General features: G+C 33.3%; 3 protein-coding genes, 1 long non-coding RNA gene and 1 other non-coding gene across 5 annotated transcripts; all 5 read right to left on the bottom strand.

The window, feature by feature from the left end:
- Positions 1-15,535: 15,535 nt before the first annotated feature.
- On the bottom strand, positions 15,536-15,642 carry LOC114394341. The gene has a single exon (XR_003662741.1). It is a non-coding gene; the product is annotated as a small nucleolar RNA R71 (small nucleolar RNA).
- Positions 15,643-24,952: 9,310 nt separating this feature from the next.
- LOC114392014 lies at positions 24,953-26,603 on the bottom strand. The gene is made up of 2 exons (XR_003662224.1): positions 26,507-26,603; positions 24,953-25,058 (listed from the first exon to the last, which is right to left on the bottom strand). It is a non-coding gene; the product is annotated as an uncharacterized LOC114392014 (long non-coding RNA).
- Positions 26,604-48,687: 22,084 nt separating this feature from the next.
- On the bottom strand, positions 48,688-56,676 carry LOC114391619. Its single transcript, XM_028352603.1, has 7 exons — positions 56,596-56,676; positions 56,080-56,385; positions 55,620-55,833; positions 55,227-55,535; positions 49,793-50,235; positions 49,341-49,545; positions 48,688-49,256 (listed from the first exon to the last, which is right to left on the bottom strand). The coding sequence occupies exons 1-7, from the start codon at positions 56,674-56,676 to the stop codon at positions 48,928-48,930; spliced, it is 1,887 nt and encodes a 628-aa protein (XP_028208404.1). The 3' UTR covers positions 48,688-48,927.
- On the bottom strand, positions 49,746-50,473 carry LOC114392050. Its single transcript, XM_028353087.1, has 2 exons — positions 50,347-50,473; positions 49,746-50,235 (listed from the first exon to the last, which is right to left on the bottom strand). The coding sequence occupies exons 1-2, from the start codon at positions 50,444-50,446 to the stop codon at positions 49,781-49,783; spliced, it is 555 nt and encodes a 184-aa protein (XP_028208888.1). The 5' UTR covers positions 50,447-50,473; the 3' UTR covers positions 49,746-49,780.
- Positions 56,677-66,110: 9,434 nt separating the features above from the next.
- LOC114391618 (protein NETWORKED 1D-like) lies at positions 66,111-68,900 on the bottom strand. The gene is made up of 4 exons (XM_028352602.1): positions 68,604-68,900; positions 67,655-68,476; positions 67,355-67,588; positions 66,111-66,116 (listed from the first exon to the last, which is right to left on the bottom strand). The coding sequence occupies exons 1-4, from the start codon at positions 68,898-68,900 to the stop codon at positions 66,111-66,113; spliced, it is 1,359 nt and encodes a 452-aa protein (XP_028208403.1).
- Positions 68,901-72,089: the final 3,189 nt, after the last annotated feature.

Raw genomic sequence — 72,089 nt, 5'->3', positions numbered from 1 at the left:
TTCTGCACCCTTGTATCATCCAGAGGCGGCGGGCCCGATGATACGCGGAGATACCTTACGGTTATTCGCACCCTTTTGTCATCCAGAGGCGGCGGGCCCGATGACAAGCAGAGACCAAGTTTGGTCATTCTGCACCCTTGTATCATCCAGAGGCGGCGGGCCCGATGATACGCGGAGATACCTTACGGTTATTCGCACCCTTTTGTCATCCAGAGGCGGCGGGCCCGATGACAAGCAGAGACCAAGTTTGGTCATTCTGCACCCTTGTATCATCCAGAGGCGGCGGGCCCGATGATACGCGGAGATACCTTACGGTTATTCGCACCCTTTTGTCATCCAGAGGCGGCGGGCCCGATGACAAGCAGAGACCAAGTTTGGTCATTCTGCACCCTTGTATCATCCAGAGGCGGCGGGCCCGATGGTGCGCGGAAATACCCGAGTGGTTATCCGTATAAACATTCTTTTGCTATCTGTAAGACAGAACGCTTGATAGCATGCAGAGGCTGACATAGTCTTCTGCACCTTTTGTTCCTCCGGGAACAACAAGTCATTTACATGCGGAAATTTCATGGTCACCCGCGACTCTCGTCAGCCGAGAGGAGCGGAATTAGTGTCATACACTGATTTGCGGGGACCTTTGCTTGAGAACATGTGACCATTCTTTGGTCCTTGTGAGATGCTTGGCATCCATCATTAGGCAATTTGTGAAATTCTAGGAACGACAAGTCATGGTCACCCGCGACTTTCGCCAACCGAGAAGAGCGAAATTAGTGTCATACACTGATTTTCGGGGACCTTTGCTTGATGACATGCGACCATTCTTTGGTCCTTGTGAGGTGCTTGGCACCCATCATTAGGCAATTTGTGAAATTTTGGGAACAACCAGTCATTTGCATGTGGAGATTTTATGGTCCCCCGCGACTCTCGCCAAATCGAGAGGAACGAAATTAGTGTCTTATCTTTACTTTCCTTTTATCTCCAATAAAAGACAAGTAAAGAGGGGCAACTGTCATACCCTAATTTCGTCCGGGGACCTTTGCTCGATGACGTGCGACCATTCTTTGGTCCTCGTGAGGTGCTTGGCACCCATCATTAGGCGATTTGTGAAATTCCAGGACATGCCGAAAAACCAAAAAAAAGTATTGATGCACAATCCGTAAGTTTCCGTGACACACCGGAAATCAAATGGAAGCATCGTTGCATAAATAAGTGAGGTTCCGTGACATTCCGTAAGTCAAAAAGGGGATGATTATGTAATCCGCAAGGTTCCGTAACATTACGGAAAGAAAACAAGTATCGTTACGAAATTCGTAAGTTTCCGTAACTTTACGAAAAAAAGAATCACCAAAAAACAGCAGAGGGGGGTGTACTTAGTAAAAATGGGGGTGCAAATAGCACCCAGGCCCACTTGGGCCCTCTGGAATATTCCTCCAGAAGGCGGTTGCTTCTGGAGGAAGCAACCCTGCTCGCCTGGGCGAGCTGAGCTCGCCTGGGCGAGCTGGGCGGCAACCACCTCCCCTATTTTGCTATAAATAGGAGAGGAGTGCAAGAAGGAAGGGGTTCAGCCCCTGAGGCACTTTTCTCTCTTTCGAATTTGCTTGGAAAATTGTTTTCGTGAAGAAAATCTAAGCCGAGGCGCTTCCGAAATGTTTCCGTAACGTTTTCCGTGAGGAATTTCGCAAAGATTTCAACCGTTCTTCGACGTTCTTCATTCGTTCTTCATCGTTCTTCGATCTTCAACGGGTAAGTATCTCGAACCAAGCTTTTCGATTCATTCTATGCACCCATGGTGGTCCACATTGTGTTTCGTGCATTTTTACTCTCGTTTTGTTTACTTTTTATACCCCCTCTTGACGTGCTTAAGCCATTTTACTTAAGTCATTTCTCGCTTAACCTAAAAATAAAATAAATTTCCACCGAACGTTTGAATTATATTATCCGTTAACTTCGGTTAAAATCAATTCCGACCGTTCGGTCGTGCCGTAACCACGTTGGAAATCAAAAAGAGGTAAAAAAATAATATAATAATCAAAAAGACATCTTTTAGTAAAATAAAGCGGAAAATCAATCGGACGTTTTCTCTTTGGGATTTCTCATTCTTAATCGAATTGATTAATAACTAAAGTGAAACTAAGGCTAAAATCAACTCGCCTAGTCAAGCTCGTCCACAAAAATAGGCTTTTGAAGTTTGTCATTTCAATTTCTCACTAAGTAAAATGGATCATTTTTAAGGTCCAACGCCTTAAAATGATCACCACTTAAGTAAAAAAGGCATCACTTGATAAAAAAGAACTACGTAGGTCTGATTTTCTCATCCCAAATTGAGGAATACGTAGGAGCAAAGGGAAACACCCTTGTCGACTACTAAAAGAGAAAAAAATATAAAAAGGGTATAAAGGATATAAGGACATAAAAGGGAACGTAAAAATCAAAGTCATGTTTGCACATTCGATTAAAGGTTGTCGTCCCTTGTGACGGACGTGTGGGGTGCTAATACCTTCCCCGCGCGTAAATACAACTCCCGAACCTTTCACTTAAAAGTTCGTAGATCACGTCTTTTCCGGTTTTTCCGACGTTTTCCTCAAATAAACGTTGGTGGCGACTCCGCGCGTATTCCTTTCGTGGAACACACATCCCGCGAGTCTCGCGTCGCCCTCCCGCCGAAGGGTAGGTTGCGACACCAGGTACACCTCTCATTGCGATTCCTTAAGCCATGCTTGTAAGTAATGCTCACATTCAGCACGTCAATCCTTTGCATTGTGTATCGATTGTGGCTCAAGGAATCCATACACGGAAGCATGACCCAAAGTTGAGCCCCACTCATCCAAAAACCTGCTTTGATAAAATATACATAAAAATTGATACTGATGCATAGCATACAAAATACTACTTATCAATGAATCATATTAAATTTACTTACAGCATCCATAACTGTAGTATAGATATGTTCAAACATTTGTATCCAGCTACTATTTCATTTACATCAGAGAATGTCAAGAAGAATGAAGCAACAACATTTGAAAGCCCAAATTTGCTGCCATCCCACTTAAACTCAACAGGTGTGTCGTACATGAAATATAGGCTCTTAATCAGTTGACGCAACAGATCATGGTCAAAATCATTCGTCCCCCTTTCATTTGTTTCAGGAAGTTTCTTTGGACTAGTATCGGACTCCTAAATGTGTAATGAAAACAACAATTTACATAATGTCACAAACTAACATATATTCATGTAAACATGTGATGCAGCAAATATAATAACACCAAATTTACCTCATGTGACACTTTTTTCACAAGATTTGTTGGCCATGCAATGAATGTTTGAAGAGCCTGCCTGACATATTGAATCTCTAATGTCAGGAAGGGCACTTCGGCGTCACCTTCTATAACTTTGTCAACACTCACCCTTACAACATCATCAGCATAAGTGACATTGTGAATGGCAAATCCCCCCTCACATATTTTCCCCAAGGCCACCAACATTGTAGTATGTTGTCGTTGCACGTATAATCCCATAGTGGGTTTTAAGCTCACATTTTTGTCGCCTGATGGGTCAACATCAGCAGTTTCTACATTACTTCCTTTAGTGCTAAGACGTGCAGCCAATGCCTGTAAATCCACCTCAATAAGGGGAGAGTATTGTGATCCCATCTGACTCAACTGAATGAAGATCTGACTGGACAACTCCTTCTTAAATTCCTCCAGACTCCTCTTATGTTGTTCTTCATATTCATTCCTTACTTGTTCCTTTATGTTTCCAATAATGCCAACCCACTGTTGCTGCATTAGTGTTGTTGAGGAACTACTCGACGTACGTGTTTCCCTACCATAAAATTGAGTAAGGGTCATACCAGATCCCGCTGCACGAACTCGACCTGGATGTTTCGATTTGCCAATGGTCGTATTCAAGATGTCATCCCGACCATGGGGAACAAAACTACCCTGTGTCGTCTGCTCTTCTAACGAGTCCTAAAACAAGCACAACATATTGAAAGAGTTAATGAGGTAGTAATTATAAAGCAAACAAAAATTAGTTCCAAATTGATTATAATCATGCTACAACTCACAATTCTATCCGAAATTTCTTTTGCTGCCTTTGATGTCATCTGGCCATATCGTTTTGTTCTAGCCATTTTCCACTTCACTTGCCTTTTAAAGGGAGATGGCGGCTCCTCCAGATCAAACAATGGATTCTCAGTCAAAAGTGCCTGCTGTTGTCTTTGCTTTGTTTTCTCATCTAACAATTTTTTCTCAAGCAAGTCATAACCCCCACGAGACAGTACGTGGGGGCAGTCATTGTATTTTTTACTCTCCTTTGCCTTTTTCCGAATTTCCTGTCATTGACAATATATTATTTGCATTTATTTAATTGTTAAAAATGTACATTTCTAAAGAAATTTAAACTAAATTGAACAAACATGTTACCTGCCAATCCGGGGTCTTGCGACTTGCAACAAATTCGTCCCAAGTTTGTTTAACCATACCATATTTTACTGAAGGATTTTCTTCCTGTCCGGCTTGTGTATCAGCATAGACAAATTTAGTGGTTAGCGAAGACTTAAATTGCCTCCATCTAGTGCCCACCGTGGACATTACTTTTTTCTTGGCCTTTTCAGCTTCTGGGATATCAAATTTAGCCTGCATTACATATTCATCATGTCAATTTTAGTGCATGTAAACATTTTTTTGAAAATAAACTCAATGTTTCAATACATAAAGTTGTTAACGTGACTTACCAAAATGTCCCCCCATACCATGTCCTTAAGAGTTTCTGGCACATTTTTCCAATTGCTGTGGATAATGGGGATCTTTTCTCCAGCTACAACCCCTAAAAAACTGTGGAACTTTTGCTTCTCTAGGCTTGATGCTCTTCCAGTTGTAGGATCCACATTAACTATTGGTCTAGGCTGATCTAAACTTCTTAAAGTCAGCCTTCTAAGACGTGTGCTTTGTCGTGTCTTCTTAGGTTGTGGCTCTGAATTACCATCTAACTGCGAAGGGGACCTTGGCGGTGTCACCATGACGCTGTCCAAATGAACCTTCAGCATGATCATGACGAATCGCATGTACGTCATCCACCTCTGCTTGTTCACATATTGAAGGCATTTTTGTACAAAAACGAGGAGTCTCACAAATGTCAAGGGATGCATCATGAATTTGTTCCCTAAGACCAATTGGCATTCCTTGTAGAACCACTGATAATCTATGATTATTTGGATCTTGGATGTAAAACACTTGTCTAGCTTGTTCTGCCATAATGAATGGTTCCTCCTTGTAACCTACCTTGTTAAGGTCTACTAAACTGAATCCCATTTCATCTCTATGAACACCGGTATTTCCATTAACCCATTTACATTTAAATACTGAAACTCTAAATTGATTATAATCAAGCTCCCAGATTTCTTCAATAACTCCTAAATAAGGCATTGAGGCTTCAATTGGGTTGTTATCAGATGCTCTAGAAAAGTGCTCAGAATGAGCCTCCACAATCACCCCACTATTCTGCACACTACTTTTATCATCTTGTGATTTGTATAGAACGAATAATTGTTTATGTCATACCCCTGCCAAGTAGGGACATTTAGATTCGGACCAATAGCCAACAATCTTAATGTTTTGGAAGCATTGTCATCACTCATAATTGTTTCTTTAAACCAGTTCATGAAAGTTCTATTATGCTCTTGCAACAATTTCATCATATTCAATTTTGGGATAATAGATGTCAGATATTGTTTGTGAGTTTGTATGTATGGAACGACCTCCTGTGTGTTATTCAAGATATACAAATGCGCTTGTGACACATCTTGTCGACTCATGGTAACAACATTGAAGCCTCGTGTCCCTTGACCTCCTCGTGTCCGGTTATGACGAATTTTCGGTACCCCCACAGCTTCAACTGTTTCCATGTACTGTGAACAAAATTCAATAGCTTCTTCAGCAACATACCTTTCTACAATGGAAGATTCTGGTCGGTATTGATTTTTGGTATATCCCTTCAACACTTTCATGTAGCGTTCAATTGGATACATCCACCGCAAAAAAACCGGACCACACAACCAAATTTCCCTCACAAGATGAACAATTAGGTGAACCATGATGTCAAAAAATGATGGTGGGAAATACATCTCTAACTGACAAATGACAATGGCAGCCTCATTCTCCAAGTCATCCAATTGATGAGGATTAATGACTTTACTACATATGGCATTAAAAAGAAAGCACAAACGGGTTATGGCAACTCTAACTTTGTCAGGCCAGATGTCGCGAATCGCAACAGGCAATAATTGTTGCATTAAGACACGACAATCATGAGACTTCAAGCCAACCAACTTAAGATCATTGAGGGCGACAAGGCTCTTGATATTTGAAGAGTATCCTTGTGGAACTTTGACATTCCGCAGACATTGACAAAAACTTTTCTTCTCTGTTGTTGACAGTGTGTGGCATGCTGGGGGTAAATATGTTCGCCGACCTTGTGATATGGGATGCAACTGCTCTCGTATTCCCATGTCAACCAAGTCTTGACGAAATTTCAAACCATCCTTTGTCTTCCCTTTAATGTTAAGAAGAGTACCAATTAAACTATCACACACATTTTTCTCCACATGCATAACATCTAGACAGTGCACATATAGATCAGACCAGTATGGAAGATAAAAAATATTGAGCGTTTCTTCCACATGTTGTTGGGAGATGATGTCTTCTTCTGGGACTTGCCAAACACGGTTACAATTTCCTTTACGCGATCATGAACTTGGTTTCCAGTTAATGCTTCTGAGGGGCCTTCATTTTCATGACTTCCATTAAAAGCTTTTTACAATCGTCGATAAGGGTGAAAAGTTTTTAGAAATCTTTTGTGTCTGGTATATAATGCCTTCTTTCCATGCTTGAGTTGGATGAAGCATGTATTTTTCTCACAGATAGGACATGCATGATGCCCTTTCACACTGTATCCACTTAAATTTCCATATGCTGGAAAATCATTAATAGTACAAAACACCATTGTGCATAACCTGAACGTCTGCTGCATATTTGCATCCCACACATCTACCCCTTCTTCCCACAATTGTTTCAAGTCTTCGATTAATGGCGTAAGATACACATCAATATCATTCCCTGGCTTCCTTGGACCCGCGATCATCATACACAGGATAATGTATTTACGCAAAATGCACAACCATGGGGGAAGGTTGTAAATCATCAGTAAAATAGGCCACGAACTGTGGTTGCTGCTTAAGCTACCATAAGGATTCATTCCATCAGAAGCAAGAGCAAGCCTTAGGTTCCTTGGCTCATACCCAAACTCTGGATACAAATGATCAATTGTCTTCCACTGCGGCGAATCGGCAGGATGCCGTAGTAATCCATCATATTTTCGGTCATCCGAATGCCATGAAAGGTTTTTTGCATCATGTGCATTAGCAAACAATCGCTTAAACCTTGGTATTATTGGAAGATACCAGCACACCTTGGCAGGACGACAATTTTTGGTTCCTGCATCATCAGTTAATTCATCTTGTTGCACTTTGTATCGTGATACCCCACACGTGGGGCATTGTCGTAGTTCTGCATACTCATTTCTATACAATATGCAATCATTAGGGCATGCATGGATCTTCTTGTACTCCATTCCCATTGGACACAAAATCTTTTTGGCCTCGTATTGATTTTTCGGCAAAGTATTTTGTTCAGGAGGCATGTTCTTCAATAAGACCAGCAATTCAGTGAAGCTTTTATCACTCCACCCAAATCTTACCTTCAAGTTTACCAAAGCTAACACTGCTGACAACCGCATGAAAGACGTGCACCCCTGATACAATGGCGTGTTGAAATCACGTTCTATTGTATCATACGGAGGTGCATGCGCTTGCTCAAAAGTCTCTTGTCCAAGATCACGGATCATTTCCTCTACACGCTCTCTGCTGTCTTCGTGAACCGCCTGAGACTGAGAAACAGTTGGAATGTCGGCCAATTCCCCATGCCATATCCATTTTGTGTAATTCGGAATGATGCCGTAACATATCAGATGTGATCGGATTTCATCAACTGACTGTCGTCTACCATTAAGACATTTAACACATGGGCAAAAATAATTGCCCCTCAAACTTTCAGCATTAAGTTGCGTAAACTGTAGAAATTGTTCCACCCTGTTCTCATACTCATCACTGATGCATTTTGCTTTCATCCAACTTCGATCCATGTTTCGTCTTTGCTATTCATGACAATGAATAAGTTATCTGTGATGCATGCTAAACTCACTTTTTTGCATTGAAGGTGTGGCCCTACCCTATTCAGGAAGACATTTTTTATAGTTGAATCAAACGTACAAGTAAAATCTCTTTCAAGTGATTTGATGAAATTTCGGCAGCATTTCGCATTGGTCTTCAAGTACACAAGATGAAAGCGGTGAATGTGTGAACAATCACCGCGATCAAATATGCACCCGAACAACAATGTCAAATGCAGTATACCGAAATTTCTTCAAATCATTCAAAAGATAATTTACCTCTACGTATGATTCAACTATAAAAATATGTCATCCCAAACTGTCCAAACGGACAATTCAAGAATCAATACATCGATTAATTCAAACTATTCGTATTAATTGATGTATCGAATCTCGAACGGGGAACTAAGGTTCACTCATAATGCAACTAACTAGTAACATGAAACAATACCGATATTTGAACAACGACATGTTACAATCATACCACTTTTTAAAAATAGAGACATACCTCGAAAGATGCTCAGTGTCAACGACAACGAGTGCGGGGATGCAGTTACAGGGAAAACATTAACACAAATGTTGTAATGACGACATATAATATGTACCATCAATGGGGGAAACTATCAGCTGGATCAATCATACTCAAATAACAATGCATCATGTTTGAGGTTTATAAAATAGTACAACCAGTAAAGAGGTTTATTTTAAGTGAAATAAGGATAATTTAAATATTTGGTCAAATGGAAACAAATTAAGTTTTGGCTAACATCTTAACTTGACCAGAACAGGGAAAAGCATACTCATGTATTCTTTAACATGTTGAGGGCAACAAGCATCTTTCACATGATAATAATACCATTCCAGAGTTGCTATGTGCCCACTAATTTAATTACATTGAATTAGAGGTAGAATTACACAGTAATATTACTTCAATCAGTACAACATCCATTAACCAAGGCCCGATTTTGTAGGTGTATAACAATGCCAATTATGTACAGAAGTCAAGTAATTAAATTCCCTGTACGTAAGGGCATTCATGAGTGACATGAGGCTCGTTTTTGTTGTTATTGTCTTTGAAAATTATTATATCTTTTGTTCATTTGTTTTCCATTATTTATGATTGCTCCATTTTTGGCTGCCTAGCTGGCTAGCTTTTAGATCAAGGGAAACAGTGGGTTGATTCTAAAGGGTAGAGGCCTAGTTGACTAAAGACAAGAGAAATTAGAAAATAGCATTTTTTTTTTGGGGGCTGAAAATAGAGGCTTGAGGAGTTGATGTTTTGCCCTATAAAGTAGGTCAATATCAAGAATCTTCCCTAGCAACGTTAAATTGGTGTTTGCATCACAAAATTGTATTCAGAAATGATATTTCCATCGTTAGGATTTAATAGAAAGACTTTTAGCAATTCCGGGAAAGAACACAAGAAGACTTATCATAAATCTGTATTGTTTCAAATATTGTGGAGTAGTAGAATGGGATGGAATGGCCTTCAAAAAGATGAATAACCTCAAAAGACTTATCATAGAAAGTGGTAGCTTTACCACAGGTCCCAAACATCTTCCAAATAGTTTAAGAGTATTAGAATGGTGGGACTATCCTTCACCATCTTTACCAATTGATTTTCATCCAAAGAAACTTGTCAAACTAGAGTTACTCGGTAGTTGCTTAATGTCTCTTGATTTGTTCATGTCAAAGAAGGTATGCATACAAGTTCTCTTCACTACTTCTATATCAATAAGTTCTTTTGAATATTAATCCTTTGATTCCTATTTCTTTCTCTTTTTTGTACCTTTTTGGCAGATGTTCATGAATATGAGAGTTTTTGAATTTTTCTGATTCTCAAAATATAACAGAGATACCTGACCTATGTGGTGTCCCAAATTTACAAGAATTATCATTTTGCAATTGTGAGAATTTAATTAAAATTCATGAATCGGTTGGATTTCTGGATAAACTTAAAATCTTGTATGCTGGTGGCTACAGCAAGCTTATGAGTTTTCCGCCAATCAAATTGACCTCTCTTGAAGAACTTAAACTTTCATATTGTGGTAGTCTTGAGTGTTTTCCAGAAATATTAGGGAAGATGGAAAATGTAACTTCCCTTGATATTAAAAACACTCCCATCAAAGAATTTCCATCTTCAATTCAAAATCTCACTCAACTTCAAAGGATTAAACTGAAGAATGGTGGAATTATTCAGTTACCAAGTAGCATTTTTGGGATGAAAGAACTTCGTTATTTTATTGTTAAAAAATGTGAGGGGTTGCTACTATCCAAAGAGAATGAAGGGGAAGCACAAATGACCTCAATGGTCTTTAGAAATCCCATTGATTTTCTTGATCTTTCACATTCCAATATATCAGACGAATTCCTTCTAAGAGGTCTCCCTTTGTTTGCCAATGTGAAAGAATTACACCTAAGAGGGGATGATTTCACAATTCTTCCAGCATGCATTAAAGAACTTCATTTTTTGAAAGAAATTTATTTCAAAGTTTGTGAGAATCTTAAAAAAATTAGAGGGATTCCACCTAATTTAGACATACTCTGTGTAACATATTGCACATCCTAGAGAGGTTTGGACCTCACACTTCTTCCTTCATGCACCAAAGAATGTCGCTTTTTAAGGAAGCTTTTTTTATCTGGATGCGATAATCTTAAAAAAATTAAAGGGATTCCACTGAGCATAGAAGAATTGGATGTAGAATGCTGCATATCCTTGAAAGTTATAGATTTTACTCCTCCTCCTGCATGCACCCGAGAATGTCTTATTTTGAGTACACTTAATTTTGATTATTGTTCGGATCTTGAACAAATAAAAGGGATTCCCTCCAACGTTGGAAAATTTTCTGCGATAAACTGCGAATACTTGACTTCTGAGTATAGAAGCATGTTACTGAATAAGGTTGGTATATATATATATATATTTGACTTGATAATTTATATATTTCACGTTGACTTATACTATAAATATATATGTTGCTAAATGTATGAATGAATTATGACCTATAGGAATTGCATGAGGCCGATGGATACAAATTGTTTCGTTTGCCAGGACCAAGCATTCCAGAGTGGTTTGAGCATTGTATCAATGGATCATCAATTTCTTTCTAGTTTCGTAACAAGTTCCCTGTGATATCTCTATCTTGTGTTTTTGCTGGACTGGAGTTATATGCAGGAGTATGGTTCACACTTATCATCAATGGTAACAAATATTTATCCCCTCATATTTTCTTGGCGGATCTATCCAGTGATCTTCTGTGTATATGTGATCACATTGAGGAACTATTCTACGACCTTGTTCTTTTGGAAAATGAATGGAATCATGTGGTGTGTACTACATCATGGGTACCCCAACCAATCAAACAAATTGGGATCCATGTACTAAAACAAGGAAGCAACATGGAGGACATCCAATTTACGAATCCGCTATTGTTGAAAGAAAAGCGAGATTTTCACAATTTACCAACATGGGGGAAAAAGAAGAGACTGGTGTTTGTCTCTTCCCAAAATGACTTTTAGCTGGTTCATGTAATCCTGATACAATTTTGTGTTCACGGAATTGTTGAAAGAAAAGCGAGATTTTCACAATTTTTGGAGTAGATTTAATAGAAAGACTTTTAGCTGACGATGGCATGATCCAGAGGAGTTTTAAAATTGCAATATCAATGAGACAATGACTTCCACATTCTGTATTATATTTTTTTAATCTTTTGTTTCTAGAAAGGTGTCTTTGAAATTCTATTAAAAGTGATGGATCAATTCTTTGATAGAAATTAATCATTGGTAAAATTAGGAGATACTTTATATTCATAACACCGGTTAAAATAAAAGTTGTCCTTGAACCTAAGAAGAATCTGAAATGGGGATCTGAGAAACCACATAAATACAATCCTATAATTAAGGTAGAGGAAAAATTCTGGCCAAGCTATGCTTCCCCCTTTAACAGCTTCAAAATTCTATAAGCAGCACACTACTGTAATTTCAGTTCACTCATGTTAGGTGACATCCCTAAATTGGGAATCTATAGCCTGGCCATGCTTAAATGCTTATAATTTTCTAGATGTTCCAGCTTAAATGTTTTGACTGTTCTCAGCATGAGAATTTACTTCTCACGGTGCTCAAACAAGTGTGCTGGGTACAGCTATAAAGATCTGAGTCAATGAGGTTGTTAGGCAAGCTTGTCTCTGGGCCCTCTCTTTAAATTCCTTGTTTCGTCCATTTGGGCTCCCTTCTACTTTATTTGTTAATGATTAATGGTGATGGGTATTTATATATCCATTTGGAAAATGACTAATAGAGTCTTTGGAATAGAGTTCAACTGAACATAACCTACTTTTTAAAAAAATAAAATCTACCAGTGTTATTACTTCTCTATTTTGTGCATTGAGGTGTGCAAACAGACATTTTGTGCTTGTGAGTGTGCATGTTCTTATGTAGAGGTTATTTATATGCAAACAACTTTACTGTCTGCAGAAAGGTAAACGAAGTTATTGTAAGATAGACAAAACATTGAACCTTTTAACCACTCCACTTTTTAAAGTTCTCAGTTGAGTAGGAAAGAAGTCAGAGATACAACTATTGACAATTCTGAGAAATGAAGAAATAGCACAGATGAGAAACTCAATAAGAGAGAAAAAGATGGTGGTGAGAGAACTGGAACGTAAAATTGTTCAACTTGAACAACATAATAAGGAATTGGGAGATTTACTTAAAGAACTCAGGGAAGCTCAGATCAATAATGGTGAAGCAAATTCGGTGACATCAAAGCTCCGCAACAAGCTTAGACGGTTGGAAGAGGTGCATAAACATTGCGCCTCAATTGTCAAGTCTAAAGAATCTCAATGGGGTGATCAAGTGGCAAAGATGGAAGCAGATATTGTTACTTATAAGTCTACACTGACCAACAAAGAACAAGAAATAAGGGAGCTTCAGATGGAATTGGAAAATTGTTATTATGCCATTGAAGAGAATCACTTGGGACTCTTGATCTTTAAATCTGAACTTGCTGAGGCTTACTCCAAATCATTCAGGGGCAGGGCAGACCCTGATAAAGCATTTGATATCAAAGAGAATGAAGACATGGTTCTAATTTCTGCAGAGCAATTGAGAGTGAAAGACAAGTCTATAAAAACTATGGCACAAGCTGCACAACAACACTCTCTGTTGGAGGAAGAGCTTAAACAACAAAAGAAAAAGCTCGAGGAATCATTTGAGGGTCAACTAATCTTGGAAGAGCAATTGCTGCAGATGGAATACACCGTACAATATGAAAGAAGTGCAGCTAATGTGCCATCATTTTCTTCTATTTTCTAAACCCTTTTTGCACCATTTTAATTACTGATTGGTCTTAATTGTCAATTAATCAGGCAGTTTTATTATTTGGGCTCATTTAGCTAATTTGATGTTTTTAATCTAATTTCAGGAATTAATGAAACATTGGGCTTAATCCGGATTTTGGTTATGGACTTGAAGAGGGCAAATAAAGCAGCGCTTACCTTAGTTAATTTCTAATTAGGAAATTTCGAAATTTTATTTTATGTCGTTCAATGTTTATTTCGTTTTGGGCCAGAGTATTGTAATAGTGCCCAGTGACTTTGAGTAACTCTTTTTAAATAGTAGCCTTGGGATTCGTGCAAGGCTATTTTGTTATGCTATTTTATTATTCAGAGCTTTTGTTTTATGTTTTTACGTTTTTCTGTTCTAAGGCTACTATTTTCGTTCTTAATGCAATTTTCCGTTTTCTGCTTCTAATTACAATTTCGTTCTTGCTTCTTCTTCTACTTTCATTTACGTTTCTGTCTCATTTACGTCTCTGTTTCATTTACATTTCTATTCATTTACGTTTCTGTTTTATGTTTCATTTGTGTTTTCTGTTTGAATCTATGGAAGGCTAGTTTTTCTGGTGTTGTTTCCTTTTGAGGACGAAGCCTAACTCTCTTTGAGGTTTCGTTTGTAATGTGGTTTCCTGGCAGTTTTCCCTTCACCAGTTATCCCAAATTCGTGAACATTAATCAGTGCACGCTTCGTGTTCAATTAATTGATTCGGGTACGGCCTCGATCAAATTTGGCGCCGTTGCCGGGGAGCAGTGTCCAAAGGTTCATAATAGCTAGTTAGTGTTATGTGTTTAATTCCTTCGTGTTTTATGTTTAATTGTTAGTATTGTGTTAGTATGTGTGTTAGTGTTGTTTAGTGTCCTGGTATTTTTTTTAGTGTGTGTTCTGTTTCAGTTTTCCTATTAAGCGCTTCCCCTGTTTCAGTTTTGGGTGTTTTGCTGTGAATAGTGTTTTGCGACGGACTTAGCAACCACTTATGCTTGCGGAAAAACAGAGTAGTAGTAGAAATCAAGTAGAGACGGATTTTAGCGACCACCCATGCTGAATTATTTGAGATTTTTTTGTTTTAGTAGCTAGAGTTCTTATTTTTGGCTGAATTTTTTTGTGGTAACTTCTTTTAATCTATATTTTGTGGTAACTTCTTTTTATTTTTCAAGTTTTATTCACTTATTTTTCTTAACCTACCATTTTTAGCTTCCATAGTTAGACTTTGAATTTTTGCCTGAGATTTTTTGTGCTATCTTCTCATCATTTTATAAGGTTGCTCACAAAATTTCAAGTCATTTGGATATCATTTGAGGGTAGCTGTAGTTCAAACCTGCACCTTTATTTACATGACAAAGCAACTAGTTGTGCATGCTGAATGTAGTGTATGACTAGAGGCAATCCATCTGACTTACAATCCTTTGATCCTAAGATAGATAGGACATTTCATAGATTAGTTAGGCATCATTTTATACCTTTTGATCATCCTGAGCATTCCATTACTGGTGAATCTGTGCATTCTGTTATTGGTGATTTTGAACATCCTGATTTTGAGCATTACAATTTTGAGCATTCTGATTCTAAGCATTCTGATTTTGAACATTCTGAGAACATGGCACAACCTCCACCCCGTGAGAGGACTCTAAGGGAAATGGCTGCACCTGATTTCACCTACGAAAGCTTGTGCATCCAATACCCTGATGAGGATGTTCCATATATTCTTAAAACTGGACTGATTCATTTGCTTCCAAAGTCTCATGGCCTTGCAGGTGAAGACCCGCACAAACATTTGAAGGAATTTCATATTGTCTGCTCCACCATGAAACCCCCAGATGTCTAAGAGGATCATATATTTCTGGAGGCTTTTCCTCATTCTTTAGAGGGAGTGGCAAAGGACTGGTTGTATTACCTTGCTCCATGGTCCATCACGAGCTGGGATGACCTGAAGAGAGTATTCTTAGAAAAACATTTCCCTGCTTCCAGGACCACAGCCATCAGGAAGGATATCTCAGGTATTAGACAACTCAGTGGAGAAAGCATATATGAATACTGGGAGAGATTTAAAAAACTATGTGCCAGTTGCCCTCACCATCAGATTTCAGAGCAGCCGCTTCTCCAATATTTTTATGAAGGACTCAGTAATATGGAGAGAAGTATGATAGATGCTGCCAGTGGTGGAGCCCTTGGAGACATGACTCCTGCTGAAGCCAGAAATTTAATTGAGAAGATGGCTTCCAACTCCCAGCAGTTTAGCGCCAGAAATGATGCTATAGTCATTAGAGGAGTGCATGAGGTAGCTACAAACTCAGCTGCATCATCTGAAACTAAGAAGCTTGAAGGCAAATTGGATGCATTGGTTAACTTGGTAACCCAGTTGGCCTTGAACCAAAAATCTGTACCTGTCGCAAGGGTCTGTGGTTTGTGTTCCTCTGCTGACCACCATACAGACCTTTGCCCTTCCATGCAGCAACCTGGAGCAATTGAGCAACCTGAAGCTTATGCTGCAAATATTTACAATAGACCTCCTCAACCTCAGCAAAAAAATCAACCACAGCAGAACAATTATGACCTCTCCAGCCACAGATACAACCCTGGATGGAGAAATCACCCTAATCTCAGATGGTCTAGCCCTCAGCAACAACAACAACAGCCTGCTCCTTCCTTCCAAAATGTTGTTGGCCCAAGCAGACCATACATTCCTCCACCAATCCAACAACAGCAACTGCCCCAGAAACAGCCAACAGTTGAGGCCCCTCCACAACCTTCCCTCGAAGAACTTGTGAGGCAAATGACTATGCAGAACATGCAGTTTCAACAAGAGACCAGAGCTTCCATTCAGAGCTTGACTAATCAGATGGGACAATTGGCTACACAATTGAATCAACAACAGTCCCATAATTCTGACAAGTTGCCTTCCCAAGCTGTCCAAAATCCCAAAAATGTCAGTGCCATTTCATTGAGGTCGGGAAAGCAGTGTCAAGGACCTCAACCCGTAGCACCTTCCTCATCTGCAAATGAATCTGCCAAACTTCACTCTACTCCAGAAAAAGGTGATGACAAAAATTTACCTAACAATTTCTATGCAGGTGAATCTTCTTCCACTGGTAATTCTGATTTGCAGAAGCAACACATCCCTCCTCTTACATTCCCTCCAATAGCATTTTCCAACAAAAAAATGGAAGAGGCAGAGAAAGAGATCTTGGAAACATTTAGAAAAGTAGAGGTAAACATACCTCTGCTGGATGCAATAAAGCAAATTCCAAGATATGCTAAATTCTTGAAGGAGCTGTGCACTAATAAGCGGAAGCTTAAAGGAAGTGAACGAATTAGCATGGGCAGAAATGTCTCCGCATTGATTGGTAAATCTGTTCCCCAAATTCCTGAAAAATGTAAAGATCCAGGTACATTCAGCATACCTTGTATTATAGGGAATAGTAAGTTTGACAATGTCATGCTAGATTTAGGAGCTTCTGTTAGTGTTATGCCTCTGTCTATTTTTAATTCTCTATCTCTAGGTCCCTTGCAGTCAACTGATGTGGTGATTCATTTAGCTAATAGAAGTGTTGCCTATCCTGTTGGGTTTATAGAAGATGTCTTGGTTTGAGTTGGTGAACTGATTTTCCCTGTTGATTTTTATATTTTGAATATGGAGGATGGATTTTCTCAAGGATCAGTTCCCATCATTCTAGGCAAACCCTTTATGAAAACTGCTAGAACTAAGATAGATGTAGATGCAGGCACACTATCCATGGAGTTTGGTGATATAACTGTTCATTTTAATATTCTGGATGCTATGAAATACCCATTTGAAGATCTTTCTGTATTTCGTGCTGAAATAATTGACCATGTTGTTGATGAATACATGATTGATCTTTATTCTAATCTGCATGCCTCCCACTCTTCATGCATTGAGTCTGAAATTGTACTTGGTCATATGTCTAAATTTGATGCTGAGAGTGAATCCAAGAGTGATATTGATTGCATGTCTGGTGGTGGTGTTTTACCTCTCTAAATTGATTTTATAGAGTCAGATAGGACTAACCATGTTTCAGGAAGTACACATACCTCTGACTTTCTTTATGAGGTAAAGGCTGAGAAACCATCTCCTTCTACCACTATCCAGCCGACCACACCAGAATTGAAGCCTCTGCCATCAAATTTAAAATACGCTTACATGGATGATAGCAAGAGTTTTCCAGTGATTATATCTGCCTCCTTTGCTGATGAGCAAGAGGAGAAGTTGTTGTTTGTTCTCAAGAAGCATAAGAAGGCTATAGGCTGGACCCTGGCGGACATTCCTGGTATTAGCCCATCCATATGTATGCATCAAATAAATTTAGAGGATGGAGCTAAACCAGTAAGATAGCCACAGAGGAGACTCAACCCGGTGATTCTTGATGTAGTGAAGAAAGAGATAACCAAGCTTTTGCAAGCTGGAATCATTTATCCTATCTCTGACAGCCAATGGGTGAGTCTCGTCTAGGTAGTCCCGAAGAAGACCGGCCTCACAGTGATAAAAAATGAGAAGGAGGAGCTGATTCCTACTCGGGTGCAGAACAGTTGGAGAATCTGCATTGACTATAGGAGGCTGAACCAGGTTACCAAAAAGGACCATTTTCCCCTGCCATTCATTGACCAAATGCTTGAACGCCTGGCAGGTAAATCCCACTACTATTTCCTTGATGGTTTTTCTAGTTATATGCAAATTACTATTGCTCCTAAGGATCAGGAAAAGACCACATTCACCTGCCCCTTCGGCACTTTTGCCTATAGGAGGATGCCTTTCGGCCTGTGCAATGCCCCTGGTACCTTCCAGCGGTGCATAATTAGTATTTTCAGTGATTTTTTAGAAAATTGCATAGAGGTATTTATGGATGATTTCACTGTATATGGATCCTCTTTTGATGGTTGCTTGGATAGTTTGAAAAAAGTTTTGAATAGATGCATTGAAACTAACCTTGTTCTAAATTTTGAAAAATGTCATTTTATGGTTGAGCAAGGTATAGTTTTAGGCCACATTATTTCCAATAAGGGTATTGAAGTAGATCCTGCAAAAATTTCTGTTATTTCACAATTGCCTTACCCCTCTTCTGTGCGAGAGGTGCGATCTTTTCTAGGTCATGCAGGATTCTACAGGCGCTTTATAAGGGATTTTAGCAAAGTAGCCCTTCCACTGTCCAACTTTTTGCAAAAGGAGGTGGAGTTTGACTTTAATGACAGATGCAAAGAGGCTTTTGATTGCCTCAAAAGAGCGCTGACTACCACCCCCATCATCCAGGCACCCGATTGGACAGCCCTTTTTGAGCTTATGTGTGATGCATCAAATTATGCATTGGGGGCTGTCCTTGCTCAGAAAATTGATAAATTGCCTAGGGTGATATATTATGCTTCTAGGACTTTAGATGCTGCCCAAGCGAATTATACTACTACTGAGAAAGAGCTTCTAGCCATAGTTTTTGCTCTTGAAAAATTTCGATCTTATTTGCTTGGTACCCGCATTATTGTTTATACTGACCATGCAGCTCTAAAGTACTTGTTGAAGAAGGCTGATTCTAAGCCTAGGTTGATCTGATGGATGCTCTGGCTTTAAGAGTTTGACTTGGAGATCCGTGAAAGGAGCGGAGCACAAAATTTAGTTATTGATCATTTGAGTCGAATCGAACGTGTATCGGATGCGAATACACCCATTCGGGATGGTTTCCCGGATGATCATTTGTATATACTGTATAGTATTTCTGACTCTCTTTCTACTCCCTGGTTTGCTAACATTGTCAATTATTTAGTTGCCTCTGTTTTTCCTCCCTTAGCATCTAAGGCCCAAAAAGATAAAATTAAAAGTGATGCTAAGCATTTTATTTGGGATGACCCCTACTTGTGGAAATTGTGCAGTGATCAGGTAATTAGACGATGCATTCCAGATCATGAGACTGACTCAGTCTTGTAGTTCTGTCATTCTTCCGCACCGGGAGGTCATCTGGGTGTTCAAAGGACAGCTCGCAAAGTGCTTGATTGTGGTTTTTATTGGCCCACTATCTTTAAAGATGCGTGGAAGATCTGCTGCACTTGTGAGCAGTGTCAGAGAGCAGGAAATACACTTACATGGCGACAACAAATGCCTCAGCAACCTATGCTATTCTGTGAGGTGTTTGATGTCTGGGGTATAGATTTCATGGGCCCTTTTCCTTTCTCTTTTGGTTATGTTTACATTCTCCTTGCAGTTGACTATGTTTCAAAATGGGTGGAAGCCAAGCCCACTAGAACTAATGATGCTAAAGTTGTTGCAGACTTTGTCAGGTCTAATCTGTTTTGCAGGTTTGGAGTACCTAAAGCAATTGTTAGTGATCAAGGAACCCATTTTTGCAACAGAACAATGCATGCCCTGCTTAAAAAGTACGGGGTGGTACACAGGGTATCCACACCATACCACCCCCAGACCTTTGGACAGGCAGAAATTTCTAACCGGGAAATCAAGAGAATTTTAGAGAAGATTGTGCAGCCAAGCAGGAAAGATTGGAGTACCAAGCTTGATGATGCTCTCTGGGCACATCGGACTGCCTACAAAGCACCCATAGGAATGTCTCCTTATCGGGTTGTCTTTGGAAAGGCATGTCATCTTCCAGTGGAAATTGAGCACAAAGCTTATTGGGCAGTGAAGACTTGCAACTTCTCTATGGATCAAGCTGGTGAGGAAAGAAAGTTGCAACTAAGTGAGTTAGATGAAATCCGCCTAGAAGCCTACGAGAATGTCAAGTTCTACAAAGAAAAGACCAAGAAGTTCCATGATAGCATGATAGTTAAGAAGGACTTCATGGTTGGGCAAAAAGTGTTATTGTATAATTCTAGGCTTGGACTCATAAGTGGTAAGTTGAGGTCTAAGTGGATTGGTCCTTTTGTTGTTACTAATGTTTTTCCTTATGGTACAGTTGAGATCAAAAGCGACTCCACAAACAAGAGCTTCAAGGTCAACGGACATCGACTTAAGCCATTCCTCACGAACCCTTCTTTAGTGGACGTAGTGGTGGAAGAGACTTCCTTACTCCATCCTACTCTTCCTCCACCATGACTTAGGGAGTTTTTCTTTTCCTATCTCCTTCTTTGCTTTTATTACACTTGTCCGATTCTATTTGATGATTTAATTGTTTTTAATCTTTTAATTGTGCTACATTGAGGACAATGTGTTGTTTAAGTATGGGGGGAGTGTTTTTTGGTTTTGCTAGTTTTTTTGGTTTTGTTAATTTGTTAGTTGTGTTAATTTGTTAATGTTGTTAGTTTCGTTGGATTTTTAGTTTAATATTTTGGGTCAATTTTGTGTGCATGTACGACTTTGCATGTTTTTCTTTGAATTATAGGATATGTTCAAGAAATGGGTAATTGTTTTGAAAATAAAAGTTCTTGACATTTTGTGACTTGAAATCCTTGATTCTCCTCTACATGTCATGATAGTTTTGAAAGCTCAATTTGAAAGTGATGAGTTTACCTTTGTGAGAATTTGAGCCATCCATCATCATAATCATTTGGTGTGTTTTGCCCCATTGATTGCTTGCACAATAGCCTTGGCTTGATTCTTGTTGATGCTTCCTAATTCACATGCATATTTGGAAATGATTGAGGCAATTTTTTTCTTATAAGCTTCTAGCCAAATGGACTTACCTTGAATTAATTCCTTTGATAGCCCTTTTGAGCCTTGTTTCCCTTTCCTTGTTTTGAAGCTCACTACAAGCCTTAAATGAAAAACCATGATATCACCATATCCTTAAGGAATTTTGGAGCTTTGGAATTGTTTTGGGAATAAGTGTGGGGGGGTTTTTGTTTCATTGGATAACTTGTTTTGTTGGCTATGCTTCATGATGTATTTTGGGCCATACTTGATGTACATTGTATATTGGTTAAATGTTGGGCATGCTGAATGAAATGCTGTTTCTCAAAGGCTATAGAGTAAACAAAAAAATCGAAAAAAGAAAAAGAAAAGCAATAAAGTTGAATAAGATCTTAAATGGCACAAGAATGATGAAACTCTTGGTTCTACTCTTTATGTTTAAATTTTATCTTTACTTCTTTTTATTTTCTTATTTTTTTCTTAATATGCACTTATTCCCCATTGCTCCTCTATTCCTTTGGGATTTAGCCACTTATTCCATATTTTTCCATACCTTGTCCTTGGCCTCATTACAACCTTAAAAGACCTTTTGATCCTCATGTGCTTGTGTTTATGGGTTGATTGTCAATTTTAGAATCTTGCCAAGTTTATGTGGTGTTTGTTTTCATGGGTGCTTTGAGGGTAAATAGTAGCCTAGACACTTGAGAGATAGAGTGTATATCTTGTGAGGCTTTATCACTTTTCACTTTTCATGAATGTCTTGACTTTTTGGATCTCCTTATGTTAGATGTTACCCATTCCGTTCATTCCTTGATGTTCATTGAGAAATATGTGAATGTTTTTGTTTGTCTCTCTTTGATATCCTTGGATTTCGTTCTTTGTTTCATTTTGCCCAGGAGTGCAAAAGGCTAAGTATGGGGGGTTTTGATGTGCTATCATTTTCTTCTATTTTCTAAACCCTTTTTGCACCATTTTAATTACTGATTGGTCTTAATTGTCAATTAATCAGGCAGTTTTATTATTTGGGCTCATTTAGCTAATTTGATGTTTTTAATCTAATTTCAGGAATTAATGAAACATTGGGCTTAATCCGGATTTTGGTTATGGACTTGAAGAGGGCAAATAAAGCAGCGCTTACCTTAGTTAATTTCTAATTAGGAAATTTCGCAATTTTATTTTATGTTGTTCAGTGTTTATTTCGTTTTGGGCCAGAGTATTGTAATAGGGCCCAGTGACTTTGAGTGACTCTTTTTAAATAGCAGCCTTGGGATTCGTGCAAGGCTATTTTGTTATGCTATTTTATTATTCAGAGCTTTTGTTTTAGGTTTTTACGTTTTTCTATTCTAAGGCTACTATTTTCGTTCTTAATGCAATTTTCCGTTTTCTGCTTCTAATTACAATTTCGTTCTTGCTTCTTCTTCTACTTTCATTTACGTTTCTGTTTCATTTACATTTCTGTTCATTTACGTTTCTGTTTCATGTTTCATTTGCGTTTTCTGTTTGAATCTATGGAAGGCTAGTTTTTCTGGTGTTGTTTCCTTTTGAGGACGAAGCCCAACTCTCTTTGAGGTTTCGTTTGTAATGTGGTTTCCTGGCAGTTTTCCCTTCACCAGTTATCCCAAATTCGTGAACATTAATCAGTGCACGCTTCGTGTTCGATTAATTGCCTCTGAGCCTAACTTGTGTTCATGCTTAATGGACAAAGGGCTAACTGGTGTATGTGCTGCCTAATCACGTATTGACAACCCTAAGTTGATTTTCGCTTAGTAAATTGAAATAGGGTTGGATTAAGTGGTTGACTGTTAGGGGCGAATTCTCCATAACCCAGGATAAGAGAATGGCTTCTGAATCAGAGGAAACAACCCGTTTTTAATATTAGTAGTTTCATATTCTAGTTTACTTGTTCTATGAACATTTGGTTTGCCATTGCTCGTTGGGAAACGACCTAGGATCACTTCCTAGTTACTGCATTTTCATGTTTATTTGATTCGGGTACGGCCTCGATCAGCAGCATTTGAGGCTCTAGAAGTGCTGGAACAGGAAATAGCCAGTAAAAATGATGAAATATGTCAATTAAATTGTGAAGTACAGGATTGGAACGCACTCTGCTGAAACCCATAAAGTATCCTATGAACCAAGTTATCATTATGATTATCATATATCTAACAGACAGAAGACTTCTGGTGCTGAGGGGGAGCGTTTAAAAGAAGCAGCTAACATCAATAAATCATTATCTACCTTGGGGTATTTACATTTTAGCTTAATACATTAAGATTTTGAATTGTCTTATTTTTGCTTTCTCATTGAGTAACTAGTATTCTCTAATCATTCTTGCAGTCATGTTATTATGATACTAGTGGATGTGGCAAATGGGAAGCAGAGGCATATCCCTTACAAAGACTCTAGACTAACTTTTCTTCTTCAGGTTGATTTATATGCTGGTTTAGTTTGACTCTTTAGTCTCAGGGTTCTTTTGTTCATCACTATTTGGCATAAAATGCAGGACTCTCTTGGCGAAAACTCAAAAACAATGATCATTGCCAATGTCAGCCCTTCTATCAGGTTTGTTTATTTATCTGGAACTATATTTGGCATAATAATGTGAGTGTCATTCTATGATCAGTCTAAATTTCTTTCAAAGGAATGAATCTCATCAACCTATCACTATACATTCCATATATTGTTCATGTAGGCTGTGGTGAACGAAGATTCTACTGGGGATGTAATTGGTTTACAACATCAAATTCGACTTTTGAAGGTGGTATCAGTTATTTCTTGTAGTATAAGTTTTATGTGAGTTGCTAATTTAACTAAAATGATAAATTTTTGGGCCAGGAAGAGCTTTCTATCCTCAAACGACGTCAGAATGTCTCTAGGTCTTTGTCATTTTCTTTGTCATCGATCAGAGATATAAAATAATCACTAGAACTCGAAGACTGTTGCCTAGAAAATGCAACTGACATGGTTGACCAACATGAAGATAACATGCCGGATTGTGAATCCAAGGGCATCAGAATGTCCCACAAACAGGTATACATGGGTAGGCTTGGCTATGTTAATGAAGGCCAGTGTAATGACAATTTATGTATGAAGGATGAACCAATGTTTCTATTGTTTTCATGCCTTGTTGCTTCAGGATATATTGAATTAAGGCCATCTTTTCCTTTTTTTGTTTTGGACATTTTAATGCTTTTAACAAGATCTTAATCACAGCTTAATAAGGAAAAAATATATTTCAACCAAGAGTGAATACTGTGAATGAATTTAGTAGGCCGGCAAAGATTGATACCAAAATGAGGAGGGGGAACAAAACCCAAAAGAGTTTATAATTTACAAACTATAAGTCTTGGTTTCAATACATCATGGATTTAGTATGCTAAGGCTCTGTATTCTTAACAAAGAGGGGGAAGAAAACTCAGCAGAGGTTATAATTTACAAACTATAAATCAGAGTTTTAATACATCTTGAATTTAGTAGGCCAAAGCTAGTATTCTTGTTCTACCATATTTTCTCAAGTTACTGAAAATGTCACATCCAATAGTTTCTCAACTCATGCAAAGAACACAGGCATACATGACGTGACACACATGTCACAACACAATCAGCATTTTTGCATGGTTAAAATTCCTGTTCAGATGGACCAAAATATGATGTATTCAGATTAAAAATAAAAACAATGGTGTGTTTGTCAGGTAAGTAGAGAGAGAATTCATCAAGAACATCTTACAGTTTGAGTTTTGCCAGGCTCTACTGCAGGTTTGCTATGAGGATCAGTGGCAGTCTTTCTTGGTGAATCTGGGTTGCCACCTGTCTTTTTCTCATCCCTGGCCTTATTAAAAATCACTGTGAACCCCTCAGCTGAGGTTGGATCATTGACATCCCATTCACCAAATTTTGGAAGTGGTCGGCCCTTTTCCTATAGGATAATTAGATTAGCCAATGCAAAATAAAGACTCAAAATATTTTTAAAATAATTCCTTAACATTTTTATGAACTTGATAATTATATGACTGGAAAGAAAGTGTGTAAAGCTGATAACATAATAGATTTTCTACATACTACAAAAGTTTGATAAATGCATGTCTCAAATAATAAATTTGGTTCCTATTAAGCATAAAAGAATGAAGACCAAACATCACACATAAAAGTAGACAAGTTTGATTAAAAGGAATAGTTGTTGTTGGTAAAGAACCCAAACCTTAAGATCATAGACATGCTACTATTTGTATTATTCTAGTGTCAATTCACGTAAATTGTTCTTCCAAATTCTTATTGAATCTCTAGAAAGAGACATGTTTCTAATTGCCAAACACCTTTGCTTATCCATTATACATCACTCACACAAAGGTCAAGTCATCATTTAGAGTTTGGACAGCACTTGACATAACTAATCACATATGATTTGCAGCATATGTACAAACCAAGTCATCACTCACACAAAGGTTCTCTCTACTTTCTTGTTTTTTCTTTTCCCTACTCAGAGACTAGCAGTCATTCATTCCTACACTGTTCAATGGTTTAATATCCATGGTATAGACTCTGTCCATCTTCTAAGAAAGTTGGATTTGTCCCGCTAGTTAGAAAAACTTTTATATTCTATACCATTCCAAATATTATGGGAAGATGAAACAGAAGAGAAAAAAAACAACAAATCACGAGGTAGTAATTATGAAAAGGGTAGGTCGTAACAGAACAAAACAACAAATAATTCAGTAATTTCACCCCGGACAAGAAAAGAAGAAAAGGAAATCAACTAGAAATCTGATCTACAAGTACCTACAATATTGATAATTGATAACAGCCTACACGATTCAGAAGCTACTAGAAAAGAGAACAAACACAAAAATAGCAACAATCACCCAAAGCACACGGTGATTCAAAAATAGGAAAAATCTCACAGTTAAACTGACTTCGATTAACACACCCAATTTAAGGCAAGACTAAAGCATGAACTAATACATCTAAACGAATTATTCACCAAACAAACATGGTAAAGAGCAGCAACATCCTAAGACTATTCTAGTCTTTCACATAACATTTGAGGATTGAACCAAAAAGGCACAGAAGTAAACATTTCATACAAAGACAAAGAATAATAATTAGATGTAATCAGAAGAAATCGAAGACATGAACCTAAAGCTCAAATAACCGAAGGATCACAGTATCAAAATCCAGAAATGAACAACAAAAATTGAGACAAATAAATCAAAATTAATCACAGAAAAAATAAAATCAGAAAAGCAAATAAGCGATTGGAGAATCGTATACAACAGCTCAATACAATGATCAAAGAGAAAATCAAATCAATTGAGAAAATACAAATTATCACAAAAAAAAAGTAAGAGAGAGAAAACAACACATAACGACATCAATACGACGAGGAAATGTTTTCAGGGAAAGGAAAAGGAGCGAGTAAACTCCAATTAATAAAAGGAATCAGACAGAGGAGAAAATTCAGAGAGAGAGAGTGAGAATGAGTTAGAGAGAGAAAGTGTGTGATGACGATGAAGGAAGAAAAGAGTATGCAGTAGAAGACCTTGTTGTGACTTCGAGTTGGGCCGAAAATGGGCCTTACGAAGAGCGTAATGGGATTCGTCGAACGTCGTTACGTGTCCGAGGGGAACTTGGTTTTTAGCATTTATTTTTCATGAATTGGCACCTTCATTGAATCACACACCATTTATCGATTTGTTATATATGGGGAAAATATATGTTTCTGACATCGAATTGAAAGGGAATTTGTTGAGATTGTTATGACTATAAGGCCTTAAAATTGTAGCCAAAATGCTTTTTCTGCTAGAAGCTTTATAATATAGGACTTGCCAATGAAAGTATATTTCATCTTCAGTAATGTCTGCCACAATAATAAAATGTGGTTTAAATTTGTTTTCAGTTTCATTTCAAAATTTAAGGGGGCATATATGGATTTTTATGGAAGCATTTTCCTGAAACTGCAAATGTGTGTCTACATGAATATTTTCAAATCATCTTTGTTAGTTAATATCTTCTCCAAAATATTTTTCTTTTTCTAGCTATAGATGTTGAAGCATGGAGAGATGTGATTTATTTTTTTTCACAACATATTAGTTCTTTCCTCCAGGGACATGTTACATGCTTTGTATGTGCTAGTATGTTGAGCCAAGTCTACTTCCTTTATTCTCAATTATATCGTTTATTTGCTTACTCTCTCAGAGATGTGACAATATTTAATTTTTCTGTTATCATCCATTTGGTACTGTCTGTGTTTTAAAAATGTTTGAACTTATCACAAGGATATTCCCTCTTGCACAGATATGGATGCCAAGGTGAAGCAAATGATTAAGCTTATTGAAGAAGATGCGGATTCCTTTGCCAGGAGAGCATAAATGTATTATAAAAAATGCCCAGAGCTTATGAAAATGGTTGAAGAGTTTTACAGGGCATATCGGGCATTGGCTGAGAGATATGATCATGCAACTGGAGTGATCCGCCACGCCCATAAGACCATGGCTGAAGCATTTCCTAATCAAGTTCCTATGATGATGACAGATGATTTACCTGCCATTTCTCCTACGGAGACTGAGCCACATACTCCAAAAATGCGACACCCAGCAGGGTGCATTTCTTGATCCAGATGAACCACAAAAGGATGTTTATGCTCATTTCCATGCTATCAAAAGAAATGGTGGTTATACTGGTGAACCCGATTCTCCTTTGAACAAAACCGGTTTGAAACAGCTCAATGATCTCTACATCCCTGGAGAACAAGAAAATCTTCCAAAGTTTGCTAGAAGGGGGCTCAATTTTTTTGAGACGCGGGAGGAGAGTAATGAGCAAAACAGTGGAAGCAACAACACTTTGTCTGAGTCTAAACGTGTGACAAAAGATGAGACAGAAATTTTGGCCTTGAAGAAAGCCATTGCCAAATTAGAAGATGAAAAGGAAGCTGGCTTGCTTCAATATCAGCAGAGTTTGGAGAAAATGTCTAATCTCGAGTTAGAAGTGTCTACTGCACAAGAGAATTCTCGAAAACTCGATGAGCGAGCAAGTAAAGCTGAAGCTGAAGTTCAAGCCTTGAAGGAAGCCCAAATCAAATTACAGGCTGAAAGTGAAGCTAGTCTTCTTCAGTACCAGCAATGCTTGGAGAAAATATCTAATCTGGAGAAAAATATTTCTTCTTTGCAAAAGGAAGCAGGAGAACTTAATGAACGAGCTACTAAAGCTGAAACTGAGTCTGAGTCCCTAAAGCAGGAACTTGCTAGAGTAGAAGCTGAAAAGGAAGCTACCCTTGTTCAATATAACCAGTGCTTGGAGACAATATCAAAACTGGAGGAGAGAATAAAAGAAGCTGAGGAGAATGCAAGAAGGATTAAGGAGCATGTCGATATAGCAGAAAAAGAAATTGAAGCTTTGGAATTACAAGTTACTAAACTTAATGAAGAAAAGGAAGATGCTGCTCTCCATTATCAGCAATGCATGGAGATAATTTCCAGTTTGGAGTATAAGCTCTCTTGTGCTGAAGAGGAGGTGCATAGGCTAAATTCCAAGATAGTTGATGGGGTTGAAAAGTTACAGAGTCCAGAATAGAAATGTCTTCTCTTAGAGACATCAAATCACACTCTGCAGTCAGAATTACAATCTTTGGCACAAAAAGTGGGGTCTCAAAGTGAAGAACTTAATGAGAAGCAGTAGGAATTGGGTAGACTTTGGGGTTGCATACAAGAGGAGAGACTGCAATTCATTGAGGCTGAACCTGCTTTCCAAACTCTTCAGCAGTTGCATTCTCAGTCTCAGGAAGAGCTTAGATCTCTTGCTTCTAAACTTAACAGTAAAGTGGAAATACTGGGGAATGTGGAATCTTGTAAGCAGGCTTTAGAGGATGAAGTACACAGGGTGAGTGAGGAAAACAAAATTCTAAATGAGGATATATTTTGCGTAAGATATATATCTTGATATGATATATATAAAATTGTATAAACCATAATAAATATATAGTTGCAATTCCAAACTTAATAACACGCTTTTTGAACAGTACTAAAAATAAAATAAAATTTAGAAATCATTGTCATCATCAATCACTTCCTATTGTCTACAAATAGGAGTATCAATCTCATTACTTTCTTGAGATCATCTCTAAAGAGGACAAATTTTATGTTTGATTGATAAAGAGATAATACTTTTATGTTTTAATATTATTCATGCTTATTAGTCTTACATGTAATTATATCATATTTTCATATTTTTTTAAAGGCTTGGATACTTCTCATATTCATATTGGTGGAGTATTGATATCAGATTAGGATACGTGTCAGTACTTTAAGTAACTTATTCTATACAAACATTTGTAAATTTTATTGTATCTATAAACCTTACAAAAGTTTCTAATAAGAAGCTTTGGCTCGAGCATAGACATTAGACACATTGCAGCTTTTGCATAGCGTAATCTTAGTTGAGTTGACTAAGTTTGTAGCTCGTGTATGTATGCTAATTGTTAGCAAAAAGTGAAAAAACAGAGGACCCTCATTTTCAAAGAGTGATATCTTTCAAATTGCTACCAAATGAAATGAAGGGAACACTACATGTGATCTCTGAAAGGCTAGGTAGAAAATGGTAAGGGAAAAGCTAGCTAGGACCAAACAGTGTGTTTCACATGAGAACAAAGATATGCACTTGTGAGATTTCACTGACCTCTATATTCGGGTATGGTCACTACTAATTATAAAGCTTGACCTTAGGCCTCGGCTATATTATTTGCCTAAATTCTGACATTGTATAAAGTTAGTGATGGAGATAAAATAACAAGAATTTGCCTAGACAAGAACAAAATTGGGGTGGTATGGCAATGAGTGAAATATTGGAGAAGAGAACATGAAAATTTTCTGCAGAAAAGGTTCAAGGTGTGTGCTTTTTTTTTGGAGGAGGGGGGAGCCCTAGAAGTCTTCTGCTAACATTTACATGAAAAAAACAGTGCTTTATTGAATGAATATTGAGAAAGTACTTGTGCTTTGCAGATGTTTGTCTATATCATCAAATTTTAGACACTTGTACTGCTAAATATGAATTGGTTTCTATATTGCACTTGGGTTTCCTTTTGCAGGGTTGACCTTTGCCATCAGGCATATGATGATGATGACTATGAAGGAAGTTTTTGTGACAACCCTTTGTTGGAGAAGACTTCAAATGAATCAAATTTAGCAAGCATAGATAGCCATAGAAAGTGCTTTCCTTTTCGGTTTGGTCGTGTTGGAAATCGGCAAAAGATTGTGATTTTGGTATGGGGAACGAATGTTTCTTATGTAGTTTTGATTTTTACACTATCATTTTCACCTTGATTTTTTCAATTGTCTAATAATTTGCTTTACAATGTATTTCCTTTGTGTATAATGACTCGTGATTTTCCAGGTTACTTTGCTAGTTTTCATCATCGTGGTTGCTTTTGTTGTAGTAATCTGGATTGGGATAGGAAAGAATCCCATTGATTCTGAAGTGGCAGCTCAGGTATGGGACAATAATTTTAGCTTTGGTTTATAATCTATCCATTAAAAAAACTTTTATATCTTAGATGGACTTGCTGAGAATTTAGCTAATGACAAAATATAGTTTACTAATAAGACACCATACGAAAGCTTCAATAAGAAATAGCCATTGACCCGTTTGCAGCCCACTCAAAAATGCATCAGCTTCTTCATCAACAAGTCATCGATGACATGCGTGTGTCTTCCCTGCAACGACAATTACCAAACATCACCATTAAAAGAAATTACATGGAACCCGCGACCTTTCTTCAACAGTACACGAACCAGTTAACCTAAAACAAGGTTAAAATAAGCTAAACCTAACAAAGTTAGTAACTGACTAACCAATCTCTGTCTTCACGAAACTTCGAGCCGAGAAGTTGGAGCAATGAAGTCAAAGAGGTGAAGGAGCTTAAATGGAAGAAGGGGTAGGGCTTCAATGTAAAATCGCTGAGGTCAATGTCAAAGAAAGTGAGGGTTCAAACGAAGGAGCAAGCACAAAGTTCTAGGGTTCAAAGCAATCTCGAAAGCTAGCAGAAACAGCCGCGAGGTTCAAACGATGGAGCAAGCAGTTTTCCCTTTTTTATTTTTAGAATTACGACGGTTTTTTTCTAAAAACCGGCATAAATTTTATAAAACATAACATTCTAAGGCGGTTTTCAATAACCGCCTTAGAAAGTGCGTCGTAAAATGCAATTTGTTACACAATAATTACAAAAATGCCACCGCACCACTTTCTAAAGCGGTTCCTCAAGTAACCGTCGTAAATCACGTGTCTTAAAAAGCCATTTTTCTAGTAGTGAGTGTTGAGTTTGAATGTGTCATTAAATAGATGTGAGTGTGACTAAGGGGTATTTGTGTGCACGCCTCTAAGGCGCATTGAGAGAACAAAGTGTTCTCATTCCATCAGATGGTCTAAATTTAGAGATGTCATTTTATGTGATGATGTTTGATTTTGGTGACGTGTGTGATAATCAAGTATTGAGAAAAGGAAAAAACATTGATTATTAGTAAATATAAAATATTTAGTACATACGTTACAGCATTTGAAATATTTAGTATTTCATGTTTTAAGCATTAAATATTCATTTGTTACACACATTTAATATTATTAATAAATTAACAAGTGGATGACTCAATACAAATAATGGTCAAAAAACATGTTTATTGTAGTATAGTGTACTCCCTTTCTTGTTAAATATAAGAAAACATGTATATTTTTCTTGGTCTCAAATATAAGAAGATTTTAATTTTACTTCATTTAATGTTACTATCTCTAAAATACCTTTCTTTTAGTTGAGATATTAGTTTCAATTAGTCTTTCTTTTTCTTATACCAAATTTCATGAAAAGTAAGTTGGAAAAAAATTACTTTTAATTAAAATTAATGCAATTAAATGTGATTAAGTAACTTTCTTAGTTAGTTAGTGTGACATGTTTTTTTCTTATACTCTTTTCAACCCCAATTAAGATATTCTTTCAACTAATTCACGCCCCTTAGCAAAAATGATTATTGAATTAAATTTGTTAATTATTTGTACTGTAATTTTATAATTATCTTTTTCTTCTCTTTCTATCAACTTATTTGTTTCTCATTAATATTTGGAGACAGAATAATTAAGTAAGGATTTGCAAAAAAATAATTATTGCATATAGAATTTACAAAATGATATTATATAAAAAGGAATAAACAAATTTTTTAAAAATATTTTATAATTAGGGATGAAAAGAGTATTTAGAATAAAATATTGGACAAACTTTTTTTTTGTTAAAAACATTTATTGAAATAGTAAATGCATTAAATAATTGAAATTAATGTATTTTATCATTAACATAGGACTATATTGCAATTAATTATTGTAATTAATTCATTAATTGAAAAGTCATTAATTGAAGTTCTCCCATTTGACATACAATTAAATAATTATTGCAATATTGTAATGGAATTAATTGTAGATACATTTATTCTACCTTCATTATTGTGGTGACTTAATTACATTAAATGCAACATTGAAGACTTCATAAATTGTACTACATCCATTTCTTTTTAATTGTTGGATTTTTGGAAGATTTTTTTTATTTTTCATTTATAAAGTTTAATATTGATTAATTACTTTTTTATCAATTATAATTTTACTTTTCTCTTAATATTTAATTAATTTATACATGTATTTATTATGGAGTGAAAAAAATAGGAGGTACAATATAAAATCCAAAAACTATTTTATTAAAATAAACAAAAATTATTATATTTCTTGATTTATATAAAACAACCTTGAAAGACAGGTAAAGAAACGAGGAAGTAGTATGTAAATAGTGAAGAAACCTTCCATTTGACATGCACATTAAATATTTTTTAAAATAAAATGCATTGATTACAATAATGAAGACTTTTCAATGACTTGTTAAACAATAAAATTTAAATTAGGAAAAAGTCTTCAAAACATACTAATTTTATTTTATTTTAAACAATAAAATATAAAAAATTATTTTATTTTATTTTAAATAATATTAATTTTAAACAATAAAAACGTTTGAATTATATACTTTTTAAAAAATTATTTATTTATTTTTCAATTTTAAACAATAATTATATTATTTTAAAAAAAAATTCTTTGTTATATATAATTAATTAGAGAAGTTTTATTTTTAATTAGTTAAATGTATTGAATGCAAACTATTCCATATAAATCTTAACAAATAACATCTAAAAATAAATTTAAAATCTTGACTTTTAAACGAGGGCACCATTAGCTTATTTTTTCTTAGGTTTCATATCGAGAATATCATTAGTAATTTAATATATCTGATAAACCTTTTTCTAAAATATTTACTTAAATAAAAATGAGGATGCATTGGTAAAATATTAAATATAATGATTTTAATAAAAAAATTATTTTTTTAAAATTTTTCTATTGTTGCTGAAGAAAATAGTAAATAAATTATTAAAAAGTTAAATATTTATATGAAGTAAACAGATAAGTAAAATTAAAAATTAGATTGTATTAAAGTAATTTTAAATATAACTTGCTTGAATGAAATTTGGATGTATATTTAATTTTCACTTTACACATTTTTATTTATTTAAATAAGTTAAATTTGAAATATTTAACACATACGTTAAAATATTTAATACAACATATAAAATATTTAATACATACGTTAAAGTATTTGAAATATTTATTATTTCATGTTTTAAGCATTAAATATTCATTTGTTACACACATTTAATATTATTAATAAATTAACAAGTGGAAGACTCAATACAAATAATGGTAAAAAAAAACATGTTTATTGTAATATAGTACTCCCTTTGTTAAATATAAGAAAAAATATTTTTTTTTTTGTCTCAAATATAAGAAGATTTTAATTTTACTTCATTTAATGTTACTATCTCTAAAATACCTTTCATTTAGTTGAAATGTTGGTTTCAATTACTCTTTCTTTTTCTTATACCAAATTTCATGAAAAGTAAGTTGGAAAAAAAATACTTTTAATTAAAATTAATGTAATAAAATGTGATTAACTAGCTTTCTCAATTAGTTAGTGTGACATATTTTTTCTTATACTCTCTTCGTCCCCAATTATAATATTATTTCAACTCATTCACGCTCCTTACCAAAAATGATTATTGAATTAAATTTGTTAATTATTTGTACTGTAATTTTATAATTATCTTTTTCTCCTCTTTTTATCAACTTCTTTGTTTCTCATTAATATTTTGGAGATAGAATAATTAAGTAAGGATTTGAAAAAAAAATAATTATTGCATATAGAATTTACAAAATGATATTATATAAAAAGGAATAAATTTTTTTTAAAAAAATATTTTATAATTAGGGATGAAAAGAGTATTTAGACTAAAATATTGGACAAACTTTTTGTTAAAAACATTTATTGAAATAGTAAATGCATTAAATAATTGAAATTAATGTATTTTATCTTTAACATAGGACAATATAGCAATTAATTATTGTAATTAATTCATTAATTGAAAAGTAATTAATTGAAGTTCTTCCATTTGACATAAAATTAAATAATTATTGCAATATTGTAATGGAATTAATTGTAGATACATTTATTCTACCTTCATTATTATGGTGACTTAATTACATTAAATGCAACATTGAAGACTTCATAAATTGTACTACATCCATTTCCTTTTAATTGTTGGATTTTTGGAAGATTTTTGTTTTTATATATTTTTCATTTATAAAGTTTAATATTGATTAATTAGTTTTTTTATCAATTATAATTTTACTTCTCTCTTAATATTTAATTAATTTATAGATTTATTTATTATGGAGTGAAAAGAAAAGAAGGTACAATGTAAAATCAAACAACTATTTTATTAAAATAAACAAAAATTATTATATTTCTTGATTTATATAAAAATAACCTTAAAAGACAAGTAAAGAGACGAGGAAGTAGTATGTAAATAGTGAAAAAACCTTCCATTTGACATACACATTAAATGTTTTTTTAAAATAAAATGCATTGATTAAATATAACTTGCTTGAATGAAATTTGAATGTATATTTAATTTTCACTTTACACATATTTTTATTTAAATAAGTTAAATTTGAAAATGAATTTACCATTTAAGAAAATCTTAAGAAATCTATTTTAGTATTAATATATGGAAGTTGTTTGATCAGTGATGTACAGATGATACATTGAACTTGATAATATTATTTATTTTGTGTAAATAAGTTTATTTTTTTTCTTTTTATTTCTATCCTTTTAAACTTTTTTCTTTCATGGTTGCATGGTTTTTTTTTTCCAATGATCAAAAGTCAAATTCCCCGTTAATTTAAATTGGTCAAGACGTTTGTAGTAGTGTATATTACATTTGTGAAGTGAAAATATTTATATGAAGTAAATAAATAAGTAAATTAATTAAAAATTATATTTTACCAAAGTAATTTTAAATATAACTTGCTTAAATGAAATTTGGATGTATATTTAATTTTCACTTTACACATTTTTTATCTAAATTTGAAAATAAATTTACCATTTAAAAAAATATTTAAATATCTATTTTAGTATTAATATATGGAAGATGTTTGATTAGTTATGTACGGACGATATATTGAACTTGATAATATTATTTATTTTGTGTAAATAAGTTTATATTTTTTCTTTTTTCTTTTTATTTCTATCCATTTAATTTTTTTTCTTTAATGGTAGTATTTTTTTTTTACAAAGAACAAAAGTCAAATTCCTCTTTAATTTGGTCAAGGACGTTTATAGTAGTGTGTTACATTTGTGAAGTGAATGCCAATAAATCAAACATCAAATTATTGTTGCCTTCTATGATAAATCATAGAGAGAAAGAGAGACATAAAGCAACGGAAAAGAGTAATACACAACACAACTGGGAGGAGTAATAGGGATACTAGGGATCATACCTAAATATTGAAATGTATTAACTCCAATGAATTCACAACAACTTAATTACCATCACTTGCGCAGATCGAGATTCCCTTAAAAAATGGTTTAATAAAAAAAATTCCATATATCAATACCTCAATATCAATATTACTCCCTCTATATTACCCCAAAATTTGAGCCACCACTTTTCTTGATATTAGCCAGGTGCTCTTTTCCATTTTTATGGCTTTGGGACACAATTTCTGAGCAAATTTCAAACTGACAAAATGCACAATAATATTTAAACTTCTTCCTTGTTGTCGACACATTTGGTACTCTTTACCTACTTCTTGAGTTTTCGGAGATGCTTCTTTAGCCTTACGTTTTTTTTTTCTTGACCATGATCATTTAAGTCTTTCTCACTTGTGGCATTAATATGACATAATGTGCATCTCCACTCCTGTTTGGATTTCTTCTGCAATCAGAATGGAGAATTCTCATTGTCATCATCAACTGCCATAGGTGTCATCACTTGTACCAAATTAATTAGCATCTGGCTTATCCTACAAGTGGAATAAACAAAATATTATAAACAGAAATATGTTTGAGTAATATCTTTTGAAAAAAAAAAAATCAAAACTGCTTCAATGTAATTGTTTTTATAACTCATACGGAAACAACCTGTTTCTGTTTTCACTTTTGTTGTTCTAATTCTGAAAACAGAGAAATATGTAGGAAACAAAAAAATGCATTCTCAATAAGTTTTATCAAATATGATTTTCTACTTTCTCTTTTGAAAAATTGTTATCAAATTAATACTTACCAATTTTCCGCCTTATTTTATGCTGAAAATCAGTTCTTCAAAATTATTTACAAAATAGTTTTAAAAATAAAAAACCGAAACAAAATTAAGCAAATCCTTACACTTTTCCACAAGATATGTTCAAATTATACTACTCTCTCCATTCTTAACTTCTAAGAGTTCTGTAAAATTCTTTTAAGAAAAAGTTCTGTTAAAAAAAAAGTCCTCATTCATTGGAACATATATTTTCTCTCTTTGCAACTTTCAACATCACTGACAGTTTTGAACTCATTAATATTATTGACTTGAGACTTGGATTGTCTGCATCACTAACAAATTTTCTTATATTATAAGAATTTTATAGAAGTTAAAAAAGTAAAGCTTTAAACGAAGATGAAACTTTATATTTTACCCCTAGATCATGACTGCATAATTAACATTTAACCATATAAAAAGTGATCGCAATCAATCGATATCCAGATTCAGATTTCCTGGGGCCGAATTTTTCACACCTTCACGTAGTAAGCGAATTGGAACACCATTTGATAAAGATCGATGGGCTCATGCTTTATCTTATTAAATCAGACTTTTTAAGTATTTGAGATTTGAGTTGTCCAATCTTCTTCTAGCGATTATCATTTACTGCATGAATAAGTGAAAAGTCTAACTGGTTGGGTTTCGATTCCTTCATTTTGGCTTAACCAAATTGGTTGCATTTATGCATTCACGCAGTTATAAACCAGTATGCGGTAAGATGAAGATCGGATTGTTCAAAATTCAGATGCATATTTTAAGTTTGGTATATGAGATAAAAGTGGACGCATCATATTTTATATCATAAATCAAACATAAAATATGCAAAAATTCTTAAGGGGTTTCCTAGACTATCAATGATAGGAAACAACAAGATCTTGAAACCTATGGTTCTCACAGACAATCAATAAACAACAATAGATAATGATGTGTGCCTTTCTCCATAGGAAGACTTGTACCTTTCTCCATAGGAACTTCTCTCCGGTGCACTTTGATTTCCTTGAAATAGGAGAGAAATAAGATTTCACTCCTTTGGCCTTTCTTTTCTGCCTCTCTCCGTTAGTGATGGCTATGAGTGAGAGAGAACACTTTTCAGGTCAGGAAGGGGACCTTATTTCACGTTAGTGGGTATTAAGCCCCTTTTATAACCACTACTCCCATCAAGTAGCAGTCAATCCTAGAAACTTCTCCTATTAAGCCCAATTACAATTTAGTCCTTAATCGTTAATTATTTACTTATTAGTCCCTACATAAGTCACATGCCTCTCACATGAGACATAAATTCTAACATTCTCCCACTTGGCTCATGTGACATTAATAAACATTATGGAGTAAATAAATAAATAGATTAACTAACATAATGCGCATTAAAATTGACTAAATTGTTCTATACATTGGGTACATCATAATTTCATGATTAAGAATAGGAACCAATTTGAGTCATGGCGGTTGTACATCATCTAATCCACATAGTCCCTTCCATGTACTACAAATTAGTCTTCTCCTTAATGTGACCATTAGTTAGGAGTACATAATTGGTCCAACATAATGTCTTCATTCAAGACAAAACCTGTTAACATTACTCTAACACAAACATGCATGCAAACATAGATAACAGGTAATCAGAAACATATCATAATTGAGCTCAGAGTGTCAGCAAAATTACATAAGGTAAATTACACTTAATGATCATCAATAACAATAATGCCCATCTTTCAACATGTTCTATAATGTCTTGGGCAATAATCCCTTATTCAAAGGGTCAACTATCATAAGGTTTGTGCTAATATGTTCTATTGACACTCTTTGTTTCTGAACTCCTTCCTTCACGACAAAGTACCTCAATTTTATATGCTTAGCACCCTTAGAGTACTTGTCGTTCTTACAAAAAATATTGTTGCGGAGTTATCACAATACATTTTCAGCGGCCTAGCAATACTGTCGACAATTCCAAGCCCTGAAATAAAGTTCCGCAACCAATTAATCTGAATTGTAGCCTCAAAATATACTACAAATTCAGCTTTCAGATGCAACAACAACTGATGCATACAAAATAGCTTTCATTTATTTTCGTTCCATATCATTTCTAGGACATTCTGCGAGACTAAATTAGTCTCCCTTCTAAATTAGAATAGGTGGTGTTAAACACCTTTCCATCTTGAATCTCTCTAGTACTTTATCAATATATATACTTTCTGAGATAAGTCTGACAATCCTTGTGATTTATTATGGAATACTTCTATCCCTATCACATAGCTTACCTCACCCATATCTTTCACTTCAAAGTTTCTAGAGAGAAATTTCTTAGTCTCATGAAGAAGACCAAGATCGTTAGTTGCAAGCAAGATATCACCAATATACAGAATTAGAAAAATAACCTTACTCCCACTGACCTTCAGATACATACACTGATAAACAGTATTTGCCTTAAATTTAAAGGAAACAATGGCATCATTAAACCTCAAATACCATTGGCGGGAAGCTTACTTTAAGACTGTATATTGATTTCTTTAGTTTGCACACTATGTGTTCCTTTCCTTCAACTGAGAACCCCATTGGTTGGTCCATACAAACATTCTCCTCTAAATCTCCATTAAGAAAGGCAGTTTTCACATCCATCTGATGTAGCTCCAAGTCATAATGGGCTACTAATGCCATAATAATCCTGAAAGAATCCTTTCGTGAGACCGGTAAAATGTCTCTTTATAATCAATGTCATCTTTCTGAGTAAATTCCTTAGCAACAAGTCTAGCCTTGTAGCGTTCAAGGTTGCCATGAGAGTCACGTTTAGTCTTGAAGACCCACTTACAACCAACTCTCTTACAACCCTTTGGTAATCCTACAAGGTCCCAAACTCTATTATGTTCCATGGAATTTATCTCTTCTTTCATGACATTTAACCACTTCTCAGAATTATCACAACTTATAGCTTGTGAAAACAAAACTGGATCATTATCATTAATGCTTAAGTTTGTTTCTATTTCATGTAGGTATACCACATAATCATTCGAAATAGCTGGTCTCCTTTCTCTTTGAGACCTCTTTAATGCTACTTCTTGTGGTTCTTCCATAATAGGTTCATTATGCATCATGGGTTCATTATTGTGTTGCTCTTCTTCATTAATTTTGTAGCAATAACTGAAGGAGCAATCACCTTACTGTTAGAGGCATAAGCTAAAAGGACTTACACTCTAACTTCTTTAATTTCCATTTCTCGTGGAACTGTACTCCCACTGATTTCATCATTTCCAATGAACCTTGCATTTCCAGTTTTGACAATTCTCATACTATGATCAGAACAATAAAACATATACCCTTTTAACTTTTCTGGATAACCAATGAAATATCCACTGATTGTTCTTGCATCCAATTTTCTTTCTTGCGGATTATAAATCCTTATTTCTGCCTGACAACCCCAAACATGCAGGTGCCTTATACTAGGTATCCTATTTGTCCACAGTTCAAAAGGTGTCTTTGGAACTACCTTACTAGGAACCCTGTTCAACAACTACATGGCAGTTTTCAAGGTATACATCCACAAGGATACGGATAAAGTCTAATTGATTAATATACTCCTAACCATATCCATTAAAGTTCCATTCCGCCTTTCTGATACACTATTTTGTTGTGGTGTACCGGGAATTGTGTATTGCACACAAATGCACGTTTCTGAACAAGCTTAGCAAATGGACCTGGGTGTTGCCCAGTTTCATCATATCTTCCATAATACTCATCACCTCTATCATATCTAATAATTTTCACTTTTATGTCTAATTGCCCTTTTACTTCATTGTAGTAAATTTCTAAGGCATCCATTGCCTAAGAAATCTCGGGTAGTAAGTAGACATAACTGTAACGTGAATAATCATCAATAATGGTGATAAAGTATCATTCCTTGCCGAAAGAACTAACATCAAAAGGTCCACAAATATCAGTATGCACAATTTCAAGAAGCTGAGTGCTTCTTGTAGCTCCTTTCTTTGTATGTTTTGTTTTTTTTCCTTTAATACAACCCACACAAATATTTAGATCCGTAAAATCTAGATAAGGAAGAATTTCATTTTTTTATTAATCTTTCCATCCTTTCTCTAGAAATGTGACCTAAACGTTTATGCCACAAGAAAACAGATCGTTCATTCACTAAACTATGTTTAGTGCCAACATTATGATGCAGAGTTAAAACAGTTTCAGCATACAAACTGTTTATTTCCAATTTATATAAACCATCACAAGAATACCAGTACCAATGAGATGATTATGCTTAAATAAATTGAAACATTCATTACCAAATTAAAAGAGTATCTAGTAACATCAAGTTTAGATAATGAAACTAAATTACTAGATAAACTAGGTACATAAAGAGTTTCCAGTAAATCTAAATGATGTCCAGTGTTGAGTTTTACGCAATAAGTCTCGACTGCTTACACTGGAGTTTCACTCTATTCCCCATGAAAATGAACTTCTCATTTGGGCTTATGGTTTGGATTGTAAGGAATCTATGCATAATGTTAGAAACATGAGTCATACATCCAGAATTAATCCATCATGTATCATGGAAAACTTTAGTTAAGTTTGATTCAAAACATACACAAGCATTAATCTCACTTTTCTTTTCGAACCAAGACTTGCACTTTAGGTAATCCTTATGGAAATGTTCGGATTTCCTACAAAATTAACAATTATTTCCCTTTGATACCTTCCTTTGGATTTGCAAAGAGTTGTCATTGTTCTTTAATGACCCTTTGCCTTTATCATGCTTCTTCATAAATTTCTTTTCAAGCTCCTTGATTTCCTTGGTGGCTTACATAATGAACTGAGTGACTTCCTTGATTCTTAAGCCTTATTTTTTTTTCCTGAACTATACTGTGCAATCCATGCACATTCCATTTATCTTTCATGGTATTATAGTTCATTTAGAACGGGCCAAACTCAGACGGTAATGAGTTTAGAACAAACTGAACAAGAAAGTTCTCATTCACAGCCATTATATTCCCAAGGTCTTAAGTCTTGCTGCAATGTTTGTCATCTCAATGACATGTCCATACATAGTACGTGAACCATCAAACTTCATGGTGGTCAATATACTCATTAATGTCCCAGCAACAGACTTATCAACTGTTTGAGAGCACTCTCCCACTAACCACATAAACTTTTTAGCACTTTCGATTTTAGGGAGAGTTGTCTTAATACTGTTTGCAACAGTCATTCTCATCAACATTAGGCTGATTTTGTTAGATCTTTCCCAAGTTTTATAATGGACTTTCTCTTCATTGCTACTAGCATCAATAAAAGTAACAAACTTCTCTTCCAACATAGCAAGATCATGATCCAAAACACTAAGGTGAAATTGGACTTGCTCATTTCAGTCAGAGAAGTTAAGCCCATTAAAATTGGCTTAGATGATACATAAGAATCCAATGAATTCAAAACATGTATTACATAATGATTCATTCAGATAACGGTTAATGTATATTGATGTTCTCCTTTGGGTGATACACCAACACACAACATACAAACATAATGATGCTAATAAAATTTTAACATTATTTGACAATTAAATATGCACCAATTAGTAATATCTATTTCCTTTGGGCATATAAATAAAACTAATGATACACACAAATTGTCTACAATTATATTCATTAATTATAAGAACAACTAATCAACCTTTGGGCGATCCATAAATGCCTTACAACAATGAATTTCAATTACCCATAAACCAATAATCATATAATTTAGCATTCATTATTCTATGAGTAATTGGAATAATCATTAAGTTGGAATTAAATAACCTTACAAATTTGGTCACTTTGGTGACTAACAAATTCAACATATATTTAATTCCAACCAAGTATAATTGAAATAATCATTAATTTGGAATTAAATAACCTTACAAATTTGGCTACTTTGGTGACTAACAAATTCAACATACATTTAATTCCAACCAAATATGTATGGTCTGCACATACTTATTGCTATTAACAATTCATAGCCATTCTATTAATTTCATTCCAGGCCATAAAATAATATATGCATTTATTTGTGTTTTTGCATTCAAACACGTTCAAGCAAATATGTAGCATATACATATATTTACTGCTACCAATAATTGCAAAACATTCACATTAATTTAATTACAGAATATAAACTTTCAATCCTTTAATCACCTTCAACAATAATTTTTTGAAAAAAAAAAGGGATCAAGTGGGATTGGAAATAGCAAACATAAGGTTGCAAATAGCAATTTCCAAAATTTCATATTATTCCCTACAACAAACGTACCTGCGCAGCTTTTCAAAATTGGAATTGAATCTTTACGTTAATGGCACACTTCCTTTCTTTCACCATTAGAAGTAAAAACTTTCTCCAAATTTAATATATACATGTCGTGTAGCTTTCTCTCCGATAATCATAAGTTTTCAAATAATCTTTCTCCAAAAATTGGTATTCAACAATAACAAAATATTGTCAATAAAACAATACATGCAGCGGAAAATAAAATTCCTAAATTTCATAATTAGGATTTATGCATGATTGGAAGAAATTAAATTATCCCTAAATTTCATAATTAGGGTTCATACATAATTGAGAGAAATTAAATTATCCCTAAATTTCATAATTAGGGTTCATACATAATTGGGAGAAATTAAATCATTCTTGGAGAATCATAAATTTCATAACACATGCTCTGATACCACATGTAAAAAATTCTTAAGGGGTTTCCTAGACTATCAATGATAGGAAACAACAGGATCTTGAAACCTATGGTTCTCACAGACAATCAATAAACAACAATAGATAATGATGTGTACCTTTCTCCATAGGAAGACTTGTACCTTTCTCCATAGGAACTTCTCTCCGGTGCACTTTGATTTCCTTGAAAGAGGAGAGAAATAAGATTTCACTTTCTTTGGCCTTTCTTTTCTGCCTCTCTCCGTTAGTGATGGCTATGTGTGAGAGAGAACACTTTTTTGATCAGGAAGGGGACCTTATTTCACGTTAGTGGGTATTAAGCCCCTTTTATAACCACTACTCCCATCAAGTAGCAGTCAACCCTAGAAACTTCTCCTATTAAACTCAATTACAATTTAGTCCTTAATCGTTAATTATTTACTTATTAGTCCCTACATAAGTCACATGTCTCTCACATGAGACATAAATTCTAACAAAACATGCATTCAAACCTCGAACCAGAAAATAAGGTGACAATTTTTTTTAATAAATAACTAAATGAGAAAATGTTTTCATAGTAAATGCCGCTAAATAAGAAGCAGGAAAAATAAATAAAATTGAAGAGAAAGATAAAAGACAGAAAACCAGTATGATTATTTTATCTTTGTTAGTCAGTGTAGAAAATTGTCTGGTATCCTTGTCAGCATTGTTAACGTGATTAATCGAGTTCATTCTTGGATTGAAAGACATCGAAATCGGTTCACCAAACGAGAACATCCCCAGTCCTTGCATCGAGATTCCCAACACTTTCTCCTTCAGCCCTCGCCGCCATATCATCTCATTGGCGATTATCTCTCTCCGATCTCTTCTTTCTTCAACTCCCGCTGTATCTGCATTTTCTCTGATTCTCGGTGTAATGCTTGGTTGGTATTGACAGACACCAACGTTGGGAAAACTCTAAGTGCTGGAAAATTGTCGGAAAAACCACTTGATGTAAACTTACATCCTCTAAAGTGAGTAGTTAGTAAAATGAAATCATGTGAGAAAAGTTTTACTTTTTAAATAGCAAAACAAATGGGTATTTTGAAAGAAATGTGAAGAAAACCGAGTGTTACCATATCTTGTGACGAGCGTTTGGAGATATCTGAATTCTTGTATGTCAATGTGGGAAAAGGGCGTGGTGTTGGTGATGATGTTCTTTGGTTTTGACAATCACAATATTTGAACTCCATCGAAATATAATAGTTGAAGCTTGAAACAGATGGAATAAAGGTGTTGAGAAAGAGAATGAAAAACAGTGCCTATGAAGTAAGAGATAACGCGTGTATGAGTTTGTGCAATGTTGATTATAAAATGTGATTAAATAAGTGTGCGTTTTTTGTTCTGTTCTTTTTTATTTATTTATTTTGTGATTAAGAGGTGTTTTGAAATATTAATTGTTTTAAACCTTAAGCATTAAATATTTATTAATTACATACATTTCATGATAATAAATTAACTAATTAAGTGGATTATTTTTGTTATTATGATATCAGTATAAAATATATACTAATTTTATGGATAATTAATCTCCTCTAAATAATTAATATGTTTAAGCTTGTGAAGTTTTCTTCAATGATAAATAAATAAAAACTTTCAATCATCTTTGTATAATTAGAAACATAAGTCCATTAATTTGCCAATACCTACTACAGGTCAAAGAAGATTAAAATTTAACAAAATAACTTTCTTTTTCTAATAACAATAACATTACCGTACGTCAACAAGAAATAAATAAATAAAATAATTTTCTCTAAGTTTATGAATTTTTTCTTAAAATTTGGTAAATTAAATATCCTTTCATATATTTTTATTACAAATGAAAATCGAAATGGCAAATAATAATAATAATGATATATAAAGGTTAAGTTTTTATTTCTCATAGTAAAAAGAAAAAAGAAAACAGATGTCACATTTCTAGAGCACCTAAACGGCTAAACCGTAGCTTTCTTCCATAGCCTGAACCTCTTTTGAAGGTCCCCATATGTTTGTGTTTGTACCAGTTATGCCAGCTTGAGGTCTTTGGTTTTCTGGTCTTGGATCTAGCCTTGAATATATGGTAATAATAACTTCATTAGATTTCATGCCTTATTTATGTTTCTTTAATGATAATTATGTTTTGTTGTCCTTACTTAATTTTGAAATTCTCATGGATGTTTAGGGTTTAGGGTTTGATGTTTCTTTAGCCTTATATTTGTTTACCTTAAGATGATCATTTAAGCATTTCTCACTTGTGGTAATAGTCTGACATAATGTGCAAATCCAATCTTGCTGCTTGGGTTTCTTCTGCAAACCAAATAGAGAATTTTCATTGTCATCAATTGCATGAGGTATCACCGTGTTGCGCTTTGGACCATAATGATGAGTGTCTGACTTAGTTTGCAATGAGATGAAAAAAATAATATATGCTCAATGACTAATTAAGAGTTTCAACATTTCTTATACATTAACTTCATCTTTTCTTTAGGATGTCTTAGTATGAATAAGATATACAATGCGTATTCTGATTGCACAACATGATTCTATTGACAGTTAAGTTATAGTAATGCAAGTATACTATGAAGAGAACGTATTGTTGAGGAGTGGTCAACTAAACAAATGGGATGTAAGCACACTAACCAGTATTAACACTTTATTATCAGGGACAAGGTGATTGTGGGAAGAGGGTATGGTGTTGGTGAAGGTGTCATATGGTGTTGATCATCATAATATTTGAACTCCATGAAAATAATTGCAACGAGAAACAAAGGGAAAGGAGGAAGAGAAAAAAAATAGCGTCTATTAAAATTAAAGACAATGTGTAAGAGTGTGTGTTGTGTTGAGATTGAAAGTGTGATCAAATAGGTGTGAGGGGTGTTTTTTTGCATGTGCATGTAAGGCATGTGTTTATAAATGACGTTGATTTTGTGTGTGTGTGTGTGATGATATTTTATCAGTGATGTGTACCATGGTCAAATTTTGAGAATTTACTAAATGAATCTTTTAAGCTTGTTGGGACGATGTCATTTTCCTATATTGTGATGCCTTTGATGTCATGGCTTTAAAAAAATTATATAGAGATAAAAGAGATAGTGATAAAAAAAATTATTGTTTGAGATTGTTATAAAAAAAATTGTGAAATCAAATAATATTTCACCTGGGTCTCTCAAAATTAACTAAAGAATTAATAGCTAGTAAAATATTTATTAAAAATACATAAACAAAGAGTTGCGACTGGCGAGCAGCACAGCGACATCAAGCTCTCGGCTGCTTGTAGAAATGTTGGGGATGGATCAAATAGGGCAGGGAAGAGGAAGATTTCATGGCAAGACCAGGTGGCTTTGAGGGTTTGATCTATATATAAAGTACAGTACACTGAATCTATACCCTTTTGGGAAAGTGTATTCGGCCTTGATAGTATGCAACAGATTTTTAACCTTCATTTCTAGTTTTATGTTTTACTTTGTAAAGATAAAATATACCTTAGAGAATCATATGTTCAATATATATATATATATATATATATATATATATATATATATATATTAGATGAAGTGGAGAATTTCTGTTCCCCTAAATCATCATATATCTTCCTCACAAGTTGCTTGATTGATTTATCTTTTGCATGGTAAAAAGTTGTACAAAACTGGATTTCCATTGTGTGTTTGAGATGGATGGTGGCCTTAGTTTCTTGTTCTTTGTGGCTGGTTTTGAAGGTTTGGGACTTAGGGTCGGTTGATTTTGTTCGTTGATGTCTATCCATATTCATTAGTTCACTTAGGAACATTTATTTTGTTTACTATTTAAACTATGTAAACATAAGATTCTCCGTTTGCATTTTCTATTGTATAATATGTCTCAACCTAACTCATCACCCATTTTGAAGAAATCTATGCATAAGAAAATACTATCTACGTACCTTACCGAAATTTAAGGTTAGCATGTTGAGAGTTTGGGCGCCACGACAAAGGAGTTGTACGTTAAATGTCTATTCTGTAGAAGTTGCATAGCTAAGAAATCAAGTGATTATTATTGTTTTTAAAAGAAAAATATCGAATCGAACCTATAGTATATTTTGCATCCTATAAAGCAAGTGCATGCATGTTAATCTTGATTCATGTTCAAGCTTAACTTTGCAAGAAATATGATATGTAGGAAAACAGTTTTTTCGGCTTGTAGTTCGCTTATTCATTTTAACTAATTGAGAAGAAAAGAAAATGAACTTTCGAAAAAATATAGCAGGTAGATGATGTTTGGTCTATATTTTCCCGGTCTTTTTAAGGAGAAGTTAGATCAAATCACAGAAACCCGTAAAAGGAAAAGGACTTTGTTTATAATAAAGAAATAAAATATAAAGAGCTTGAAAAAGTTGTCTTTTCTATCTAATTGGCTGCTTTTTGGTGACGACTTGGAGTCTTGCTGTGTGGATTAATTTTACATTCTTTTTAAGGACTTCTTACTTTTTTTCCCCTTTTTCTTTTGAATAAATCAATGCTCTCTAATATTTTCAATGGTTTCATATTTATAAAATTTCTCAGTAACATGAAAAATAACCAATCTCCTAGAAAAAAAGTTTGGTTATAAACTTCGAATTTCGATTTCATTTACAAAGTAACTTTTCAAATTTTTATTATTTGCATATTATTAAACTAATTTTATATAAATTAATTTTTTTTATTATTACTAAATTTTATGTAAAATTAAATAATTTATACAATATTTTTTATTTTATAAATATACTTTTTTATTAAATCAAATAATTAGATCTAAATAAAACCATTTTTAACAAAAAATATCAGACAATTTTTTAATTAAAAGGTTCTTTCATGCTAAAAGAATGAAAATTAATAACCAGTGTTTAATTTTTCTTTACCACTATTGTTTTTTATTTCAATAAAAAATAACTTTTAAGTAAAATAAAACATAAATAATTTACAGACTTCAATTTTTATGAGCTTTTCCTATGATTAAGTGTTTTGATTTTTTTATTTCCAAGCCTAAAATATATGTTTAACATGAATTTATCACTCGCGTAGTATTGATGTTCTATAGAAAAATAAACATCCTAATATGTTTGCAATTTATAAACGAGCATGTGCGAAGATAATAGAGTCAAATCATTTAGTTATGTTTCTTGGGAGAATTTAGAAGTGCTTTTATTTTCAAAATAATATTTTTTCTTCTTCTTTAATTTATCTCTTCAATTTCAGGGATGTACATTTAAATAAAGATGCAATGCCTCAGGCTTTTTTCACACCAGGTTAAATGGGTTCCTCATCATATAACTCTATAATCATAACTTTTAAAGCATACAAAAAATAGCACATTAATAAATGAAAGAAATAAACATTTATGAAGGTACACACTACACAACATATAACATGAGTTGTATTGTTATCCAAGATTTGCAACACCATCATTGTTGTGATTCAATTTCTTCATATTTCTCAAGTGTTTTTTTCCATTTTGATGACTTTGCATGACAATTTCTGATTGAGTTTGAACTTGACAAAGCTCACACCAAAAATCAAATTTCTTCCCTTTTGATAGTGCGCTTGTTTCCTGTGCTTGTTTACTAGTAGTTGTTTCATTTTGATCGTCCAAATCACCTAAACCTTTGCTCTTTGGGACAACTTGGCCCTTTTCTTCAGATTCCATATTGCATGTGTCCGCGGGTGTGAAACAAAGATGAAGTGTTTCACTTTCTGGTCTTGAATCCAGCCCTGCATTCATAATAATGATGACTTTAGTACATTTCACACAATGTTTACTTTTCTTCAATGATAAAGTTGTTTTCTTTCTCTTACCTATTTTTTGAGTTCTAGTGGATTCTTTGTTAGCCTTATGTTTTTTCCCTTGAATATGATCATTCAAGCCTTTCTCACTTGTTGTAGAAATTTGACACAACTCGCAAGTCCACTCCTTCTTGGCTTTCTTCCGTAGACTCTCATTGTCATCAATTGCAAGTGTCATTGCTTTGCGCTTTTCTCCACAATGATCATCTGGCTTATTCTGCAATGGGATAAACAAAAGCATTTATGCTCACCAGCCAAGTGAAGGCTTCAAAATAAAAATATATATATTCAAGAGACATTCTCAAATAAGGTGGCATTTTTTAATTTTAGTCAACAACGAAAAGAGTAAAACCTTTTCATAGACCAAATAACACTAAAGAAGAAGTAGGAAAAGAAAATCAAAATTGAAAACAATGATAAAGACAAAAATGAAGGATAAATTAAACATAAGTCTATACACTAACCAATATAATCACTTTATCCTTGCTATTAGAAGCTTCTTTGTTATCAAATAGGATATTATCCGTGTGAATTTGCTTAGAAGCTTGGGACGATAAATGGAATGGTAGCCCACCAAACATGGTAATGTTATTCAACCGACTCTGATTAATAGACTCTGAAATTGGTTCTCGAAATGCAATCCCCTCTGATCTTTGCATCGACATTCTAGATGTTCTCTCTAATTCCATTTCCTTTCTCACTTCGTCTTCCAACTCTCGTCGTTGTGCAAAAGCCATCTCACGAGCAATGATTTCTCTCCTGATTTTTTCCTTCTCTAGCTCTCGCCATATTTGCTCTTTCTCCAACTCTCGTTGGAATACTTCGTTGACATTGATCGGCATGACCATTGGGAAAACTCTAGGCGCTGAAACATTGCTAGGAAAGCCACCTGATGCAAAGTCACACCCTGGAAATTGGATTGTTAATAGAATGAATTGGTGACAAAAGTTTTGTATTTAAACAAAAAAAACAAATGGGTCTATTGATGAAAGGAACATAAAGATTAGAAAAGTGTTACCATGTAATGGGCGATTGGAGACATAGGAGTTGGAAGGAAGAGCGCTCCGCAATGGTGATGGTGTCCTTTGGATTTGACCATCACGATATTTGAACTCCATGACAAAATTTGAAAAGTGAAACAAATGAAAAAAAAAACACTGGGAAAGAAAAACAAGTGCTTATAAGATCAAAGAGTCTGATATTTGTGTGTAGTGTTGAGTTTGAATGTGCCATTAAATAGATGTGAGTGTGACTAAGGGGTATTTGTGCGCACGCGTCTAAGGCGCATTGAGAGAACAAGGTGTTTTCATTCCATCAGATGGTCTAAATTTAGAGATGTCATTTTGTGGTGATGATGCTTGATTTTGGTGACGCGTGTGATAATCAAGTATTAATACATACGTTAAAGTATTTGAAATATTTATTATTTCATGTTTTAAGCATTAAATATTCATTTATTACACACATTTAATATTATTAATAAATTAACAAGTGGATGACTCAATACAAATAATGGTCAAAAAACATATATAAGAAAATTTTAATTTTACTTCATTTAATGTTACTATCTCTAAAATACCTTTCTTTTAGTTGAGATATTATTTTCAATTATTCTTTCTTTTTCTTATACCAAATTTCATGAAAATTAAGTTGGAAAAAATTACTTTTTAATTAAAATTAATGTAATTAAATGTGATTAACTAACTTTCTTATTTAGTTAGTGTGACGTGTTTTTTTCTTATACTCTCTTCGTCCCCAATTATAATATTCTTTCAACTAATTCACAACCCTTACCAAAAATGGTTATTGAATTGAATTTTTTTTAATTATTTGTACTGTAATTTTATAATTATTTCTTTCTTCTCTTTCTATCCACTTGTTTGTTTCTTATTAATATTTGAAGATAGAATAATTAAGTAAGGATTTACAAAAAGGAAATAATTATTGCATATAGAATTTACAAAATGATATTATATAAAAAGGAATAAACAAATCTTTTAAAAATATTTTATAATTAGGGATGAAAAGAGTATTTAGACTAAAATATTGGAAAAACTTTTTTTTGTTAAAAACATTTATTGAAATAGTAAATGCATTATATAATTGAAATTAATGTATTTTATCTTTAACATAGGACAATATTGCAATTAATTATTGTAATTAATTCATTAATTGAAATTCTCCCATTTGACATACAATTAAATAATTATTGCAATATTGTAATGCAATTAATTATAGATATATTTATTTTACCTTCGTGGTAACTTAATTACATTAATTGCAACATTGAATACTTCATAAATTGTACTACATCCATTTTTTTAATTGTTGGATTTTTGGAATATTTTCTTTTATTTTTCATTTATAAAGTTTAATATTGATTAATTACTTTTTTATCAATTATAATTTTACTTTTCTCTTAATATTTAATTAATTTATACATGTATTTATTATGGAGTGAAAAAAAATAGGAGGTACAATATAAAATCCAACAACTATTTTATTAAAATAAACAAAAATTATTATATTTCTTGATTTATATAAAAACAACCTTAAAAGACAGGTAAAGAAACGAGGAAGTAGTATGTAAATAGTGAAAAAAATCTTTCATTTGACATATACATTAAATATTTTTAAAAATAAAATGCACTGATTACAATAATGAAAACTACTCAATGACTCATTAAACAATAAAATTTAAATTAGGAAAAAGTCTTCAAAGCATATTAATTTTATTTTATTTTAAATAATAAAATATAAAAAATATTTTATTTTATTTCAAATAATATGAATTTTAAACAATAAAAATGTTTGAATTATATACTTTTTAAAAAAATATTTTTTGATTCAATTTTAAACAATAATTATTTTATTTTTTTGTTTTAAATTATTTGTTATATACAATTAATTAGAGAAGTTTTATTTTTAATTAGTTAAATGTATTGAATGCATAATATTCCATATAAATCTTGACATATAACATCTGAAAATAAATTTAAAATCTTGACTTTCAAACGAGGGCACCATTAGTTTAATGTTTTTTTATCTTATGTTTCATATCGAGAATATGATTAGTAATTTAATATATCTGATAAACCTTTTCTTAAAATATTTCTTGAAATAAAAATGAGAATGCATTGGTAAAGTATTAAATATAATTATTTTAATAAAAAAATCATTTTTATAAATTAATTATTGTTGTTGAAGATAATAGTAAATAAATTATTAAAAAGTTAAATATTTATATGAAGTAAACAGATAAGTAAAATTAAAAATTAGATTGTATTAAAGTAATTTTAAATATAACTTGCTTGAATGAAATTTGGATGTATATTTAATTTCCACTTTACACATTTTTTATTTAAATAAGTTAAATTTGAAAATGAATTTACCATTTAAGAAAATCTTAAAAAATCTATTTTAGTATTAATATATGGAAGTTGTTTGATCAGTAGTGATGCACATACAATACATTGAACTTGATAATATTATTTATTTAATGTTAATAAGTTTATTTTTTTCTGTTTATTTCTATCCTTTTAAATTTTTTTCTTTCATGGTTGCATGGTTTTTTTTCCAATGATCAAAAGTCAAATTCCCCGTTAATTTAAATTGGTCAAGGACGTTTGTAGTAGTGTATATAACATTTGTGAAGTGAAAATATTTATATGAAGTAAACAGATAAGTAAATTAATTAAAAATTATATTGTACCAAAGTAATTTTAAATATAACTTGCTTAAACGAAATTTGGATGTATATTTAATTTTCACTTTACACATTTTTTATTTAAATAATTTAAATTTGAAAATAAATTTACAGTTTTAAAAAATATTTAAATATCTATTTTAGGATTAATATATGGAAGATGTTTGATCAGTTATTATACCGACGATACATTGAACTTGATAATATTATTTATTTTGTGTAAATAAGTTTATTTTTTTCTTTTTTGTTTTTATTTCTATCCATTTATTTTTTTTTTCTTTAATGGTAGTATGGTTTTTTTTTCAAAGAACAAAACTCAAATTCCTCTTTAATTTAAATTGGTCAAGGACGTTTATAATAGTGTGTTACATTTGTGAAGTGAATGCCAATAAATCAAACATCAAACTATTGTTGCCTTCTATGTATAATGTCTCAACCTAACTCATCAGCCATTTAGAAGAAATCTTTGTATATAAAAAAATACTATCTACCTTACTAGAATTTAAGGTTAGCATGTTGAGAGTTTGCACGCCACGACAAAGGAATTGTGAAATGTCTATTCTGTAGAAGTTGCATAAGAAATTGGACTGGGTGGCCAGAGTTCTAAGCACATGATTTGTCACTTGGGCTGCTTAAGCCAGGAAATCTTTACATTCCCAATTTCTAATGTTTATTTTATTTTTTACGTTTGGATTGAGTTTGTAAGAAATGAGCTGAATTTAATTTTCATAAAATATACTTTTGAGAAGAATGAAAATCTTAAATGTGATTAAATCTTGAATCAAGTGATTATGATTGTTTTTAAAAGAAAAATATCGAATCAAACATAGAGTATATTTTGCATCCTATAAAGCAAGTGCATGCATGTTAATCTTGATTCATGTTCAAGCTTAACTTTGCAAGAAATATAATATGTAGGAAAAGAGTTTTTTCGGCTTGTAGTTCGCTTATTCATGTTAACTAATTGAGAAGAAAAGAAAATGAACTTTCGAAAAAATATAGCAGTTAGATGATGTTTGGTCTATTTTTTCCCCGTCTTTTTAAGGAGAAATTAGATAAAATTACAAAAACCCGTAAAAGGAAAAGGACTTTGTTTATAATAAAGAAATAAAATAAAAAGAGCTTGAAAAAGTTGTCTTTTCTATCTTAAATTGGCTGCTTTTTGGTGACAATCTCGGAGTGTTGCTGTGTGGATTTTACAATCTTTTTAAGGAGCTTATTACTTTTTTTCCCTTTTTCTTTTTAATAAAACAGTGCTCTCTAAAATTTTCAATGATTTTATATTTATAAATTTGCTCAGTAACATGAAAAATAACCAATCTCCTAGAAAAAAAGTTTGTTTATAAACTTCGAATTTCAATTTCATTTACAAATTAACTTTTGAAATTTTTATTATTTGAATATTATTAAACTAATGTTTTTATCAAAGTAATTTTATATAAATTAATTTTTTATTACTACTAAATTTTATGTAAAATTAAATAATTCATACAATATTTTTTATTTTATAAATATACTTTTCATTAAATCAAATAATTAGTTTTATGTAAAACCATTTTTAAAAAAAATTATCGGGCAATTTTTAATTAAAAGGATTTTTCGAGCTAAAAGAATGAAAAGTAATAACCAGTCTGTAATTTTTCTTTAAAACTATTTTTTATTTTTAATTCAAAAATAACTTTTAAGTAAAATAAAACAGAAATAATTTACAGACTTCAATTTTTATGATCTTTTCCTATGAGATTAAGTGTGTTTGATTTTTTATTTCCAAGCCTCAAATAGATGTTTAACATGAATTTATCACTCGCGTAGCATTGATGTTCAATAGAAAAATAAACATCCTAATATGTTTTACAATTTATAAATGAGCATGTGCAAAGGATAATAGAGCCAAACCATTTAGTTATGTTTCTTGGGAGAATTTAGAACTGCTTTTATTTTCAAAATAATATTTATTTTTCTTTAATTTATCTCTTGAATTTCAGGGATGTACATTTAAATAAAGATGCAATCCATCAAGCTTTTTTCACACCAGGTTAAATGGGTTCCTCATATAACGTTCTGTAATGATAACTCTTAAAGCATAACAAAAATAACACACTAATAGATGAAAGAAATAAACATTTATGAATTAATCTACACACGACACAACATATAACATGGGTTGTATTATCATTCAGGATTTGCAACACTATCATTGTTGTGGTTAAATTTCTTCATATTTGTCAAGTGTTTTTTTCCATTCTTATGACTTTGCATGACAATTTCTGATTGAGTTTGAACTTGACAAAGCTCACACCAAAATTCAAATTTCTTCCCTTTTGACAGTGCGCTTGTTTCCTGTGCTTGTTTACTAGTAGTTGTTTCATTTTGATCGTCCAAATCACCTAAACCTTTGCTCGTTTGGACAACCTGGCCCTTTACTTTAGATTCCAGTTTGCATGTGTCCACGGGTGTTAAACAAGGATGAAGTGTTTCACTTTCTGGTCTTGAATCCAGCCCTGCATTCATAATAATAATGACTTTAGTACATTTCACACAATGTTTACTTTTCTTCAATGATAAAGTTGTTTTCTTTCTCTTACCTATTTTTTGAGTTCTAGTGGATTCTTTGTTAGCCTTATGTTTTTTCCCTTGAATATCATTCAAGCCTTTCAAACTTGTTGCAGAAATTTGACACAACTCGCAACTCCACTCCTTCTTGGATTTCTTCTGTAGACTCTCATTGTCATCAATTGCAAGTGTCATTGCTTTGCGCTTTTCACCACAATGATCATCTGGCTTATTCTGCAATGGAATAAACAAAATCATTTATGCTCACTAGCCAAATAAAGGCTTCAAGATAAAAAAAAATATATATATATATATATATATTCAAGAGACATTCTCAAATAAGGTGACATTTTTTTAGTCTGGAAAGAAAAGAGCAAAACCTTTTCACAATCCAAATAACACTAAAGAAGAAGTAAGAAAAGAAAATCAAAATTGAAAACAATGATAAAGACAAAAATGAAGGATAAATTAAGTATAAGACTATACACTAACTAGTATAATCACTTTATCCTTGTTAATTTGCTTAGAAGCTTGTGACAGTAAATGGAATGGTAGCCCTCCAGACATGGTAATATTATTCAATGGACCCATACTGTGATTAAAAGACACTGAAATTGGTTCTCGAAATGTGATCCCATCTGATCTTTGCATCGAGATTCTAAATGTTCTCTCCAATTCTAGTTCTTTTCTCACTTCATCTTCCAGTTCTCGTCGTTGTGCAAATGCCATCTCGCGAGCAATGATTTCTCTCCTGATTCCTTCCTTCTCTAGCTCTCGCCATATTTTCTCTTTCTCCAACTCTCATTGGAACACTTCATTGACATTAATCGGCATGGCCATTAGAAAAACTCTAGGCACTGAAACATTTATGGGAAAGCCACTTGATACAAAGTCACACCCTAGAAATTGGATTGTTAATAGAATGAATTGGTGACAAAAGTTTTGTATTTTAAACAAAAAAAAAAAGGTCTATTGATGAAAGGAACATAAAGACTAGAAAAGTATTACCTTGTAATGGGCGATTGGAGACCTAGGTGTTGGAAGGAAGAGGGTGCCGCAAAGGTGATGGTATCCTTTGGATTTGACCATCACGATATTCGAACTCCATGACAAAATTCGAAAAGTGAAACAAAGGAAAAAAAACACTGAAAAAGAAAAACAAATACTATAAAATCAAAGAGTCTGATATTTGTGTGTAGTGTTGAGTTTGAATGTGCGATTAAATAGATGTAAGTGTGACTAAGGGATATTTGCACGCACTCATCTTAGGCGCATTGAGAAAACAAGGCGTTTTCATTCCATCATATGGTCTAAGTTTAGAGATGTCATTTTGGGTCTTGATGGTTGGTTTTCCTGACGCGTGTGATAATCAAGCATCGAGAATTGGGCTTATATGTGCTTCAATACTTGAAAAAAGAATGAAAAGGAAAAATAATTAATGTTGAACAAAACTCCATAATATATATAAAAAAATTGCCTCCAATAAAGAAAAAATTAATTATAAGTAAATATAAAATATTTAATACATACCTTAAGTATTTGAAATATTTATTATTTCAGGTTTTAAGTATTAAATATTCATTTATTACACACATTTAATATTATTAATAAATTAACAAGTGGATGACTCAATATAAATAATGGTAAAAAAACATGTTTATCGTAGTATAGTACTCCCTTTCTTGTTAAATATAAGAAAATATATATATATTTTTCTTGTTCTCAAATATAAGAAAATTTTAAATTTACCTTATTTAATGTTATTATTTCTAAAATGCCTTTCATTTAGTTGTTAGATTCAATTACTCTTTTTTTTTCTTATACCAAATTTCATAAAAAAGTAAGTTGGAAAAAATTTATTTTTAATTAAAATTAATGCAATTAAATGTGATTAACTAACGTTCTTAGTTAGTTAGTGTGACGTGTTTTTTTCTTATACTCCCTTTGTCCCCAATTATAATATTCTTTCAACTAATTCACATCCCTTACCAAAAATAGTTATTGAATTAAATTTGTTAATTATTTGTACTATAATTTTAAAATTATCTCTTTCTTCTCTTTCTATCCACTTATTTATTTCTCATTAACATTTGGAGATAGAATAATTAAGTAAGGATATGTAAAAAAAATAATTATTGCATATAGAATTTACAAAATGATATTATATATAAAGGAATAAACACATTTTTAAAAAAGATTTTATAATTAGGGATGAAAAGAGTATTTAGACTAAAATATTGGACAAACTTTTTTGTTGTTAAAATCATTTATTGAAATAGTAAATGCATTAAATAATTGAAATTAATGTATTTTATCTTTAACATAGGACAATATTGCAATTAATTATTGTAATTAATTCATTAATTGAAAAGTCATTAATTGAAGTTCTCCCATTTGACATACAATTAAATATTTATTGTAATATTGGAATGCAATTAATTGTAGATACATTTATTCTACCTTTATTATTGTTGTGACTTAATTACATTAATTGCAACATTGAAGACTTCATAAATTGTACTACATCCATTTCTTTTTAATTGTTGGATCTTTGGAAGATTTTTTTTTTCATTTATAACGTTTAATATTGATCAATTAATTACTTTTTTTTTTATCAATTATACTTTTACTTCTCTCTTAATATTTAATTAATTTATACATGTATTTATTATGGAGTGAAAAGAAACGGAGGTAAAATATAAAATTCAACAACTATTTTATTAAAATAAAAAAAATTATTATATTTATTGATTTTTATAAAAACAACCTTAAAAGACATGTAAAGAAACGAGGAAGTAGTATGTAAATAGTGAAAAAACCTTCCTTTGACATACACATTAAATATTTTTTAAAATAAAATGCATTGATTATAATAATGAAAACTTTTCAATGACTCGTTAAACAATAAAATTTAAATTAGGAAAAAGTCTTCAAATCATATTAATTTTATTTTATTTTAAACAAAATGAATTTAAAACAATAAAAATATTTAAAATTATAAACTTTTAGAAAATAAAATTATTATTTTATCATTCTATTTTAAGAAATAATTATTTATTTAATTTTTTTTTAAATTCTTTGTTATATATAATTAATTAGAGAAGTTATATTTTTAATCATTTAAATGTATTGAATACATAATACCATTGCATATAAATCTTGACAAATAACATCTGAAAAGAAATTTAAAATCTTGACTTTTAAATGAGGGCACCATTAGTTTAATGTTTTTTTTCCTTATGTATCATATGGAGAATATCATTAATAATTCAATATATTTGATAAACCTTTTTTTAAAATATTTACTGAAATAAAAATAAGGATATATTGGTAAAATATTAAAAGATAATGATTTTTGTAAAAAAAAGTATTTTTTTATTGTTGTTGAAGATAATAGTAAATAAATTATTAAAATTAAAAATTAGATTGTGTTAAACTAATTTTAAATATAACTTGCTTGAATGAACTTTGGATGTATATTTAATTTTCGGCTTAAATATGTTTTTGATCCTTGATAAATACTTATTTTTTACATTTGGTCCCTAATAAATATTTCCTTCGAATCAAGTATCTAATATTTGAAAAAAATTATCTCTAAGTCCCTACCGTTAGTTCATAATCGTTATCTGCCTATGTGGCTATTAACAAACCATGCAAGCATGTGTCATGTGTGGTACCACATGTAATCTTTGTCTCTGAGTGAGATTACACGTGATTTTTTTTAAAAGTAAAAAACAACGTCGTTCTTCTCCTTCTTCTCCACAGTAGGAAAAACCACAGTGTCACAAACCAAACACCTACTTTCTGCCACCGCCAGACCTGAAAGAAAAAAGGGTGCTTGCATTCGTGTTCAGTGATCTCAACGATTCGGGGTGGGTAAGCGGGCCAGCCCACCCCGTGTAAGACCCGCCTATATACGCTCGCATTGGCAGCGGACCGAGCTAGTCCGCCCCGTTTTCTTACATGGACCTAATAAATTGGTTCGCTCCTGCCCCACAGACCCCGCATGTTAAATGGGTCGGTACGCGGGACTAGATTTAAAAAAAATTATAATTTCAACAAAAATGCAACACAATCAAATTAAGTTCAACACAAATGTAAATAAAATATGAACAATTAGTCAATTATATCAATAAAATAAATAATGTCTTAATAAAAGAAAATTCAAACAATAAATCTAAAATATGAAACTTATACATCTCCAACAACAAATGATTTTTTAATTGAATAGAAGTAAATGTTATATCACATACACTGTATGAATGAGTCTTAAAGCTACACTTGTACTGCAATTAATGTGTGCTACAAAATGATGTTGATACATGTCTTATAGTACATGTTCTTAAGTAATGTTTGAATTATTTTTCAATTAAAATCAAAGTTGTACTTAGTAATTCGTGTAATAAAAATTTATATTAAAAGATTATACATATTTTCAAGATAAAACTTTATTAGTTCTAATTTAAAAAAACAACTATGATAACACTTAAAAGTTACTCTAGTAAAGAAATTTTATCTAAGTTTTTGCCTAATTTAAAATGCACAACAATGCCTGACACTTTCAGTTTTTAACTAAAAATATATATTTGGGTTTAGTAAGTGGACCTACAGGCCAAGCCGCGGACCCCGTAGACCAAACCCGCGGGCTAAGCAGGGCGGGCCTAAAATACTGTATAACTATGGATTGTTTAAAAAAATTGGTTTGCTACTCTCGTGGACGGCGTGCCCCGTGGGACAGTCCATAGTCCCGAGCCCGCTTACCCACCCCTAACAACGGTGAAGCGTCCACTGCCACCATCAGCGAGTGACGACGATATAGAGGACAGGAAGATGAAGAAGAAGGTGAAGCCAGTGGAAAACAATGACGACGTGGAGCGCGTGGAGTGGTTGGCGCGTTTTGACGATAACCTTTTGTTTGAGGTGTTGAAGCATGTGGACGTGCGGACCCTGACAATGTCGGGGTGCGTGAACAAGCAATGACACAAGACAACACAGAATGAGATGCTTTGGGAACTGATCTGCACAAAGCAGTGGACAAACGTTGACTGTGGGGAGCAACAACTACTATCCGTGGTCCTCACTTGGCGTCGCCTCCATGCATTTTATCTCTTCCCTCTCTCCAAGCCTCAACAAACATCATATTCTTCCTCAACACTGGCTAAGGTTATATTGCAGTAATTTTTGTTCATGAGATTCAAAATTGAAGAAATGGCGAAAACATGATGCAGGTGCTGAGACCATTAAGGCAGATCTATCGTCGAACAAAGTGAAGAAACCTGACATCATCTCAGCTCCGGGGAAAAAAGAAGCTACTGTCGCAGAAAAACCACCAAAGAAGAAGGTTGAAAAGAAGAAACCTGAGGAGAAAAAACCAGAAGAAAAACCTAAGAAGGTAATTAATTATTAATTAATCTTCATTTTCCTATAATTGAACGAATTTATTAAGCCTTGTGTTAACTAGTTGGCAAGTGTACCAAATTGTCACAAGTAGTAAAGTTCTGGGAAGTCCGAGTATCGAATCCACAAGGACTTTGTTTGTACTTAGATTAATGCAAACCCAATTTAAAAGCAAGAGATAAGAATTTAAAATAAAAGATAAAGAAAGATAGAAGATAAGGTAAAGAAAAGATAAGATATTTAAAGATAAAATTAGAAGATAAAAGAAAAGATAAGATATTTAAAGATGAAATTAGAAGATATAAAAAGATAAAAGATTGAAAGATCAAAATAGAAGATAAAATATTTAAATTGAAATATGATAAAGATAAGAATAACTACTTCTAAGAAAACCCAACAGTAAAATAAGGAATAAATCTATATATTAAAATCGCTAAAACCTAACAAGTCTAATCAGCCTAGATATATGGATTCAGGATTTGTCTGTTATCAATACCAGTGAACTAATTATGCCCCATATCTATCCATCTACTTGCCCCTGATGCCTCACGATGACAAGCCTACCTTAATTACCTATCTTCCAAATGCCCTTTGCAAAGACTCAATAACTAAGATGCATTAAGATTACATTCTAGATGTTTGCTAAAGCATGGGCATTGGGGCATTAAGTCATGCTAACCCAATGATTTCTTTCTTTTATTGTTCTATTAAGCGTTAGCCTCTCCTGAGTGGCCTAACCCTTAAAACCGATTCACGCATTCATTCCTTATCCCTAATTAGGCTTTACCCTCTCCCGAGTGGCCTAAAGACTAACAGAAAATAAAGTCCGAGATGCAGAATAATTAAGAAAGAAAGGCAGATAAAAGAACCTGGAAGGAAAACCCTCTAAAAGATAACCCGATAATTTCTTCCTTTTAGTGTTTTATTAAGCGTTACCCTCTCCCGAGTGGCCTAACCCTTAAAATAGATACAAGTATTCATTCCTTACCCCTAATTAGGCTTTACCCTCTTCCGAATGGACTAAACCCTAACAGAAAGCAAGTTCCGAGATACAGGATGTAAAAAGAAAGAAAGGTAAATAAATACAAGAACCTGGAGGGAATTCCTTTTTTTATTGATAACTCTTGAAATGCTCCATACATCATTGGCTTTTTAGGCCTGCCAGGCCCTAGCTAGGGGGTTTAGCCACTCATAGTCATGAGGGTTTTACAATGAGAGGAGGGGTGAAAGAAAGAAAAGGAGTAAATGAAACCCCTAGGAGAAGGGGTTTTGTGGTGGTGTCTGTCCCTTGGACTGGTTCTCTATTTATAGCTGCTGAAGTGGGCTTTGGGCCTTTGTAGGCGTGCTTAGCGCGACACCCCGCGCATAGCGCGTGTACTTCTTGGCCTGCTTAGCCCATGACGCGCGTTGAGCGTGCGTATTGGGCTGGGCCTTCTTCAAATTTTCTTCTTTTCTTCAATTTTTCTGTCCTTTTTGCTTGTTACACCTCCAATTTTTATATCTGCAACCAAAAATTCAATTTAATTAATTTTCTAACTTTTAATCACAAATAACTGCTAAATAATTAATTTCAGGCCAATATTTGACTAATTTTCTACTATCAAAATACAATTATTTAACAGTTATCACCTTGACAGAAACAAGAACTTGGTGACAATGAAGGGAACAATGGATGTGAAGGAGATGGTGATGTACCTAAATCCAAACGACATCATTTTTGGTTGGGTTTTGTTTGTTCAAGCAATCAAATCTGTAGGGATGGTGGATTTTTTGGTTGGGTTGCTGGTGTTTTGGAGGTGTGTGAGGTGGTTGATGGTGACACATATGGTGTGGAGTTAGTGGAGGAGTTGGTCAGGGACTCGTGGGGGTGGTTTGGGCAATTGGAGGGTAGAGTAGAGGTGGTAGAGGGAGAGGATGTTGGTGGCAACCATGGCCATTAGGACAACCATGTTTAGGGTCATGGTGGTGAAGGTGAAAACAAAAAGATTACGCAAATGATATCATTTTTGCTTTTTAAAAATTAAAAAAAAATCCTACATGTAATCTCAATCAGATAAGAATCACACGTGACATACCTGGGTGACAAATTAATGGTCACGTAAGGAGATCTCAAATATTAGGAACTCATCACGAAACAAAAATTTATTAGAAACCAAACACAAAAAATGATATTTATTAGGGACCAAAAATATATTTAAACCTTAATTTTCACTTTACACATTTTTTATTTAAATAAGTTAAATTTGAAAATAAATTTACCATTTAAAAAAATCTATTTTAGTATTAATATATGAAAGTTATATGATCAGTGATGTAAGATACATTGAATTGAGTAAAGAAGTTTATTTTTTATTTATGGAAGTTGATAATATTATTTATTTTTTATGTATGGAAGTTGTTTGATCTACGAACTGGATAATAATTTTTTTATAGGGAAGTTGTTTGATCAATGATGTATGAGCAGTTCCGTGACTGCACAGCCACATGGAAAAGAAGGGAAACCAAACTCCCCAATCAAACGGCTAGACAACTTCCAGGGCATGCTGCCATTGTATGGCAGACCTTGTGCTTCTGAATAAATTTGTTTTTGCTGATAAAATTAAAAAGTAAAAATAATAACCTCTTCCAATAGCATAAGTGATTAAGGACCCTCAAATGATACTTCAATTTCTATCGATGATAAAAAATAAATATGATTGAGTAGTTTCTTTTGAAATAAAAAAAGAGGCTTTAATTTCTATTTTCTCATCTCCGAAACCGTTAATTAATACTACTTACCAAACAGTTTTTTTTCCTCATCCTATCCTGAAAAAACAGTTGTTCAATCAAAACACACTTGTCTCAAGAGTTTTACAAAATACTTTTAAAAGTAAAAGCTCAAAACACAATCAAAACAAGTCCTTACACCTCTCACTTCCTTGAGACATATTATCTGAGGTCCAAAGTATTTGTTACAAGCACTTTTCCTATATTTTTAATTTTAGCGTACATATTTCCTATATATAAATTTTAAAAAAAAATCATCTTAAATGATAACCTTTCTTCTAGGAGTTTTTTTTTTCCAATGAAAATATTTTAAGATATTTTTTATCTCTTGTCTATTTTAGTATGTCCTTTTTATTTTTAAATTGCATTTTAACATTTTTAAAATATTTTAAGATATTTTTTATCTCTTGCATTTTTAAGATATTTTTTATCTCATGTTTCAAGCTTTTTATTTTTAAATTGCATTTTAACATTTTTTCAAATCATCTTATATTGAACTTTAGTTATATTCAAATTTATATATATGTTATGCTTTTCGAATACTATTAGCTTTTACTTTTTGGAAGAAAAAAATCATTTAAAATAATCTTAAAGTCTATTTTAATTACTATACCACTATGAAACACGTGCGACGTAGAAACATACTTTTAACTTGACAATATTTTTTACTTATATTAATTTTGTAATTAAATATAGAGTTGAGAAAAATAGTTTACTTTTTTTTATGATTATCCTTTTAAATTTTCCCCACCTATGATTGTATGCAATTTTGTTTTTCTCTTTTTCTATGACTAAAATTCAAGTGTTTACATTTAAGCCAGGTGTTTCAGGTATGATTTGAAACCATAAGGGCATGAGTTCGATGGTGACATCAAATCAAAAGATGAGAGTGAATTAATAAAAAAAAAAAAAACAATAGTGCATAAAGAAGAGGAAAGAATGAGAAGTTCTTACTCAAATGAAGTGGAAAAATACAATAAAACAATAGGGCAACCAACAATTTGATAATTTTTATTCGCATATCACATTTTAATTTGGATAAACAGAATACATAAATTGATATAATACTTTTAATCTATTTATAAATATGACATAAAATAATATAAAAAATACTAACACTACTAGAAAAATGACTTTTTTGTGATGGCATTTTTGTAAGGAATTTGAGGAACCGCTTTAGAAAGTGGTGCGGTGGCATTTTTGTAATTTTTGTGTAACAAATTGCATTTTACGATGCACTTTCTAAGGCGGTTATTGAAAACCGCCTTAGAATGTTATGTTTTATAAAATTTATGCCGATTTTTAGAAAAAAACCGTCGTAATTCTAAAAATAAAAAAGGGAAAACTGCTTGCTCCTTTGTTTGAACCTCGCGGCTGTTTCTACTAGCTTTCGAGATTGCTTTGAACCCTAGAACTTTGTGCTTGCTCCTTCGTTTGAACCCTCGCTTTCTGCTTGCTCCTTCGTTTGAACCCTCGCTTTCTTTGACATTGACCTCAGCGATTTTACATTGAAGCCCTACCCCTTCTTCCATTGAAGCTCCTTCACCTCTTTGACTTCATTGCTCCAACTTCTCGGCTCGAAGTTTCGTGAAGACAGAGATTGGTTAGTCAGTTACTAACTTTGTTAGGTTTAGCTTATTTTAACCTTGTTTTAGGTTAACTGGTTCGTGTACTGTTGAAGAAAGGTCGCGGGTTCCATGTAATTTCTTTTAATGGTGATGTTTGGTAATTGTCGTTGCAGGGAAGACACGCGCATGTCATCGATGACTTGTTGATGAAGAAGCTGTTGCATTTTTGAGTGGGCTGCAAACGGGTCAGTGGCTATTTCTTATTGAAGCTTTCCTATGGTGTTTTATTAGTAAACTATATTTTGTCATTAGCTAAATTCTCAGCAAGTCCATCTAAGATATAAAAGTTTTTTTAATGGATAGATTATAAACCAAAGCTAAAATTACTGTCCCATACCTGAGCTGCCACTTCAGAATCAATGGGATTCTTTCCTATCCCAATCCAGATTACTACAGCAAAAGCAACCACGATGATGAAAACTAGCAAAGTAACCTGGAAAATCACGAGTCATTATACACAAAGGAAATACATTGTAAAGCAAATTATTAGACAATTGAAAAAATCAAGGTGAAAATGATAGTGTAAAAATCAAAACTACATAAGAAACATTCGTTCCCCATACCAAAATCACAATCTTTTGCCGATTTCCAACACGACCAAACCGAAAAGGAAAGCACTTTCTATGGCTATCTATGCTTGCTAAATTTGATTCATTTGAAGTCTTCTCCAGCAAAGGGTTGTCACAAAAACTTCCTTCATAGTCATCATCATCATATGCTTGATGGCAAAGGTCAACCCTGCAAAAGGAAACCCAAGTGCAATATAGAAACCAATTCATATTTAGCAGTACAAGTGTCTAAAATTTGATGATATAGACAAACATCTGCAAAGCACAGGTACTTTCTCAATATTCATTCAATCAAGCACTGCTTTTTTCATGTAAATGTTAGCAGAAGACTTCTAGGGCTCCCCCCTCCTCCAAAAAAAAAGCACACACCTTGAACCTTTTCTGCAGAAAATTTTCATGTTCTCTTCTCCAATATTTCACTCATTGCCATACCACCCCAATTTTGTTCTTGTCTAGGCAAATTCTTGTTATTTTATCTCCATCACTAACTTTATACAATGTCAGAATTTAGGCAAATAATATAGTCAAGGCCTAAGGTCAAGCTTTATAATTAGTAGTGACCATACCTGAATATAGAGGTCAGTGAAATCTCACAAGTGCATATCTTTGTTCTCATGTGAAACACACTATTTGGTCCTAGCTAGCTTTTCCCTTACCATTTTCTACCTAGCCTTTCAGAGATCACATGTAGTGTTCCCTTCATTTCATTTGGTAGCAATTTGAAAGATATCACTCTTTGAAAATGAGGGTCCTCTGTTTTTTTCACTTTTTGCTAACAATTAGCATACATACACGAGCTACAAACTTAGTCAACTCAACTAAGATTACGCTATGCAAAAGCTGCAATGTGTCTAATGTCTATGCTCGAGCCAAAGCTTCTTATTAGAAACTTTTGTAAGGTTTATAGATACAATACAATTTACAAACGTTTGTATAGAATAAGTTACTTAAAGTACTAACACGTATCCTAATCTGATATCAATACTCCACCAATATGAATATGAGAAGTATCCAAGCCTTTAAAAAAATATGAAAATCTAATATAATTACATGTAAGACTAATAAGCATGAATAATATTAAAAACATAAAAGTATTATCTCTTTATCAATCAAACATAAAATTTGTCCTCTTTAGAGATGATCTCAAGAAAGTAATGAGATTGATACTCCTACTTGTAGACAATATGAAGTGATTGATGATGACAATGATTTCTAAATTTTATTTTATTTTTAGTACTGTTCAAAAAGCGTGTTATTAAGTTTGGAATTGCAACTATATATTTATTATGGTTTATACAATTTTATATATATCATATCAAGATATATATCTTACGCAAAATATATCCTCATTTAGAATTTTGTTTTCCTCACTCACCCTGTGTACTTCATCCTCTAAAGCCTACTTACGATATTCCACATTCCCCAGTATTTCCACTTTACTGTTAAGTTCAAAAGCAAGAGATCTAAGCTATTCCTGAGACTGAGAATGCAACTGCTGAAGAGTTTGGAAAGCAGTTCAGCCTCAATGAATCGCAGTCTCTCCTCTTGTATGCAACCCCAAAGTCTACCCAATTCCTGCTGCTTCTCATTAAGTTCTTCACTTTGAGACCCCACTTTTTGTGCCAAAGATTGTAATTCTGACTGCAGAGTGTGATTTTATGTCTCCAAGAGAAGACATTTTTGTTTTGAACTCTGTAACTTTTCAACCCCATCAACTATCTTGGAATTTAGCCTATGCACGTCCTCTTCAGCACAAGAGAGCTTATACTCCAAACTGGAAATTATCTCCATGCATTGCTGATAGTGGAGAGCAGCATCTTCCTTTTCTTCATTAAGTTTAGTAACTTGTAATTCCAAAGCTTCGATTTCTTTTTCTGCTATATTGGCTTGCTCCTTAATCCTTCTTGCATTCTCCTCAACTTCTTTTATTCTCTCCTCCAGTTTTGATATTGTCTCCAAGCATTGGTTATATTGAACAAGGGTAGCTTCCTTTTCAACTTCTACTCTAGCAAGTTCCTGCTTTAGGGACTCAGACTTAGTTTCAGCTTTAGTAGCTCGTTCATTAAGTTCTCCTGCTTCCTTTTGCAAAGAAGAAATATTTTTCTCCAGATTAGATATTTTCTCCCAGCATTCATGGTACTGAAGAAGACTAGCTTCACTTTCAGCCTGTAATTTGATTTGGGCTTCCTTCAAGGCTTGAACTTCAGCTTCAGCTTTACTTGCTCGCTCATCGAGTTTTCGAGAATTCTCTTGTGCAGTAGACACTTCTAACTCGAGATTAGAAATTTTCTCCAAACTCTGTTGATACTGAAGTAAGCCAGCTTCCTTTTCATCTTCTAATTTGGCAATGGCTTTCTTCAAGGCCAAAATTTCTGTCTCATCTTTTGTCACGCGTTCAGACTCAGACAAAGTGTTGTTGCTTCCACGGTTTTGCTGATTACTCTCCTCCTGCATCTCAAAAAAATTGAGCCCCCTTCTAGCAAACTTTGGAAGATTTTCTTGTTCTCCAGGGATGTAGAGATCATTGAGCTGTTTCAAACCGGTTTTGTTCAATGGAGAATCTGGTTCACCAGTATAACCACCATTTCTTTTGATAGCATGGAAATGAGCAGAAGCATCCTTTTGTGGTTCATCTGGATCAAGAAATGCACCCTACTGGGTGTCGCATTTCTGGAGTATGTGGCTCAGTCTCCGAAGGAGAAACGGCAGGTAAATCATCTCTCAGCATCATAGGAACTTGATTAGGAAATGCTTCAGCCATGGTCTTATGGGCGTGGCAGATCACTCCAGTTGCATGATCATATCTCTCAGCCAATGCCCGATATGCCCTGGAAAACTCTTCAACCATTTTCATAAGCTCTGGGCGTTTTTTATAATACATTTCTACTCTCCTGGCAAAGGAATCTGCATCTTCTTCAATAAGCTTAATCATTTGCTTCACCTTGGCATCCATATTTGTGCAAGAGGGAATATCCTTGTGATAAGTTCAAGCGTTTTTAAAACACAGACAGTACCAAATGGATGATAACAGAAAAATTAAATATTGTCACATCTCTGAGAGAATAAGCAAATAAACGATATAATTGAGAATAAAGGAAGTAGACTTGGCTCAACATACTAGCACATACAAAGCATGTAACATGTCCCTGGAGGAAAGAACTAATATGTTGTGAAACAAAATAAATCACATCTCTCCATGCTTCAACATCTATAGCTAGAAAAAGAAAAATATTTATGAGAAGATATTAACTAACAAAGATGATTTGAAAATATTCATGTAGACACACATTTGCAGTTTCAGGAAAATGCTTCCATAAAAATCCATATATGCCCCCTTAAATTTTGAAATGAAACTGAAAACAAATTTAAACCACATTTTATTATTGTGGCAGACATTACTAAAGATGAAATATACTTTCATTGGCCAATCCTATATTATAAAGCTTCTAGCAGAAAAAACATTTTGGCTACAATTTTAAGGCCTTATAGTCATAATAATCTCAACAAATTCCCTTCCAATTTGATGTCAGAAACATATATTTCCCCCATATATAACAAATCGATAAATGGTGTGTGATTCAATGAAGGTGCCAATTCATGAAAAATAACTGTTAAAAACTAAGTTCCCCTCGGACATGTAACGATGTTCGACGAATCCCGTTACGCTCTCCGTAAGGCCCATTTTCGGCCCAACTCGAAGTCGCAACAAGGTCTTCTACTGCATACTCTTTTCTTCCTTCATTGTCATCACATACTTTCTTTCTCTAACTCATTCTCACTTTCTCTCTCTCTCGGAATTTTCTCCTATGTCCGATTCCTTTTATTAATTGGAGTTTACTTGCTCCTTTTCCTTTTCCTGAAAACATTTCCTCGTCGTATTGATGTCAATATGTGTTGTTTTCTCTCTCTTACTTTTTTTTGTGATAATTTGTATTTTCTCAATTGATTTGATTTTCTCTTTGATCATTGTATTGAGTTGTTGTATACGATTCTCCAATCGCTTATTTGCTTTTCTGATTTTATTTTTTCTGTGATTAATTTTGATTTATTTGTCTCAATTTTTGTTGTTCATTTCTGGATTTCGATACCGTGATCCTTCGGTTATTTGAGCTTTAGGTTCATGTCTTCGATTTCTTCTGATTACATCTAATTATTATTCTTTGTCTTTGTATGAAATGTTTACTTCTGTGCCTTTTTGGTTCGATCCTCAAATGTTATGTGAAAGACTAGAATAGTCTTAGGATGTTGCTGCTCTTTACCATGTTTGTTTGGTGAATAATTCGTTTAGATGTATTAGTTCATGCTTTAGTCTTGCCTTAAATTGGGTGTGTTAATCGAAGTCAGTTTAACTGTGAGATTTTTCCTATTTTTGAATCACTGTGTGCTTTGGGTGATTGTTGCTATTTTTGTGTTTGTTCTCTTTTCTAGTAGCTTCTGAATCGTGTAGGCTGTTATCAATTATCAATATCGTAGGTACTTGTAGATCAGATTTCTAGTTGATTTCCTTTTCTTCTTTTCTTGTCCGGGGTGAAATTACTGAATTATTTGTTGTTTTGTTATGTTACGACCTACCCTTTTCGGAATTACTACCTCGTGATTTGTTGTCTTTTTTTCTCTTCTGTTTTATGTATGGAATATGATATGTGAACCTCAGTTCTTGTTGCTTAAATAATTTGGCCAGAGATTTTTTTCTTTTAAATACAATAACAAGATTTTATTAGAAAGGGCTAGTAGGGAAGTTGATCTTAAGCCGTGTAAAGGAAACAAGAATGCTAAAAAACCAAACCATAAAAGGTCAAATTGTACAATGTGATAGACCTTTATCCTGTTTTATCTTCCCATAATATTTGGAATGGTATAGAATATAAAAGTTTTTCTAACTAGCGGGACAAATCCAACTTTCTCAGAAGATGGATAGAGTCTATACCATGGATATTAAACCACTGAACAGTGTAGGAATGAATGACTGCTAGTCTCTGAGTAGGGAAAAGAAAAAACAAGAAAGTAGAGAGAACCATTGTGTGAGTGATGACTTGGTTTATACATGTGCTGCAAATCATATGTGATTAGTTATGTCAAGTGCTGTCCAAACTCTAAATGATGACTTGACCTTTGTGTGAGTGATGTATAATGGATAAGCAAAGGTGTCTGGCAATTAGAAACATGCCTCTTTCTAGAGATTCAATAAGAATTTGGAAGAACAATTTACGTGAATTGACACTAGAATAATACAAATAGTAGCATGTCTATGATCTTAAGGTTTGGGTTCTTTACCAACAACAACTATTCCTTTTAATCAAACTTGTCTGCTTTTATGTGTGATGTTTGGTCTTCATTCTTTTATGCTTAATAGGAACCAACTTTATTATTTGAGACATGCATTTATCAAACTTTTGTAGTATGTAGAACATCTATTATGTTATCAGCTTTACACACTTTCTTTCCAGTTATATAATTATCAAGTTTATAAAAATGTTAAGGAATTATTTTAAAAATATTTTGAGTCTTTATTTTGCATTGGCTAATCTAATTATCCTACAGGAAAAGGGCCGGCCACTTCCAAAATTTGGTGAATGGGATGTCAATGATCCAACCTCAGCTGAGGGGTTCACAGTGATTTTTAATAAGGCCAGGGATGAGAAAAAGACAGGTGGCAACCCAGATTCACCAGGAAAGACTGCCACTGATCCTCATAGCAAACCTGCAGTAGAGCCTGGCAAAACTCAAACTGTAAGATGTTCTTGATGAATTCTCTCTCTACTTACCTGACAAACACACCACTGTTTTTATTTTTAATCTGAATACAACATATTTTGGTCCATCTGAACAGGAATTTTAACCATGCAAAAATGCTGATTGTGTTGTGACATGCGTGTCACGTCATGTATGCCTGTGTTCTTTGCATGAGTTGAGAAACTATTGGATGTGACATTTTCAGTAACTTGAGAAAATATGGTAGAACAAGAATACTAGCTTTGGCCTACTAAATTCAAGATGTATTAAAACTCTGATTTATAGTTTGTAAATTATAACCTCTGCTGAGTTTTCTTCCCCCTCTTTGTTAAGAATACGAAGCCTTGGCATACTAAATCCATGATGTATTGAAACCATGATTTATAGTTTGTAAATTATAAACTCTTCT

The sequence above is a fragment of the Glycine soja genome, chromosome 17 (assembly GCF_004193775.1).
Source record: "Glycine soja cultivar W05 chromosome 17, ASM419377v2, whole genome shotgun sequence".
NCBI classification, from domain to species: domain Eukaryota; kingdom Viridiplantae; phylum Streptophyta; class Magnoliopsida; order Fabales; family Fabaceae; genus Glycine; species Glycine soja.
The sequence above is the reverse complement of the archived record's forward strand: the minus strand, read 5'-3'. Positions and strand labels throughout refer to the sequence as shown.

Excerpts from the sequence above, each read along its gene's own strand:
- LOC114391619 (XM_028352603.1), bottom strand. The coding sequence starts at position 56,676 with ATGGTCAAATCCAAAGGATACCATCACCTTTGCGGCACCCTCTTCCTT. Across the intron at positions 55,834-56,079 it reads AGGATAAAGTGATTATACTA|ATTCCATTGCAGAATAAGCC; the intron begins GTTAGTGTATAG and ends ATGATTTTGTTT. Across the intron at positions 49,546-49,792 it reads AGGATAAAGTGATTATATTG|AATAAGCCAGATGATCATTG; the intron begins GTTAGTGTATAG and ends ATCCCATTGCAG.
- LOC114392050 (XM_028353087.1), bottom strand. The coding sequence starts at position 50,446 with ATGGAGTTCAAATATCGTGATGGTCAAATCCAAAGGACACCATCACCA. Across the intron at positions 50,236-50,346 it reads CTCCAATCGCCCATTACATG|GGTGTGACTTTGCATCAGGT; the intron begins GTAACACTTTTC and ends TCCAATTTCCAG.
- LOC114391618 (XM_028352602.1), bottom strand. The coding sequence starts at position 68,900 with ATGGATGCCAAGGTGAAGCAAATGATTAAGCTTATTGAAGAAGATGCA. Across the intron at positions 68,477-68,603 it reads CTCCAGAAATGCGACACCCA|CTCAATGATCTCTACATCCC; the intron begins GTAGGGTGCATT and ends GGTTTGAAACAG. Across the intron at positions 67,589-67,654 it reads ATTCCAAGATAGTTGATGGG|TCAGAATTACAATCTTTGGC; the intron begins GTTGAAAAGTTA and ends CACACTCTGCAG.